The sequence below is a fragment of the Triticum aestivum genome, chromosome 5A (genome assembly GCF_018294505.1).
Source record: "Triticum aestivum cultivar Chinese Spring chromosome 5A, IWGSC CS RefSeq v2.1, whole genome shotgun sequence".
Classification (NCBI taxonomy): domain Eukaryota; kingdom Viridiplantae; phylum Streptophyta; class Magnoliopsida; order Poales; family Poaceae; genus Triticum; species Triticum aestivum.
Window position 1 is genome coordinate 470,354,722 of NC_057806.1, and position 72,089 is coordinate 470,426,810.

At 43.5% G+C, this 72,089-nt stretch overlaps 3 protein-coding genes and 1 pseudogene across 9 annotated transcripts; 3 read left to right on the forward strand and 1 right to left on the reverse strand.

Moving 5' to 3' along the window:
• Positions 1-4,811: 4,811 nt before the first annotated feature.
• LOC123104086 (putative F-box/kelch-repeat protein At3g22730) lies at positions 4,812-7,208 on the forward strand. Its single transcript, XM_044525811.1, has 2 exons — positions 4,812-5,021; positions 5,763-7,208. The coding sequence occupies exon 2, from the start codon at positions 5,806-5,808 to the stop codon at positions 7,078-7,080; it is 1,275 nt and encodes a 424-aa protein (XP_044381746.1). The 5' UTR covers positions 4,812-5,021; positions 5,763-5,805; the 3' UTR covers positions 7,081-7,208.
• Positions 7,209-7,605: 397 nt separating this feature from the next.
• On the forward strand, positions 7,606-11,458 carry LOC123104087 (putative F-box protein At3g23960). 2 transcript variants are annotated; one of them, XM_044525812.1, is made up of 6 exons: positions 7,606-7,763; positions 8,278-9,621; positions 9,726-9,845; positions 9,994-10,089; positions 10,175-10,234; positions 11,158-11,458. In XM_044525812.1, exons 2-6 carry the CDS (start codon positions 8,311-8,313, stop codon positions 11,227-11,229), a joined length of 1,659 nt encoding a protein of 552 aa, XP_044381747.1. In that variant the 5' UTR covers positions 7,606-7,763; positions 8,278-8,310; the 3' UTR covers positions 11,230-11,458. The 2 variants fall into 2 exon arrangements, with proteins under 2 accessions (XP_044381747.1, XP_044381748.1); XM_044525813.1 differs by having other exon boundaries at positions 9,997-10,089.
• Positions 11,459-15,064: 3,606 nt separating this feature from the next.
• On the forward strand, positions 15,065-17,185 carry LOC123104089 (putative F-box protein At3g23960; annotated as a pseudogene).
• LOC123104090 (uncharacterized) lies at positions 17,131-31,073 on the reverse strand. Of its 6 annotated transcripts, XR_006450122.1 has the most exons (11): positions 30,885-31,073; positions 30,319-30,418; positions 29,804-29,862; positions 29,498-29,713; positions 28,974-29,420; positions 28,831-28,890; positions 28,674-28,733; positions 28,493-28,550; positions 28,317-28,399; positions 17,680-17,757; positions 17,131-17,611 (listed from the first exon to the last, which is right to left on the reverse strand). XR_006450122.1 is itself a non-coding variant. In XM_044525816.1 (9 exons), the coding sequence occupies exons 5-9, from the start codon at positions 29,071-29,073 to the stop codon at positions 17,713-17,715; spliced, it is 348 nt and encodes a 115-aa protein (XP_044381751.1). In that variant the 5' UTR covers positions 29,074-29,420; positions 29,498-29,713; positions 29,804-29,862; positions 30,319-30,418; positions 30,885-31,073; the 3' UTR covers positions 17,131-17,712. The 6 variants fall into 6 exon arrangements, 3 of the variants coding, with proteins under 3 accessions (XP_044381751.1, XP_044381750.1, XP_044381749.1); XR_006450123.1 differs by having other exon boundaries at positions 28,317-28,550; positions 28,974-29,067; XR_006450121.1 differs by having other exon boundaries at positions 28,317-28,550.
• Positions 31,074-72,089: the final 41,016 nt, after the last annotated feature.

Here is a 72,089-nt window from a genome sequence, read left to right on the forward strand (position 1 = left end):
GGCACGCATGTCAGAGAAAATCGAATTTTTCGGATCCTTAGCGAGGTTTTCTATTGCCGAAAACAATTTAAAAAATCTGCTCACAGGCGCACCGTCCAGAGACCACGGCACGGAAGCACAACCAAAACGTGTGGGGTGCATGTTTACGTAGCGAATTGACGACTACAATGCATGATCATGCCTCGTAACAGTAACATTTCGCTCGACCGGCGACAGCGAAGGGCAGGAGGATTCCTGTGGCCGGGGCGCGCCCCCTACGGCGAGAGCCGTGCCGCGTAGCATCGCACTCGCGCTCGCACGGCACGGCTCGATCCACGGCCTAAACAATGCGGATGCTTGCGTTAAGCGTCCGGTCTGGCATCGTCCCTACTGCGCCGGCACATGCAGCTGCAGTGGCCACCAATGGACGGACGGACGGACACGCGTGGCCTCAGGAGGTGATGTGGGCGCCGGTGATCCACATCTGGAATCCGGTGGACGGCTCCGCCCTTTCCGCCAACCTGCCGGTGCGGTCGATTACTCTATTCAGGCCAGGAGTAAAAGATTCCACGGTGGATTTTTTAAGTAAATTCCGTGGTGACGGTGCGCTTCAGATAACTTGCGTGGCTTAGGCTTAGGCTTAGGCTAAGGCTTAGCCCGCGATGGCGTGGATCAGCGTGGCGGCTTAACCGCGGGGCCGGCCGGCGAGCAGGCGCGGGCGTGCGTCCACAGGAAGCAAGCGAGGAAGGAAGGAAGGAAGCAGAGGAAAGCGCGTGGGCGGGGTGCTGGGTAGTACCGACGAGGCGAGACCACCGGGGTCGCCGCTGACGTCCGTCGTTGCTTTCCGGCGCCGTCCGAGCGCTGCGGTGCGCCCAGCGCGGCACGCGGGGGCGCGTCCCCATCCCGCGCGCCCGGGTCACGTGGCCCGCGCTCGGGGCGACAGCGAGGCGCGCGGAAAGCAACGTGGCGGTGTCTCGAACCGGCGAGGGGGAGGGAGGCGTGGCGGGGCCGTGCGCCCGCCCGTCCGAGCCGTCGACGGGGCGCCCTCGCCCTCGTCACGCGCCGCGATCGCGATCGCGCGCCCGGGTGGTGCGTGCGTGCGCGCGTGCGCGCGGCTTGACCGCTTGTCCTGTCACCCATACGTGCTGCGTTGGACCGTGGTGACAAGTGTCTGCCACCATGTTGACAACTAGTCCCGTCGGGAGTGAGACCCGTACGTGTGTCTGAGAGATCGAGAAGCGTGATCGGATTTCTCTCTCTCTCGTTCGCCCCATCGCCGGCGTGTGCTGCTTGGAATTCCAAGCATCTTTGTACGCTGCTGCTGCTGGTATGTCTCTCGTCGTTGTGTCCTGTGTGTGCGTGTGTTTGGTGTCATGTCAGGCGAGGATCTTCGTCCGGCGACCCCTGGAACCGTCTAGAAGCAAGCACGTACGCCACAGGGTTACTGTATTTGTTTTTCTGATAAGACCCCACTCACATTGGATGCATTTGAAATTGACGCGCCGCTTTTACGGTACCAAAATGACTCACAGGGCAGCAGTAACTAACTCCATCAGGGAAATGATAAAGCACAACAACTAGAAAACAAACTCGGATATATTGAAGCGGATAACTAGCTTGATTCATAAGGACGCAATCCAGACCATGAACTTGCGAACCTAGATAGAATCACAAGACGAAACCACAAGGGTCCTTATGGATTAAGGGCAAGCCCTTCAATCCACACACGGGTTAACACTCAAAGAACTAATGCTCACAACACAACACCTACAACGCCATGACCATCTTAACTTTTTTGGCTTCTTCATATCTAGGAATTGCTCGCCCTTGATTGTTTTATCCATTATAGGCTTCAAGACATGGTTCACTCCATGATGCATGAAAGAATACTTGTTAGAACTCACATGGTGAGTAGCATTGTGATCAAACTGGCACAACCTCTCAAAAGGAGATGACAAGCTTGCATCACCACCTTGTTCACATGACTTCCCACTGAAAATTGCACCCTAGCATGATGTGTAATCTCCAGCTTACCAAAACCATTCAACTACTTCACACAATAGAGAAACACTAAGGATCTGTGTAGAAATGATACACATGTTGTCTTTGCTTTGATCTTTTTGTAATATGGGCATGTTTTTGATTTTTTTTCTTGTTTTTTGATAGAATTAATACTCCATGTGTTTCTAAATATAAGTCCTTTTAGAGATTTCCCTAAGGACTACATATACTAAAATCTCTAAAAGGACTTATATTTAGGAACAGAGGGAATACAATTTAATGGAGGACATGCTGGATTTTGTCTTACAAGGCACGACATCCCCACTTTGTCCGATCGGGCTCAATGGATTTAGTAATTATAGAAGAAAAAAACACTAAGGATGAATAAGAGAAAGTGGACAGAAATGACTAGCGACGACGATGATAACCAATAAAACTCCTTGAAATCAATGGATTGGTTGCTTAACAACGGTGTTAGCCACGAGCACAACAATCAATAGGTGGTGCCAACAAGTTGGGTCGACGCCACCAAGGTGGTTAGAATCATGATCCTACCTTCCAATTGTACGAATTTACACGATGGCTGGACTAGTTACACAATTCTAGCTAGTACAATCTATGATTTCTAGACTTTGTTAGTTATATTCCTTCGATTTGCATTGTTATCATCCGCGTTGATTATGGAGGCCCCGTTCGCTTCAAAGGATTATAAACCATAGGAAAGTAAAAAGGTGTAGGAACAGGGATTCCTTGTAAGTGCTATACGGAGGAATTGAAACAGAGGAAAGAAACAATCGCTGTGCGTTCGGAATATCGGATGGGCCACTAGAGATCGTACTAGTATTAATCACGCAGCAGCAGTAGCTATGCGATTTTTTTTATTCGCATATGGTCATTCTTCTCTCACACCTCAACCCTATGGCAGTATATTTTACTCGGCTCGTCAGGAGGGCAGCCTCGGGCTTCCGCCCAAAAATGTGGTCAGGGCAAATGTGTTTATTCCTATGGAATGAACACTGTTATGATCATTTCCTCTAATCTAACTGTAGCAGCTTCCTTTGAAAAGAACGCGGCAAAGGAAAAAGAAACGGTGGAACTCACAATTCCTTCGGAATGTGTAGAAATCCTGTGAAGCAAACGGACCCGGAATTGTGTTTTCCAACAAACTTGGGCACAGTTGGTATTGAATATTGATTGCAGACTTGTCGTGATGGTAATGGCCACAAATGGAAATTTCTATGAACCAATAGAGGAAGAGACGAAATTCTGATGACTATGTCACTAGGTGGCGATGGTGAAACATCGGGGGAGAGGAGAGTAGAACTGTACGAGCATGATACTGGGATGCACCTGACAAAGTGATGAAACTTTTTTTAACATTTGTATTACTCTCGTAGCAAAACTACCATAATTCTAATAAAGTCTGATGGCGTCTTCAGGGCCAGATCCGAGCCACACAACAGTGCACCCAGAGGTTCTACCATAATTTGCCATAAAATGGCTTACATCATTCTGAGTGCGAAGAATATGAGTAATACAAGATTTTCATTGTTCCATATAAGCAAACTAATCTCACAAACAATAAAGTATTAACGAGATCTGGCCAAATTCCTTTTCTTCAGCATATTCACAACTTGTAGGCAATAATGTTCCAATGGCCATTGGGAGCTGACTCCATTGAAGATCAAGCGTCGAACCTTCCATAATCACTAGAAATTCAGCCTCGAGGGGGTCACTGCAATTCAGCAATTACATGCATGCAGGGAAAACTATGGAGCCCGGCTGACCTTAGAGGACCATGCCGCTCCCCGCAGCGACAATATCTTCAGCAGATGACCCATTCAGTGTTGAAACTTGATCGTATAGTCGTCCGAAAATTGCCGCGAGTTAGTCCCAAATGAAAATCAGTCAACATCATCATTAGTACCCCCTTTGTAAATTAATATAAGATCTTTTAGATCACTACTTTAGTTTACCGAGGGGGTATCAGTGTACCATTTAAGCTGCACCAACCCAAATAATGCCGAACCATTTGCTTAAAAAGTACATATTCAACATCAAATATTGCAAGTGTACATGTTGCCCCCACGACGGATATGAGTAATACAAGGTTTTCATTGTTCCATGAGCAAACTAATATCACGAACAATAACGCAGTAACGAGATCTGTCCAAGTTTCTTCTCTTCTGCATATTCACAGCTTGAAGGCAATATGTTTCAATGGCCATTGGGAGCTGACTCCATTGAAGATCAAGCATCAACCTTCCTTAATCACTAGAAGTTGAGCCTCGAGGGGGTCACTGCAATTCAGCAAGTAGCCCGACTGACCTCGGAGGACCATGCCGCTCACAGCAGCGCCAATATCTTCAGCAAATAACCCATTCAGGGTTGAAACTTGATCATATGGTTGTGCGGAAATAGCCACGAGTTAGTCCCAAATGAAAATTAGTCATTGATATTATTACTCGCTTTGATTAACGTCATCATTAGTAGGAGTACCATTTAAGCTACACCAACCCGAATAATGCCGAACCATTTGCTAGAAAATAGATATTCAGCATCAAATACTGCAAGTGTGCATGTTGCCCCCACGACGTATATGCTTATTGAAAGTTTCGAAAGATTTTTCAGATCTCCTGATGAATAGATTATCGCTCGCACAGAGTGTGGACGCTTGTACTTTTGTAGGGAGCCATGCTATTGTACGAGTACGGTATACTGTCCACCGTTTGAATACTCGGGCCTTCGCTGCTTGCTGGGCCTATGCCCTTGATATTTTTCTGTTTTTGGATTCTACGGGCGGTTGAAGAAGCCGTCACGCAATCAGAGAGAGATAACGGTAACGCTGGACTCCTGGAGACTTGGTGGAGTGCGATGCTTGGGTCCACGAAGGCTAGTTACTGCCAGAGAGGAGGCCGATAAGTAGTAGCACTCTCCGAGGATAACGGTGGGCTTAAGCCTGTGGCCGCGGGCGGCTTCTTCTTCGTCTTCTTCGCCTGGGGAAGATAGATCCCGCCGGGAGTTGGAGAGAAGATTCCGCTGTAAGTTTTCTTCAGATTCCTGCAATCTTTTGCCTAGTGTCGGATTCGGCCGCCATGTCAGCTAGGTAGTTTTCAAGTCGAGGATCGATGAACTGGAATCTGGAATGAACTTGGTCTAGAACCTTGTAGAACGTGTGAGTGATGGGTTCGTATCCATACGCACGCGTGTTAGTGGCTTTGTTGGATGCGCCCTGAAGGCGTGCTGCTGTTCCAGTTCATGGTCCTTTGTTGCTGCTGCAGCTACTAGAAAAAGTTAGCCATGCACTCGTTTCATTTGCAGCCTTGCAGTGCAGGGCTATTCTGACCAATTCAAGTTGAAAATCAGAGCTAGTAGATGCTAGACTAGTGACTGATAATAGCAGAGTGCCTTCTTTTCCGAGGGCACGACCAAAGCAAAGCCGGTTCTCTTGGAAGGAATTTTGTTCTAGAAGCACATATTATGTTGAACACAAACAAATACACTGAAAACTTAGTCAGCATAACCAAATACTTCTACTACTTGTTTGGCAGAATATGAATACTCCCTCCGTGCGAGAATAAACGACTCAACTTTATATTAACTTTGGGTCAGATAAGCCGTTCCCATAGAAAAATGGCTGTTTCTGTCAAAAGTTCCAAATGATCGCATGATCCTAGAACTGAATCGATCTTGATAGATTATAGATATACTAGCACCTCCATTTCTGAAAGCAACGCACCATATGTATGTTCCTAAGCTTCCAATTTTATGGCATATTACAGGACTTGTCAGGCACAACTTTCTTAGGGGAAAAGGTGCTTGGAAATGGCCAGTGACATAAACGACGCAGAGCACGAGCAGGCAACCGAAAATCAGTTGGCAAGCATCAGCCGCCTCACACCAGACGTCCTGCACGAGATACTTCTCCGGCTTCCGGTGAGCACTCTGCAGAGGCTCCGCGGGACGTGCCACCAATGGCGCGGCGTGATCAGCGACCCCTGCTTCATCATGGACCATGCCAACCGTGCACCGGAGCACCTCCTCCTCTTCCTGCCCAGGCTGGAGGCCTCGGCGAGCCTCAAGACCGCCATGCCTGGCCGCATGAAGCTCTTCGATGAGAAATGGTCCGTGTCAACGTGGGCGGCGGCGTCCATGGACCCGGACGACCACCTCTTCGCGTCCTGCAATGGCCTGCTCTGCTTCTACAGGAAGTACACGCTGAAGATCGTCAACCCCGCGACCGGCCAGCGGCTGCACCTCTCGAAGCCCGACGGGAGATCGCTCCGCGACCTGTACTATCTCTACAGCTTCGGGTTCCACCCGGCGACGGGGGAGTACAAGCTCGTCTACTTCCTCCGCGAGCCCCGGCACGGCCGGCCGTCGGGACAGCCGTTCCGCTTCGACGCCGTCCAGGTGCACACCCTCGGCGGGGACGGGTGGCGGGACGTCAGGGCGCCGAGGGAGAGCTGCCTGGTGAACCTCGGCGTCGTCAACGTGGACGGCGCCATGTACTGGCTCGCGGAGGAGGAAGGGGCGTGCTGCGGCGTGGCGGTCATGGCGTTTGATCTGAAGGAAGAGACCTTTGTGACGTTGAGGCCTCCGCCGCTGAGAGCGTGCGGCGGGGCGACGGACGAGCGGCCCTGCGGCGCTCCCGCGCTGTCCTACTACGTGACGGAGGTGGGGAAGAAGACGTGCCTGGTGACCGCCCCTTTCAGCAGCAGCGCCCCCCGGTGGCGCCGCTACAACGCCGAGGTCTCCGGGAGGATGGACGTCTGGACGCTGGAGAGCCGGGGCGAGGACCGGTGGTCGCTCAAGTACAGCGTCGACCTGTCGCCGTCGGCGCCGCGGTGCGTCCCGCAGCCGTGCTTCGTCCGCGGGGGGAAGGTCCTGCTGCACGGCCGCGACGGCGACGCGTTCTGCCGGGACCTGCGGGGCGACGAGGACGACGGCGGGGAGGTGAGGCTGCTGAACTTCCGGCCTTACAGGTACTACGAGACGCAGGCGTACCTGTACAGGGCGACGCTCGTCCCGTTGGACGTGTACGCGGGGGCGGCCATTGCTCGCGCGCCGCACTGGCCTCTCCCGCAACCAGGTTCCTGAATTTCTGATTACGACTCTGCGTTGGCCTTCTGTGGTCATGGTCCGGTATAGGTGTAGGTAACAGAGATGTATTTTGTACAAACTTTCGAACATGTTTACTTGTGAAACATGAATGAATTATGGTGTAATTCTCGGCGGAGATTTAAGCTACTGGTTATTGTAACATATTGTATGCTAATAAGGATTTTGTGCCCCCGCGAAAAAATAAGTATTTTGTGCAGTAAGCTTTTCTGTTTTTTTTTTTGAGGGGATAAGCTTTTCTGTTCACTCGTGTAGAATAGCGCAAATTCTACCCATGATATATCAAAATGGAAAACGGCAAAGCTTTCGTCCAGAAAACAGGGCAGCCTCGAATTTTTAGATCCACCAAAGTTCCTTTTTTTCTGTGAAAAAAAAAGGTTCTGAACACAGAATTTTACCCGAGTCCAGTGGAGAATGGACAGTGTTGGGCTAATTGGGCCGAACCTGGCCTGCGCAGCATAAAACACTCGTTCCTCTTCCGCCACGCTAAAAAAAATAGAACTTGTTCCTCTTGGGCGAAGCCCCGGAGCCGGCACAAAGGGGTCGAAGAGCCAGCCGACGAGGGGGAAGCGGCGGGAAATCATTTCGCCGTCAAGCGGAGAGCTCTCCCATCCCAATCCCATGGCGGCGACCGCGGAGCTCGTCTGATCCTAATCGTGCTTGTGAGTCCTCGATACCTTCTTTTGCTTGCGGAATGCATTCTCCCCCGATTTCCTTCTTGTCCGCGCTCCTCCATCTGTAACGGCGGCTAGGGTTTGTAGTTACTTGCCGTGGTTGAGGTGCTGACTACTTGCTGTAATGGCGCCCGAGGGCGTCTAGGGTTTGTAGTTACTTGCTGTAGTTGAGGGATTGAGGCACCGAGGGACGGCGCGCACGAGTGTTCGCTGGATTTGACAGTAATCTGCACTTTTGGTGCATGAGAGATTTTTTTTTTGACCGTGGGTTCACTTTGGGTAACTAGAGATTGTTACTTTTTTTAGCCTGGAGTGGTCAAAATTTCGGAGCAGAAATTTGGAGATGCTATCAGTATCTTCCTGCACATTGGTTGGTAAATTACCTTGAAAGCGAGATAAAAAAAATTAAAAATGCATAAATGTTACCTTCTTTCTTTGCCCATGAAATTACTTAAATGTCAGTTTCTATGTAGCTATCATTAATTGAAATGTGTGTTCGCAGAAGGGTTTGGTATTTCAGCTACTTCGGCATTGGATGCTCACTATGGTCACTGAAGAAACCAAATCAATGAAGCAAATAAATGAGGAATGCATCATAAACCACCTCCCAGGGGACCTCATTGAGCGGGTCTTTTTGAGGCTTCCAGTGAGCACTCTGTTGACGTGCGTCGGAGTCTGCAAGCATTGGCACAACATCATCCGGGATCCACAGTTTGTTGCATTGCACCTCCAGTGTGCGCCAAGTTATGCCCTTGTGTTCTTCCCGCCAGGTTTGGTTTCAGGGAAGCACTACCCTAGCGATGCTGTCCTAATTGATGAAGCCTGGTCGCCATCGACATATACAGTGCCAGTGATTGGGCCTGGTGATTTCCTTTTTGGTTCATGCAATGGCCTTCTTGGCTTATACACAAAGACATCAATGATCAAGATAGCTAACCTTGCAACTGGTGAATGTCTACATCTTGGGAAACCTGTGAAGAATCTGAAAGGTGATCATTTCTGTTTCTATAGCTTTGGATTTCATCCCGTGACAAAAGAATACAAGATTACACACTTCCTTGGTGATTGCATTAATGGTCGTCCCCATAATAAAGACAAGTTCAACATCATTCAAGTTTACACGCTTGGTGATGAGAAATGGAAAGATATCCAAACTCCAGAAGCTCTTAGCTTGATCAGTGTGAGAAACTCTGGAGTTGTCAATGTTGATGGAAAAATGTATTGGTTAACTGAAGACATGTCAGCTAGCTGGCAGCATGCAGTTATGTCCTTTGATATCAGGGAAGAAAGTTTTGCAATGATACAACTGCCAGCAGCACGCGAAGATCATGATTACTATGGTTCTCGTAAGTTCTTGATCAGAGATATAGATGGGAAAATATGTATAGTGACTGCTCAAACTAGTCGTTATGATGCCAGAACTCTTGTCGGTGAGCTGCAGATCTGGGCACTTGACAACATGGTAGAGCAAAGGTGGAGCCAGAAGTACAACATTAAGTACCCACCAGATTACATTCTGGGTCCACGTTTTGTTCACAGGGATAGAATCCTCACACAACGTGGCCACAATAATGTATGTTCGTACGAGTTGCTTGGTGAGAACTTCGAGATTGATTCAAGTAAGATGGTGAAGCTGTTAGATTTTAGTCCCTGCAGGCACAACTTGCAATCTCACAACTGTGTGAAGTCACTTGTACGTTTAGATGTATACAAGAATGCTAAGATTGTGTGTAGGCCAAAACAGCGGGAAGGCTGGGAATTGAACAAGTGGGAGGCGTGGGAGCGTGGGCTCTCTGAGAATGAAAAATTGCGGAGTGTCATTCACCAAGTTGAGCTTAATGGAATTGTATGTCGACTGCATTCAAATTGAGTTTAGCAGACATTCATTATTCTGGAAATTTTAACAATAGCTGAGTTGCAGAAATTTAACGGAAATTCATTATTTGACAGGCATGTGCACAACAAAATGGCATATGGTTCAATGATATACTGCAACATATATTGGATGATGCGATTCGACGGGAAATAGGCATGAAAATCGATCAAATATTTCCAAACTTTCCAGACCAGGTAATTCTTTACCTAAATGGACGTCAGCATACCTTTATTTTTCACATTTAAATTTGAATAGGCATTAATCATTTGAAAAGCAGAGGCATATGAATGTTTGAGTGCACCCTTATCGTTGTTGTAACACATGCCTTGCATGAGACTCCAGCAGACAAGACCCCTCCGGCATCTTAATTGTGTGGCACAGAAGCTGGATCAGGACAATTTAATTGCTCGTATTAATAATAGTGAGACTATTATAAAGGTATAGTGTTTTAAATTTACAAGCCAGATCATTGACGACTTTTCGTTGAAACATGTCAAATGAATAAAGTTAAACTTGTCTACAGGCTATGATTCAGACAACAAATAGTATCTTTGACATGATTGATAGTGCTGTAGATGACCAGGTAAAAGTTTACATTTGATCTAATTTTTTCATGTTTTCCCTTTCTGCTATAGCTCGCTAGTTCTCGTCTCCAATATCTGTTTTAATCTCTTCCGGAATAAAAGAAATAGTTTCTTATGAAATATAAGCAAAGTAATTGGATTATCTCATGTCATACAAATGAATGACCCCCTTGTAATAATGCAATTATTTTCCATCCCATATTTTAATTTATGCATACACCTGTACTTTAGTTCTTTTTGCTAAGTGTGCAAGTTGTCTAGTTGTCGTGTTCATTGATTTGTTAGGTAGGTAGCCCGTACCCCACAATCAACAAATTTTGCATCAGTAAGAAATATTTTTTTCATCAAGGTTTGTGTAAGTGCCCTAAATTTGGGAACTGGGTTGGTTGCAAAACACTTTACGTGTTGATTCCTTTCTTAACTTGTATTTTCAGACTTACAGACATAGATATAGGCTCTGCCAAGTTTTATCGTCTTTTAATGGCATGGTATTGCTTTCAGTCCCATTCTTATACATTTGCTGGCAGACTTAGTGAATAATGGTTAATTGAGCATAGCTGTGCAGCTGTGTTTGGAACTAAAAGTTACTTTGGTTGCTGTCAAGTAATGTAAGAGGTACTTAAAGTTGTTCTACATCGTACAGCTTTATATAGCAGACAAATTAACATATAAGACTTGAGGAACATTCAGAGTAGGAAGCATGGATTGATTGGTAAATGTTAAATTTTCCATTTCCCGTTTTCTCGTTTGAGCTTCAAGTTCAAAATCTGGCGACATGATTATTATGCTGTCTGTGCACCTTTTCTTTTTAAAGGAACTGAAAACATTTTGTTATCTTTTCCTGTAATGGGAATTCTAGACTTTTCCCTGATGTGTGATGAAAGTACCATTGTCTTGTGTTTGAACCTTACTCATGTTTCAGATTGGTGCTTCGAGTACAAATGCTGGCATTTCTTCTCAGAATCACAGCGAGGGCGATGACGCGAAGACTTGATACTTGAGAGCTTATCGTCATTCTTCTCAGCCTACTAAGGCTGTTATTCAACTCTTGCTTCTTTTTACCGTCGAGGGACTTGTTAGCTCTTTCTCCTGTAGAGCAGTTATTTCTGCAGTACCACCGTTATGTTTTCTCCATTTCAATTTGTTGCACTTGGACCTGATTAAAAATATTGGTCTGTTTGAGACACTGAAGAATTTGCTTACTGAAAGACCTTTGATCAGAAGATCCAAACCAGGTTCCTGACACGCCCTATATTCTGAATCTCTGTTACAATTCTGCGTTTGCCTTTTGGGGTCATGGTCCAGTAGAGTAGCAAGGTATCTTACGTATCTTTAGAACATGATCATGCCGGAAATATGAATTGTGGTGTGATTCCGGTCAGAGTTGTAAGCAAGTGGCTAAATATGTAAATTTTCATTACTGTTTTGCGCAGTTAGCGTTGTTTGTTAATTTGTGAACTGCAACGCCTCCAATTTGCACGCCCTGAACACAGCGACCATGATCTTGATCCCGAAACACGAGGGCGCAACGCAGCTCACTGACTTGAGGCCTGTTAGCCTGATCCACAGCGTCGCCAAATGACGTTGTGCTCTTCATCAGCCCATCCCGGACTGAGATGCATGCCGATGCCGTTGTCACTCTTGTGGAGTTGTTCCACTCCATCTCGGGGCTGCGGACCAACTGGAGCAAGAAGAGTGCAGCAACTCCGATCAAATGCTGCCACGACCACGAGACGGCCCTGTTGGCTGCCGTTGTCTGATGCAAGGCTAAGAAGAGAAGATCTACAACCAATCCTTGACGCACTGGCCAAGAGACTCCCTGGCTGGACATGTAAGCTCATTGCACTACCAGCAAGAATCCCATTTGCTCTCTCTGCCACCCACACCGACCCCGAGACGGCGTTACATCTCATCGCTGGCTACCCCTTCTCCCGGCAAGTTTGGGCACAAACGGCCTTCTACTTGGGGAGGCCTTTCTCTGACCTGGACATGTCCATGGCAGGCAGCCTACGCTCTCGGCTCCGACGGCCGATCTCCAGAGCCACCGGGAAGGCTGCCTGCCCCTGCCTGCTTGTTTCTTGGTGCCTTTGGAAGGAAAGAAACGACAGGATCTTCAACGCTAAATTCAGCTCTGTTGCACACGTTCATCATTGACGATAGGCAGTCTGATGGATGTAGACCTGGCCATGGGCAGCCCGGCCCGAAAATCCTGGGCCGGGCTGAGCCCGTGTGTGCCATCGGGCCTGGCTCGGGCCTGAGAAATGAGCCTGACAGGTAAATCAGGCCGGGCTCAGGCCTGCAAAAAATGTGATTTTAGCCGTTGCCGGGCCGGGCTCAGGCCTGCAAAAAACGTGATTTTAGCCATAGCCGGGCCGGGCCGACTGGGCTTGGGCCGGAATTAGTAGGCCCAATTACTGGGCCGAGCCGGGCTTTTTAGCATCAGGCTTTTTTAGGCCTGGCCCGAAGACCGGCCCGGCCCGAGATATGCCCAGGTATAGATGGATGTGCTGCACTTTATTCTATGAATGGATGGTGCTAGGCCGGTGTTTGTAGGCAGGGTCTCCGGCGCCCTGCTCTGTCTCCTTTTCTCGTTTTTTTGCACCTGTACTGTACTTTGTACTCTCCTTCATCAATGAAAATCAGCACCCTGCTGCTTTTTCGTCAAAAAAAATTCTACCCCTGAGATCAATGAAAAATGACAAGCTTTGCCATTTCCTCCAGAAAATAATGAATCGGGGAATTGTTTCTTCTTTTAAAGGTACAAAATTAAGATTTAACTGAAGTTCTATAAATATTTTTGAACAATGCTGTACTCGAGTGTAATGGAGAATGGCAGTAGCGTTTTGCTAATTAGGCCGAAGACACAGCAGTCGATACCGAATCTTTCTGAGAGCCATTTTTGTCGGGTTCGATCCTACGTGGCACGCGCGAGCGAGCGCCCTTGATGCATACATTAATGTTTGGGAAACGTTTGCTGCCGGTGCGCCGGTCGAAGCGTTGCGCCGGACGCGCGCGCTTCGTTGGATCGAAGGCAATCCTACAGCCCTTGTGTGTTGTCTTCCACTCGTCTCTTTTCTTCAGATCCCGTCGCGATGCAAACTGCATCTCCCGCTCACGACCATAACCCATCCCCTCCATCCCGCGAGCGGAAGTTGTTGTGAGAGCATCGGTCTCCGGCCACCGCCCTGCACCACCGGGCGTGAAACCGAGGCCGTCATCTATTTGTCCTACTCCAGCGAACTGGCGGCCACCCCCACACTTCCTCCTCGGCTTTTTCCCCTCTCCAGCCATGGGACAAGAGCAGTGGCGGAGCTTGGCCCAGAAAAATGGGCGGGCCGGCTGTAGAAAAGAACTATTAGGATAGTGTTTCATGGCCCAAAAGTAAGTATAGACTACAGAAAAATCGCATGGGCTGGGCGGGCCACGGCCCATTCGCCTTGCTGTAGCTCCGCCACTGGACAAGAGATGGGTGGCCCTCTATGTTGCAACCAGGCGGCCGAGGTGTCGCCGTAGACGAAAGCCAACCAATGTTTGCGGACCGTAGGGGACGCATGCTGGGACCAGCCCCACAGATGCTACAACCAATTTATTTTTTGCTCGAACCACCATGAGAGATGCTGGGAAGCTGCTACTGCGTGCAATCGAGCTGCAACCAGCAGCTCAAAAAGCTACATCCGGCGACTTTGTTTGCTGGAACCAGAGAAAGCGGCGGGGTTGTGTCAGGCGACGACGTACGACCGACGTACTGCGGAGCTGCAACCTGCAACAACATTTGTTACAACCGTTGACCATTTTTGCTGGAACCAAAGAAAGTGACGGGGTTGCGTCAGGCAACGGCGGAGCTGCTACATGCGGCGAAATGCTACGACCACCGTGATGCGGAGCTGCAATCGGCAACACCATTTGTTACAAACATAGTCCATTTTTGCTGGAACCAGAGAAGATCGAGGCTACTAATGGTGCACGGCGAGCTTCAACCAGCGACATGAGATGCTACAACCAGCACAATTTTTTGCTGGAACCACATATTGTGATTTTTGCGAGTTACTTCGTCGTCTCCATCGTTCCATCCATGCTGGGGCGGCACCGGTAGGGGCACAATGTTCCAACCACTTACTTGTTTTGCTGGAACCAGCGAGGGACGAGGAAGCGTCGTACTATTGCCGGCGAGCAGAGCTGCCGCGGCCAACGACGGCAACCCATGACCACAAAGGGCGAGGGAGAAGTGTAGGGGAGGTGCTGCCGGCGTGCAGCAGAGCGGGTAAAAAAGGCGACCGGTGACGGCGGCGCGTGTCGACGGCGAGGCAAGCCGGCGGGGGCGGAGGCAACGGCTGTCTGGGAACGGGGTGGAGCTGCGTGGCGAGGTGAGGAAGACAACACAGAGGAGAGACACACGAGGGGGGAAGGGATGAAGCAGCTTTTTGGATAAGGAACTGATGGCCTAGATGAATTGGATCGGATGGCTAGGGCGCGACCGGCCCAAATTTGGGCCGGCGCACCGGCGCCTAGCGCTGGCCTTAATGTTTTGGATAAGGATTTTGTGCCCCCGCAAAAAAATAAGTATTTTGTACAATAAGCTTTTCTGTTCACTCGTGTAGTGAATTGCACAAATTCTACCCATGATATATCAATGGAAAATGGCAAAGTTTTCGTCCAGAAAACATGACAGCCTCGAATTTTTAGATCCACCAAAGTTTTTTTTTTTTGAAAAAAAAGTTATGAGTCCAGTGGAGAATGGACAGTGTTGGGCTAATTGGGCCGAACCTGGCCTGCGCAGCATAAAACACTCGTTCCTCTCTTCGGCCACGCTAGAAAAAATATAACTTGTTCCTCTTGGGCGATACCCCGGAGCCGCCGGAAGGGGTCGAGGAGCCGACGAGGGGGGAGCGGCGGGAAATCATTTCACCGTCAAGCGGAGAGCCCTCCCATCCCAATCCCATGGCGGCGACCGCGGAGCTCGTCTGATCTGAAATTCTGAATCGTGGTCGTGAGCCCTCGATGCCCCCTTTTGCTCGCGGAATGCATTCTCCCCCGATTTCCTTCTTGTCCGCGCTCCTCCATCTGTAACGGCGGCTAGGGTTTGTAGTTACTTGCCGTGGTCGAGGTGCTGACTACTTGCTGTAATGGCGTCTAGGGTTTGTAGTTACTGGCTGTAGTTGAGGGATTGAGGCGCTGGTGGGACGGCGCGCACGAGTGTTCGACAGTAATCTGCACTTTTGGTACATGAGAGAAAATATATTTTGTTGACCGTGGGTTCACTTTGGGTAACTGGAGATTGTTGACCTTTTCTTAGCCTGGCGAAGCGAGTATTTTTAGTGAAAATTTCGGAGCAGAGATTTTGAGATGCTATCAGTATCTTCCTTGGCACATTGGTTGGTGAATAACCTTGAAAGCGAGATATGAATGCATAAATTTCACATTCTTTCTTCGCCCATAAAATTATTTCAAAGTCAGATCTATCTAGCTATCATTAATTGAAAATGTGTGTTTGGCTGTTTGCAGAAGGGTCTGGTAGTTCAGCTGCTTCAGCATTGGCTACTCACTATGGTTACTGAAGAAACCAAATCAAAGAAGCAAATAAATGAGGAATGCATCATAAACCGCCTCCCGGTAGACATCATTGAGCGGATATTTTTGGGGCTTCCAGTGAGCACTCTGTTGACGTGCGTCGGAGTCTGCAAGCACTGGCACAACATCATCCGGGATCCACAGTTTGTTGCATTGCACCTCCAGTGTGCGCCAAATTATGCCCTTCTGTTCTTCCCGCGAGGTTTGGTTTCAGGCGAGCCCTACCCTAGTGATGCTGTCCTAATTGATGAAGCCTGGGCGCCATCGAGATATGCAGTGCCAGTGATTGGGCCTGATGATTTCCTTTTCGGTTCATGCAATGGCCTTCTTGGCTTATACACAAAGACATCAATGATTAAGATAGCTAACCTTGCAACTGGTGAATGTCTACATCTTCAGAAACCTGCGAAGAATGTGAAAGGTGATCTGTTTCTACAGCTTTGGATTTCATCCCGTGACAAAAGAATACAAGATTACACACTTCCTCGGTGATTGCGTTAATGGTCGCCCCCACAATAAAGACAGGTTCAACATCATCCAAGTTTACACACTCGGCGATGAGAAATGGAAAGATATCCAAACTCCAAAAGCTCTTAGCTTGATCAGTGTGAGAAACTCTGGAGTTGTCAATGTTGATGGCAAAATGTATTGGTTAACTGAAGACATGTCAGCTAACTGGCAGCATTCAGTTTTGTCCTTTGATCTATTGGAAGAAAGTTTTGCAATGATACAACTGCCAGCAGCACGCGAAGATCATGATTACTATGGTTCTCGTAAGTTCTTGATCAGAGATATAGATGGGAAAATATGTATAGTGACTGCTCAAACTAGTCGTTATGATGCCAGAACTCTTGTCGGTGAGCTGCAGATCTGGGCACTTGACAACATGGTAGAGCAAAGGTGGAGAAGTACAACATTAAGTACCCACCAGATTACATTCTGGGTCCACGTTTTGTTCACAGGGATAGAATCCTCACACAACGTGGCCACAATAATGTATGTTCGTACGGGTTGCTTGGTGAGAACTTCGAGATTGATTCAAGTAAGATGGTGAAGCTGTTAGATTTCAGTCCCTGCAGGCACAACTTGCAATCTCACAACTGTGTGAAGTCACTTGTACGTTTAGAAGTATTCAGTAAGGTTGGCATCGTGCGCAGACCAAAGCAGCGGGATGGGTGGGAACTGAAAAAATGGGAAGCTTGGGAGCAGAATCTTGCCAAGAAGGAAACAATGTGGTCCAGACTTTATGAAGACTAGTAAGATGCCCGTGCGTTGCACGGAATAACTATGCATGTGTTCAGATTGACGTATGTCGGGTCATCCCATGTATGTTATCAATATGCTTTTCCAAATATTCAATTATGTTCCCGAGCTTACATACATCCAAATGAATAGTAAATGCAAACAATATAGAATTTTTCAGTATTACACACACCATACGGGCTGGGCATTAGCCACCCAAACCCAATACACACACGCACATACACACACCATACGGGCTGAGCATTAGCCACCCAAACCCAACACGCGTAAACAACTACTCCCTACATCATCCTTGGTAACATGAACAAGAGCATCGTCAACCAGTAACCTGACAAACTGCAGTTAACTCTCATACAGAAAAAAAAAGATATTGTACACAGAATCCCAAAATAGACCAACACAGGAGAGCACAAAAAGGACGACGACGACTACATCGCTAGTCTCATGACCATGGGGTTCCAGCCATGTCGACGCCCATACACTTCCTGCACCACCATCACCAGCTTGCTGGATCTATGTCACAACAGTCCTCAAAGAGCTCCTTTCTGCAAGGTTGCTCAAGATGTTAGGAACTGACAAACACACAAAACTACATTGTTTGGATCCCCAGGACCTTCTTTTAGTCGTTTGCTCAAAACCATCTATGCTAACAATGTTGGCCCTCGAGCTCTGGCTTCATCCATCTTCTCACCTAAAAGGAAATCAGGTAATCAGTACTGCATATATATAATGGTCTGTAGTATATTTTGAGAAACGAAAAAACAAGGAGCTTGTAGAGGGTATGTACTCTGTAGTATATTTAGGCAAAGGAAAAAACATTGAACAACACTTGTACATTTTGTACAGAAGCAAAGAAACAAATTGTTAAGTAAAAGATGCTTTTGAATCATATGTATTTAGAAGGGGTGAGTGCACATGCATGTAGATACAAAAATATTAGTATTGGACTACTTGTAACTTTCTTACATCAACCAGGTTTCTGCGAAGAAAAACAAAATGCCAATAACAGACAGAAAGGAAACAAATATTCAGGGTGTGCCCTGAAAATTGGATGTGGAGCTACCAACCAAATGAAATGCGTTGATGACAAAGCAACCTGCTGTCGGCATTGTTTGAAGGCGTCGTATCATGTGCATCCGGGGTGGGTCGTGCATCCCTGTATCCCGTGGCTACTGGCCAGCCGATAAAGATCGTACACATGGGATCAAAAGCAACACGGATTTACAAAAAGACGCCCGCAGCCGCTGTTGCTAATTTGCTAATGACCCCCTTAACCAAGCAGACCTTTGTCAAAATATCAGTTTCTCAATCTGGATCCTCTCCGATCGCTCCATGGCGGCGGCCATGACGAATCCTTCGACGGCGGCCGCGCTCAGCTAGCCGACCTCCGCGTTCTCCTGCCTCAAACGGCTCCACGGCCCGGTGATCTTTTCAACGGTGGCCGCGCTTGACCAGCCTCCGTGGTCGACCGCCTCAGACGGCTCCATGGCTCCTTTCGACGGCTGCGGCGAGATGGACATCCACCACGTTTGTCCTACCTCCGCGCCTGCCTACCTTCTTGCCGGTTCCCGACGCCGAGTCCGCCGCCGGCCACAACCTGCACACCATCTACTGCTCCCTCGCATCCACGGTTGCTCCTTGGCCTGATGACGTCCGCCTGCTACAAAAGACTGTCGTGGGCAGCGAGCACAACCCAGAAACCCCTGCAGATTGTAGCTTGTGACCTTATCCATTGCAATTGTTCTTTATTCAGTGTGTGTGTTGTTTCAGAGTATAGACTGTAAACTGTACTTGCACATCGTTGGTGAGTATTGATCAGAACTCAGAATGTGAATGTATCTTAGTACTTACAGATTGTAAGCTTGTGAGTTCAGACAAGTGAATGTGTAGCTTGTTGTAAATGAAAAATTCAGAAATAAACAAAATTATTATTGCCTAGTTCCTGGTAGTTTGAGGTGTTGTGTTGTACATGATGTAATACAGCTTAACCAGTGCATAATATCAGCTGTTGCTTCTGCATTCTTTGTGAGTTGTGACTCTGCATTCCTACTTTTCATTCACATATTTACAAACAAGAACATGTTGTTGTTGCCGCGAGCTTCCAAACCTGGAATCTTAGAAACAAGAAGTGAATGTAAAGGTGTTGGTGACTGCAAAATTCTGAACAGAATCATTGTTTAATTTCTTTTGGTGAATGCTATTGTCGAGGTTGATGTGGGTTTGGAAACTGAGCTGTTCCATGCGTGACAAAGTTTCTTGTGCTTGTATTACTCCTGTGTGATAGTTGTTTATCATTTATATGAGAAAAACAGAGCATGCTTCAGGTTTATGTGAACATAATGTAACATGGTGCTATTGCTGCTTGCTACACTCCATTCAATACACACAAGTCAGGGAAAATAAGAGGAAGACAGTTCGACAAAACACAAAATTCCACCTATTACAATCTCGGACTCTTTGCTTTTAACTTTTTGCTAGGACAATTGCGACTATCATGAAATACTATTTGTTTGCACTTCTTGTGCATGCGTGCCACCTTTACCTTGGCTTCCTTCTTCTTTTTCTGTTCCTCCCCATTTGTTTCCTTTCCTGTCTTTATTTTTTTCAATCTCTCCACTGTACGAACATCAATTGGTGGGTGTATGTCAATTTCTGTTGGAATGTTGCACAATAAAAGCCTCGTACTCTGCTTGTCTAGTGTGCTTCACAAATGAAGTCGGAACCATTTCATCCAAAGGCGCATCTAGGCGTAAAAGATGGGCACTGGAAAATAAATAATGAATCATAATAATCATCAGCAGGCATAACTCTCTGAACTGAAAAGCAACATGGTTAAAAAAAATCTATTAAACTAATGAAGATAGAAATATTGGCTTTCATTTTTGGTGTAGCAAATTCTCCCTCATTCATTTGAGTTAGCAAGCTTTTGCCAGATACTCTAGCTGCACATTCATCTACATGATTAGTCGTCGATACAACAAGTACGCATGTACAACATACACAAATATTAGTTTTTTGATGTGTTACCTGAAGCTCCATGCACAGTACTGCAGTTCAGTTCGTATTCTGCAACAGTAGCATTTTTAGGCAAGTCAGATGTGCGTCCTGATGGCTAGATGGGGAGGCATACTCTGGGTCACCAGTTGAATTATGGAGAAACAGGGCCACGCAAGATCCATCCATCACTGTTGATGCATGTTCAACATCCATAACAACAGATTCTAAAAAAACACCCATAATAACAGGAGAAGCCGTGATGATCGGCTGCAGCGTATCACGCGTCGAGGATGTGTCCACCATGCTCAGGGGAGTTCAGGGATACATTCTGTTGGGGCGGTCCGTTGTGGAGATCATCTCGGCAGATGAATTCCGTCGTGGCAAGTGTCCTTGTAGATGCATGCCATCGCGGGCGTGGTTGTCGTTGCGATGCATGTTGCGGTCTTGATTAGGGCTTGAAGGGAGACGGGGAGAAGGGGATTAGGAGAGCTGACTCCCCCAAGGGGTTATTAGCAAATTAGCACACATAACCTAGAGCTGGTGCGGGCGTGTTTTTGCAGTTTTCTATTGCTTTTGATCCGGTGCGTGAGATGGTGATCGGCCGGCTGAGGAGGCGATGGATACAGGGATGCACGACCCACCCCGGATGCACTTGATACGCCGCCTTGTTTGAATTATTATTATTTTTAACAAAGGGAGTAACAAAGGAAACTACTAAAAACAATTCAAACACACATATAATTGTTGTTACAAAAAAATCATGAACACTAAAGCAAGTATCTAAGTTGTCTTTCCGTAAATCCTCCACATGACCCTAGTTAGATAGATATAATTTTTACGGCAACCAAATTGTACTTGAGTGATTTATACCTTGGACTACATGCTGAGAACTTCTTTGTAGACTATGTTCTTTGTAATATTTGCAGTGGAGTTGGACTGGCCTTCCTTTTTTTATCCGGTACAGTAAGAATCTTCATATTACTTCTAGATGTAGCTCTAGAAAGAGCAACATAGAGCTGCCCGTGTGAAAATACTGGTTCAGGGAGGTATACACCAACATTTGGTATAGTTTGTCCTTGTGCCTTGTTAATGGTCATAGCAAAGCTAAGTCTAACTGGAAACTGCTTCCTCTTGAACCTAAATGGAAACATCTCATCGTCTGATGGGCAAAGAGGAATTCGAGGAAGGAACACCCTCTTACCAGCATGCTGGCCCAACACAATCTCAGCATCTATTGCATTCCTCATGAATCCTCGGACAATCAACCTCGTCCCATTGCACAAACCACTCGCTGGGTCAATGTTGCGTAACAATATAATAGGGCAATTAATTTTCAGCTTTAGGATATGGGGAGGTAGCCCATTAGGTGTTAATGAATTCAAGAATTCTGCAGGGTAGTAGTTGTGTGGATCATCCTCCGCGTGATCAAAACTGTAGTATATCATTTCCTCCCCAGGAAACCTCTCAATCATTTTCATGTTAATCTTGTCAACGTACTCATTCCGAGTTGACAAAATTGCTCGGGACGTTATGTAATTTGGATCCAAGAGGTTTTCTTCTAGGGTCATCTGGAAAACACTTTCAATAAGCTTATCAATATCAGTGGCGTCGCTGGTGTATGGTACACAAATCTCATCTGGAAGCCGTATGTAATCATCATCCACGGTATCTTCAGTGCCATTCCCAACAAGAAGAAGGTAATCAGCAAACCATGGATCGCTCTGAGCCCTCATATTACGGACAAGTCTTAGTTGTCTCATATTCTCTCAAAGGTAAGACTTACGCAGCGTCGCGTCAGTTATTTGGGACCTTGTTCCCTTACGAACAACAGGAAGCACTTGTTTGAAGTCTCCCCCAAACACAATTGTCTTTCCACCAAACGGCAGGTCAGGTCGAGCCATGATGTCCCTCATGCTATTGTCAAGGGCCTCGACCGCCTGCCGCTTTGTCATGGAGGCCTCGTCCCAAATTATGAGGGACGCCCTCATAAGAAGCTTAGTTGTCCCACTTTGCTTGGTCAAACTGCAGACCCCACCGTCTTCGGTGTTCAATGGTATTTTAAACCTTGAGTGTGCAGTCCTCCCTCCAGGCAAGATGGATGCAGCAACGCCTGATGTCGCTGTTGCAACAGCTATTTTACCCTCGGCACGTACTTTTGCAAGTAGTGCTTTGTACAGATAAGTCTTTCCCGTGCCTCCGGGTCCATCAACAAAGAACACACCTCCTTGGCCACTATTGATGGTCGCAAGTATCTCATCATATGCATATCTCTGTTTTGGGTTTAGGAAAGATGACAAGCCAAGGTGTTCTGGGTCCACCTCTATCGTGGACTCCTCTATGATCTCCCTAGCCTCATTATCTGAGGCATCATATGACTTGTCAATTTCTGGGAGAGGGAATGATGATATGTCCTTACCCATCGATTCAAGCATATTCTTTATATCTAATAACGCCATCTGCTCAACTGCATGGGGGCACATTTGTGTTAGTCGATAGTCTTCTGTCATAGCTTCCATGTGTCTGTCCCATAGGCCACACACATTGCTGGGTTCACAAAAGACCAATATAGTGGCAAATAGCCTCCGAAGGGAAGATAGCATATGAAAAACCTTAGCCTCATCAAGACACTCGTTGATAGTATTATCTGACTCGATAAGACCCCTCCTTTCAGCAGCTTCACGGAATGTCGAGTAAATAATACCATTCACTGTTCTAAGGCCTTGGAAGGATGTAGCACCTGTGACATGGTTTAGAAGCACTCTAAGATAATACCTCTCCCCTTCAGCTGGATGTGCAAACACAATTCTCCCAATCTGTGTGCGTTCATCCCTCCTTTTCCAATACTTTCCACCTGACATCCAAACAAAATAAGATGGGAAATCCTTATATAAAATTCCTCGAGCCAACTCATATTTCTTGTTTGCCTCAAAATACCCAGTCAGCATGGTCTTGGAAGCTCCTTCTTGAGAGAGGACATCATTCAGATTTGCACCCGCTGGAAACGACACCATGTGCATATTAGGGAGGTGGAGTTGGAGTTGTCTAACAGATGGAAATATCAAGGTCAAAACCATATATCCTCCATAATGCTTCTGGTGGAGTAACCCACCTGGAATCTCGGTATTGCTTTATCTCATCAATGTTCCTATCACTATCCACCTCATCGATAGAAACAGATGCTCGATCATGCCCCTTATATATGTATTTAAAGAGGTACTTTACAGCTTTTATGCTTGAGCAAACCTCGACATTGATGTGGCAATTATACCTTCTTAGTAGGTAAGGATTATATGGAACAACCCACCTATTGTCTAACTCTTGGCCACGTACCTTTGCACGGCGTCCATCATCTCTCCTCCTATATATGGGATATGAGTCCTTTCCCTGAAGGGTTGACACATTAAATGGTCGTGGATAATAGTTCTTGCAGCTACCTTTCTGCATGCACACGTTCTTGGGGTTTAGGACTCCACACGGACCATGCATCATGTGCTTCACGACCATTTTGTACAACTCGGGATACTTGGATTTGTCTGGCAATTCAGAAGATATGAGACAGTCATATTGCTCTGGGCATGTTAGCTTGTACCTCCCCTCCATGATTAGGAGGAAATGAGCATGTCGTAGACCTCTTTTCTGGAACTCAACTACATACACATATGCTGCTACCTTACCAAGAATGTGCCTTTTAAAAAGTTGTATCTTGAGGTCTTCCAACTTTGCTCGAAATACTCGTACAATAAGATCAGGACGATCCTGTGGGGTTTGTCCAGGCTCTAGCTCACTAATTATTTCATCCCAATTAGGGTTGCAAGTCATGGTTAAAAAAATATCTGGCTTCCCATACTTTTGCACCAAGGCCATGGCATCAAGGTATCTTCGTCTCCTATCTCTTCTTCCCCCAATAAATGATGAAGGAACTATAGTCCGTTTACCCACTTCATCCGCACGGTTTTCCCCAGCTTGAAGGCTATCGACAACACCTTGGTATAGATCAGCACATATTTGTTTCTGGTGTTTTTTTGTTATAACATCCCAAAATTCTAAATTTTGGAATGTTATAATAAATAGATTGATTGATTGATTGTTTGATTGTTGTGTGATTGATTGAGTGAAATTCGAAACTTTTTGAAAGTTAAATGAGAGGGAATAAAAGGACTTTCCCAAACTTTCACCCTTTTGCATTTTGATCTTCGTGAATTCAAATTCTTTTCAAATACAAAACCCTAGAGAGAAGATGACATGACTTCTTCCATTTAAATAAATGAAAAGGGTGTTTGAAAAATATTTGAATTTCATTGGGAAATATTTTCCAATTCAGAAACTTTATGCAACTCAATGATTTTCATGAGAGAAGATAAAATGACTTCTTCAAATTATATGAAATATGAGTTGGGAGTTTCAAAGAATTAAAATTCAAAGTTTTTTTGAATTTATTTTCAATTTAGAGTTATTTGAGTTTTTATTCAAATTATTTTTCTCCAAAAATAAAATATATGGAAATTAGGGTAACATGATTCCCTACAATAGAAAATTGGAGAAAAATTAATTTGAAATCATTTTGGTATTTTTAAAATGATTTTTGTTGGATTTTAATAGACTAGTAGCACTCTTTGATTTATATGAATTTGTGTGGATTTTATTTGAAGTTATAAAAATGTTCATGTCGTAGAAAATCTTTTTCTGAAAATTTTGATATATTATATGCCTATATAATATTTTTATTTTGTTTTGTTCTTTTTATTTTTGTTTGTTTGAGAATATGTTAAAAAAAAACTTCTTCTCTCCTCCGCCGCCGAACTGGGCCGGCCCAATAGGCCACGGCCCAGCCCAGCCAGCGCGCCGCGGCCTTCCTCCTCGCGTGCCTCAGCAGGACTCACCGGAGTCCGGCTTCCCCACGCCGCGGGACGCCCCCTCACCCAAGGAAGGCCTCGGCCTCGTGCCTTTAAAAGGCGGGCCCCCGACGCCCCTTCCTCTCTCTCCTCTCCCCGCATCCGCCGCCTCTGCCACTGTTTGCTGCTCGTCACCGCCGCCGCAGCGCCTCGCCGCGCCGCCGCCCGCTGCTGCTACACCGTGCGCCGCTCCCCGCTGCCGCACCGCGCATTGCTGCTGCTCGCGCCGCTCGCCTTGCCCGCACGCCGCCGTGGCCGCTCGTCGTCGCCTCGCCGGAAACCGCCGCCGTCGCTGTTGCCGTCCGATCCGGTTTTATTTTAAGTTCGGTGTTTTAAAAAAAAACCCTAGACTAAATCTGTTTTTTTAGGTTTTATTAAACAGCGAACGTCCACGGTTTAGACCTTATAAGCGAATGTTCGCCTTTTAGTCTTTTTCTTTTTCTGTAATTTTGGCCAGGGACCTAGATGTGAATACTTTATTTACAGTTTAGTCCCTGAACTTCAAACGATCATTACTTTTTACTCGTTAGTCCAAATCCAACGAAACCAACGCCCACGTCTTCGTTACGATCTCCTCTATCCAGTAAAACAACTTAAACATGTTTTTGAAAAGTTTAAAATTTGAATTAGAACTGATTTGTATTCAAACTTCTTTTGATCATATCTTTTTATCCGTAACTCCGTTTGAGTTGATTCTTTTTGCAAATTAAAGCTCTTGACCTAAACTTTCTAATAAGGCCAAATTCACATAATTTTGGTACTGTTAGAAATTGTTTTATGTTGCAAGAGCTATTTGCTTGGTTTTGATATTTTCCGAATCGACTTCTTCGTTCTTTCCAATCTTTTGAGTGATTGCTTATGTGTGGTTACTATTGTTTGCTTACAATAGATTGACCGGAGTGTGACGAGTAGAGCTATCAAGAGTTTTGAGTGCGAATCATCTTCATCAACATTGCAGGCAAGTTCACACTTTGATCATATCCCCTTTCATACCCAGTTTTTATGCATTAGTTCCAATCCTCAAACATTGCGTGATTAGGATGTCATTAACATGTGGGTATTGGGAAGTAAATGATCAGGTAGAACCTATTGCCATTTTATTATCAAACCCCTGGGAGTTACTTCTACATTATGCTTATATCACTATGCTATGCACGTAGACGTGGATTGGTTTGAGAGAATTCATGAAAGATGTGAGAGATTATTGTTAACTAAGGTTTAACTTAAGGTGGCTACTATAATACACATCTGGGTGGATTGGTTGGGGCACCCTGGGGATATACCAGTGGACTTGCCCGGACACCTGGGGATATACCAGTGTTGTCCTAGGAGATCCTGGGGTTACCGTGTGATCATCCTATGGTTCGCCACCCAGGCTCAAAGGGATCATAAGATTATTCATGCTAGAAACTTCCGTGTGCAGCCACAAGCTATTATGGGCTCTAGCATAGTTGACTAAGTCGTGCAAACTCTTACAGTGGTAGACTAGCAGATGTAGGGGATGTAGGTGGTACGGTCTACCCGATCGTAAGGTGCTAGCGCTTCTGAAAGACTATGTCTCGGTCATCCGTCTTCTCAAACACCATGTAGTGCGAGAAACCAAACGGAGGCGATCGAGTCTTGTGGGGAAAAGTGCGCAAACCTCTGCAGAATGTATATAAACTAATCATGATTAGCCGTGTCCCCGATTATGGACATCTTGAGTATCTAGTACCTGGATTATCATGTGAATCTCATCATGTTACCTTAAATTAAGTTTGTTGGGTTTAATGAGGATATTTAATTGGGATTGAGAATGCTGTCAACCATTCTCAATGTTCTACAACCACCATGATAGTTAAATAAAAATTTATTCCTTTGCAGTAGGGAAAAATTGGCTTTTCGCAAAAACCTTATAACCATAGAGCTTTTCCACCAACCTTAAATGCATGTAGTGATAGCCTTTATTCATCATTATCCTCTGGTGTGAATTTGCAAGTACATTCAATGTATTGACCCTTTGTGGCTGCAACGTCTCATGTTGCAGGAGTATTTTACGACGAGTAAGTGATACGTTAGGGTTACGATTTCTACACTCGACTTTGCCGTTGGTGTTGATGGGAATCCACAACCTTGTTACTTCCGCTATTTTGGATTGAGGTAATAGTATTTTACGTTACCTATACATGTGATTTACCTCTGTTATAAATCCTCGAGTACTGTGTGTGTCAGCATACCGATCCAGGGATGACACGTAAGCACAGAGACTTGATACATTCGGGTCGGGTCGCTACATTTTATATAGTCCAATCTTGAGCTTTCAACCTTGATGTACATATCAACCACATATTGTTGGAATAGTCGTTTACCGTATAGCATTGTGTTAAATACACCACGACGCATTTGAAACTTGTAGCAATAGTAGTCTCTAACGGAGACGCATAATCGACTATTTGTATATGAACCTATAAATGAGAGATAACAAAAGGACAATATTGGGAATCAGGAAAAGTAAGTACAATGAGGATAAACAACATTAACACATGTTATTTTCGTTATATGAATTACCTAGACTCTGTCGACCACTGCGACGGGACTGAAGCATCTCATTCAAGCTGACACCATTCTTTGGGATTTCAGGATGCCAACCAATCTCCCCTCTTGGGAAGAATAAAGGGTAAGACAACGGATCATAACATCCATAATATGGTTGGATGCTATATCTCTTGTTGTCGTTGCCGAACAATACTATGCTACGCTCAAAGTACTTACAGAGTTCACTACCCTCAACCCAAATAGCTGCAACCTCCGATGATATAGGCACATTATACCTCCGTTGGTACAACCTCATGTCGGTGTTCAGTTCAATACGGTATTCCTCAAGGTCATCGACTCCACCTAGATTCCTGAACGTTTCAGAATAAGGATTATCCTTCAGGATGTCAACAAGCCTTCGAATGACATCTCGGTCTAGGTTCGGGGAGCGCCGAAACCTATGTTGTAAACCGGGATCGTCATCATAGAAGTAGAGTTCCAAATGCTTTGGCCCATCTTGAGTTGGACCAAATGAGAAGATGTTGTGGTAAATCTGACCGTGAGCTCGAAACGTATAGACTCCTGACTTCATGTTTGTGTATCTGTTGTCCAGACTGACTCCAAGGGTAGTGAATGAAAAGTGTCCATTGAAGTATCAAATGTTATCCCTAAAATGCACGGCATTGGGATCTGAACTTGTGTATAGCATTTTAAGTTCCAAGGGTGGTTCTAAGTGTGCCAACTTAACTTTTCCAGACTGGCAACAAAATCCATTTGTCTCATACTGGAACCTCTTTGCACCATAATGCTTGCAATCAGGTTTAGGTGCCAGCGTGTGAGTACTTACAGGTATATTCTCGTAGACACGATCATATGGATCAGGAACCGCTGTAAATGCATCCATCATGTCATCACAGTCTTCATCATCGCCTACATATACATGAGATGAATAGTGTTATATAGGTCTTGCAGTTTTTGTGCAATACATGTAGGGAAGTAAGGCATCCATGACAATGGAAGTACTCATCATCTTCTTCTTCAAACTCATTATCGTCCGCAACAAAGCTTTCTGTTGGGGAACCTAGACATATGAAGCCATTGGGAGCCAATAATGAATTGTCCATTCTAAGTTATAAGGATGGTTCTGAATGTGTGTTATAATATAATCAGTAATGAAAAGAAGGCATCCACACCATAAGCATACCTGTGTTAGTGAAAACTCTGTGATCCTCTTCCACCGCTTCAGGTATGCTTTCAAGATTACCTGTTATTTCAATGATAGTGTAAAATACCGGCTAAACCTTTGAAAAAATTATAATATAATCAGTAATGAAAAGAAGGCATCCACACCATAAGCATACCTGTGTTAGTGAAAACTATGTGATCCTCTTCCACCGCTTCAGGTATGCTTTCAAGATTACCTGTTATTTCAATGATAGTGTAAAATACCGGCTCAACCTTTGAAAAAATTGGTGAGATAAACGAATGTGTATGTGAGAATTACCTTGAACCGTAGCAGAAGTTTGCGCCAGCGTACTTGGGCAGCTAAAGACATAAGAGCTTGATGATAGATGTCCCACCAACGAACCTTTAGGGTACTGCATTGCGACAGAATCCTTATAGAGGGTATCTCGTTTAGCTGCGTAGCTTGCTTTACGCTGAGCTAGGAGTGCTTGCCGCTCTTCGGGTGGTAGGCTTTTCCTACGTGCTCGCTGGCGTGCATTTCTTTCTTGCCTCTCATCTAGCGTCAAACTTTGCCTACGTGCTCGCTGGCTTGCATTCCTCTCATCAAGTGTTATGCGTTGTCTTTTCTTTCTTCTCTGTGCATTAATCCTTTCCTTCTCATTTGGTGTTAAATTTTGCCGACGTGCTCTCACACGTTCTCGCCTTGCTTGGATTTGTTCAAGGGTACGGCTAGCATATCTTAGTGCTTCGCGTGCACGCTTTTACCCTATAGTATTTTACGATGAATTAATTAAGTGGGTAAACAAAATTACATAAGCACACACTTTCGCCTTATAGACTTACCTTTGGAACTTTCTCCTCGCTCCAAGTACTCAATTGATGTCAGCATACCATTATTAGTAGGAAAAATCACAGCTGATTGGTTTGTCACTTCATCATCCGAAGAAGACGAGTAACTCAAATGCGTCACACATGTCGGCTCGCGTATAAATAGACCCGTCTGAGTCGGTGGCATGCCATTGGGCCCAGTTCTGTGGGACTTATTATTGTCATCGACCACTGTGTTATTTAAAGTTGAACCAATAGTCAGATTATACAAATATATGCAAAAAGATTGTTCCGCCAAGCGATAAGGGACAAGATAGCAACCTTTTTGTTTTCCTTTATTGCTTTGTTGGCACGAGGATTGTAACATTTGGGCGCAAGACCTGATTATTTCTCCCCAAATCAGAAGAGTATGAGGTTAGCCAAATGAATTAAAAGCTCAAAACACAAAAGCCAATAGGAATGTTATATGTAATCTAACAAGAATACTATTCTTTGCCAAAAGACAACATGATATTTTATTTTAAGCCAACGACATGTATGATAAATTTAGAGCAATTTATATTTAGATCTGAAATTGCACATATGATAAATTTCATCATCATCAAGTAACAATATGAATAAAACAAATGATATGCACATGTATGGTAGCCAAAAACTACAAATCAGAACATAGTAGTATACAGAAGTGATCAAGTATGAATTTTTCACAACATTTCCATAGAACCTATCACAATAGTTTCCAAGCATGTCTAATAATAGGCTTCACAACTTCCAGTCAACAGTGGGAGTATGAAGCATGATGCACTCACACATACTGAATATTCAGCCTAACTCACCCAGTATGTCCTGACCTTGTGATTATTCAGTTTCACACCTAAATCCAAGGGTTTCTCCTGGAGACTTCTAATTTCTGAGCTTGATGAGTATCTTTTGGACCTGCCATGTGGATCGTCATTTTAACAATCAGTGATTCGGTGAGAAAAAAAATTCCAATTGTAGTTGGAGCTGCCACTGAGTATTTATGTGCATATTTAGTACCAATGCATATTTACTATTTGGTTAACTTAAGCAACTATACTTCAAGATTTCAATTGTAAGCAATATCGCAATACAAGTATAATGTGGTACTACAAAAGTATAACATCAATTGACAAGGATGTGGCTATCCTGGTCCAGGAATCTATGCCAATAGATGAATAAAAAATCAAACTGCTATTATATTCGCTAATTATCAGTGCTAGCATTTATTGTGTAAAAATCATATTAGAATAGAAGTGGGCTAGCATAGCAATCTAAGCATAGTAAACCATTCCTCTAGTACTGGTGCTTGATCTCCTAATCAGATCAGTCATTTCTGTCATTGCACATCTACAATTGCACAAGTAAGAAGATCCACCCATACCTTGGTCCTTCACGAAGTAGAACAGAAGACGAAGTCCTCACAATCCGTTCAATCTGAAGAATGTCGTGACCAGCGTTTGGCTTCTTTGGGTGCAGCAGCGAGAGTCCCATTTGCTTTATATTGGTCTTCAATAGTAGTTTCTAGACAGCTCCACATTGGCGCGCGGATTTGAACTCAGAGTGCTAGAAAATTTGATATATATATATATATATATATATATATATATATATATATATATATATATATATATATATATATATATATGGGCCTGCAAGGATGGTTTCTAGACAGTTCCGCCTGGGCGCGCGGGTTTGGCAGAAAATTTGAATTTGGGAGGCGGCATGGGTGGACAGGGTGACAGTAGCCAAGAATAGCGCGCCGGTGGGGAAGGGCAAGGAGTAGTATGTGGCGGCGCCGCCGCCGCTGTGAATGAGCAGCTCGTAGCCGGCGGCGTACTTGGGGCAGTCAGCGTTGGAGGAGAGGGTGAAGGGGGCGGATGAGACATCGAGGAGGGGGAGGTGGTGGCGATGGTGGGCGGAGGTCCGTGGGAACACTACCACAGAGGAAGAGGCAGAAGATCCGTCGGCGGCGGACCAACGGCGAAGGAGACGGGTGAGACGGCGGAGGGGACGGCAAGGGGGACAGAGGTGGCAGTGATGATCTACGCTAAGCCTGCAGCAGCAGAGGAGGAGGCAGTACAGGCGTCGTTAGGCGGACGGCGACGGCGGCCTGCTTGCCGAGGTTGGCATCGCACGGGGAAGGGGGCAGAACCACGGAGGAGACGGCAAGGAGGATGGGGTCGTCGCGGCGGTGAGAGGTGGGGCTGGTAGAAGGCATAAGGCGGGGAGAGGGGTGGGGAGGGGGGCAGGGGTTGAACGGCACCGGCAGCTGCCACATCGCCGGATCGATTCCAGCGCTGCCGGCGGCGGTTCGTACGGTGCCTCCCGTTCTGGAGAGGAGATGGATAAGGTCGATAGTTGTTTTTTTTTACCTGGTGGGGGTGGGGCAGAGACTCGAACAGGAAAGATGGACTGAGGGGGCTTATCTGCAAATGTGTGATGCAGCGGGTGTTTTTTTGCAAAATGTACCACAGATTGGTTACAGTGCGTTGGATGCAGATCCGATGGTTGAAATTAAAGCAAGGCAGGCACACCATCATCACCAACTCGTATTTTTATAGGAGTAGAGATGAGCATAAGGAAACTGTATGTTGGCTGAAATCTAATTTACGTCAAAGATGTAACAAATTGTTGAATTACCATTTTGTAGGCATCCACACAATCTTTGCACGCTCGACTTAATCATCTACTGCCTCAAATCTTGGATGATGTGATGCGACAAAAGATATGCATGAAAAACAATCAAATATGTGCACACTTTGCAGATCAGGTAATTCCTTATCGAGATGGAAGTTACCATACCTTTTATTTTCATATTTTTAGTTTGAATAGATAATCGTCTGAAGAGCAAAGACATTGTGTGCACCCTTATATTTGTAACAATTGTCTTGCATGAGACTCCAGCTACCAAGGTCCCTCCGGGGGCTTAACTGGGTGGAGCAAAAGCGGGATGAGGAAACATTATTTGCTTGTATGGAAAAGTTTATGGATATTACCATGGTATAGTTACCTGCATTCACTAGCCAGATCACTTAGAAGTAGAACTGTTCCTTGAAACAGACTTGGCTCATAAAGTTGACTTGACTACAGGCTACTACTCAGGCGATTGAAAGCATCAATGATATGATCGGAAGAGTTACACAGGATCTTGATGTAATGTTTTTTCCCTTTCCGCTCTAGCTTGCTAGTTTTGGTTACCTGTATCAATTCTAGTTTCCTCTACCATATTTAAATAAGCAAATTAGCATATCTTGAAATGTAAGGGTACTGATTGTATTAACTCCATATATGAATGATTTCCACTATGCTACAATTATGTGCATTTACATATTTGAATCTATGCATATCTGTGTACCTATTTTTTTTGCTAACAGTGGTGTTTTATTTGATTAGTTGCCTAGTTACTGGGTTAACAGTGCTTTCTTTTCTAATGGGTATTCTAGGTTTTCCCTGACAAGTACTGTATTTGACTTGCTTATGTTTCAGAAGCGTACTTCAACTTCGAAAGCTGGCAGTGCTTCACAGAATCACAGTGACGACGGTGATACGGACTTGGGACTTTAGAGCTTATCGTGACATTCTTCTTGGCTTGCTCAGGCTGAGCCTGTTGTTCGACTCTTGCGTCTTCTTTTAGTCTCGAATGATTGGCTAGCGTTTCCGGTAAACCGGCGGTTTGTACATCAGCACCTATCTGGTGTTATGTTTGAGCATCCGAACCAACTATTGCCGCTATGAATATCTATTTAAGTTTTAGAGAACATTTTGCGGTGCAAATCCTTGTGTGTAGATTATATATAAGCTTGTCCATGGTAGGAAGCACACATTTCAAGCAGCTTCTGGTTACAAAAAAGAGCAAGTTCAGAGCTTCTTAATCCTGAACTGACAAACTGTCACTTGGCATTCAGGTACCAAATTTCAACAGCAACAGCAACAAAAATGCTTCCTTGCTCCCTCGTTATCTTAATGCATGCACAAAGTTGGATGTGTAGGCGGGGCGGCCGCGCTGGCCCCTCGCTCCATCAGGTTGCAGCAGCAGGATCCTGCGCTGGCGTCCTTGTGTTCTGAATCTGCGATTACAGTTCTGCAATTGCCTTGGTCATGGGTCCAGTCTCCAGTGGGTAGGTAACAAGAAATCATATGTATCTTCAGAACATGGCCATGCCTGAAACATGGATTATCGTGTAATTCTTGGTGGAATCTTAAGCAACCGGGCACTGTAACATATTCAAAACTATTTTGCGAAGAATGCCTTGTTCGTTCAGTCATGGAGTGGATTTTGTAGGTTTTACCCCTGGCATCAATCAATAAAGAAAATGGCAAGCTCTGCGGCCTTGTCTTCTCGTCCAGAAAGTTAAACATAGTCGAGTGGATAATTTTCCTTCTTTAAGATGTACAAAGTCTTGTGTGTAATCAAGGTGCCGAAGAAAAGTTATGCACAGCAAAAAAACAAAAGGGGGACATTTCGGAGTACATGCTCTACCACCACGCGTTGCCTTGAGCCCTTGACATACGGAAGTGCATAGGCTAAGAGATCTACAGCCGGACTTGACAAATCCGGTCTTTTATACGCCTGCCGCACATTCACACACCTCAAATATGAATCCTTAAATCCATGTAATCCATGCACATCGATCATACGATACAAATCATCTGAATTCAATAGTTCAAAACAAATACAACAAAGCAAATAGTTAAGCAATCCAGACATGTCAGAATGAAATCAATGTCCAAGCATGACGGATCATTCGCTGGCTGGCCGGATCACTTGCCAGACGCCATCCATGCAGCCTGCTCCTCCGCCATCCTTGCCCCCCGATCCGCATGCTCCTCCTGCATCCTTGCCTCATGCTCCGCCTACATCTTTGTCGCATGCTCCGTTGCTGCTATAGCCGCCCTCGCCGTCTCGTAGTCCCTACGCTCCTTGTTCTCTTTTTTCTTCCCCGCAAGCCACTTCTTCGCATACTCATCCAAGAGACTTTTGTCGCCAATATGATCTTCAAATCTGATGTCGTGTGCGATTTGCAACCTCTCCTTCTCATGCTCTATCTCTCAAAATTTCTTGGCCTTCTCGAGCTCTCGTTTGATTGCCGCCTCTTACTTCTCCAACTCAATCTTCTCCATCTTAATTTCTAGCTTCTTCTCTGCCCTATTTCAGTCCCAATCCAACATCTCCTTTTGCATATCCAACATGAGCTTGTACCTATCCTCTTCTTGTTCTCCCTCACCGAAAAAATGCCCGTCCATGTAGAGGACAATTTTGTAGCCGCGGCATCACGGGAGGCCCTTGCCTTCTCCCACTTGTTTCCCATGACTTGCCGGTTATCCTTTTGCACGATGTCTCTTCCATTCTCCACGACAACATCTTTCTCTTCTTCATCCAATCCAATTGATTGGTGGGAATTTGAGCCATCATTCCTCTTTTTGTCGACCTTGAGATCGGCCAGAAGTTGTGTCCCCTTTGATTTTTCATTCAGTATGATTCAACAATGGCTAAACGCAAATGGCCGCTTCTCCATTTCGTGATACATAGCGGTCGCCACTGCCATCTAGCAAACAAAATATGTATGAGCATGAGAATGCAAAAAAGCAAGCATAGCAAATGATGACAAGATGAAGTAGTGATACGTCTCCAATGTATCTACTTTTCCTAACGCTTTTCCTCTTGTTTTGAACTCTAATTTGCATGATTTGAATGAAACTAACCCCAGACTGATGCTGTTTTCAGCACAACTACCATGGTGTTGTTGTTGTGCAGAAATAAAAGTTCTCGGAATGGAACGAAACTTTGCGAGGATTTTTTATATTAATAAAGAGAATTTCTGGAACCAAGATCCACCGGAGGGGGCACATGGGTGGGAACAACCCACCAGGAGCCCCCTCCTGGCGCGCCCAGGTTGGTTGTCCCCACCTGGTGGCCCCGCAGACCCTGAAACCGATGCTATAAAATCCTATTTTTCTCGAAAAAATCAGGGAGAAAGAATTATCGTGATCCACGAGACAGAGCTGCCGTCACCTCCTGTTCTTCATTGGGAGTCCAGATCTGGAGTCCGTTTGGGGCTCCGGAGAGGGGGGTCTTCGTTCTTCGTCATCACCAACCCTTCTCCATCGCCAATTCCATAATGCTCCCCACCGGGAGTGAGTAATTCCTTTGTAGGCTCGCTGGTCGGTGAGGAGTTGGATAAGATTCATCATGTAATCTAGTTAGTTTTGTTAGGGCTTGATCCCTAGTATTGATGACCCACAAGTATAGGGGATCTATCGTGGTCGTTTTGATAAGTCAGAGTGTCGAACCCAACGAGGAGCAGAAGGAAATGATAAGCAGTTTTCAGTAAGGTATTCTCTGCAAGCACTGAAATTATCGGTAACAGATAGTTTTGTGATAAGGTAATTTGTAACGGGTAACAAGTAATGAAAGTAAATAAGGTGCAACAAGATGGCCCAATCCTTTTTGTAGTAAAGGACAAGCCTGAACAAACTCCTATATAAAGGAAAACGCTCCCGAGGACACATGGGAATTATCGTCAAGCTAGTTTTCATCACGTTCATATGGTTCGCGTTCGGTACTTTGGTAATTTGATATGTGGGTAGACCGGTGCTTGGGTACTGTCCTTCCTTGGACAAGCATCCCACTTATGATTAACCCCTATTGCAAGCATCCGCAACTACAAAAGAAGTATTAAGGTAAACCTAACCATAGTATGAAACATATGGATCCAAATCAACCCCTTACGAAGCAACTCATAAACTAGGGTTTAAGCTTCTATCACTCTAGCAACCCATCATCTACTTATTACTTCCCAATGCCTTCCTCTAGGCCCAAATAATGGTGAAGTGTCATGTAGTCAACGTTCACATGACACCACTAGAGGAAAGACAACATACATCTCATCAAAATATCGAACGAATACCAAATTCACATGACTACTTATAGCAAGACTTCTCCCATGTCCCCAGGAACAAATGTAACTACTCACAAATCATATTCATGTTCATAATCAGAGGGGTATTAATATGCATAAAGGATCTGAACATATGATCTTCCACCGAATAAACCAACTAGCATCAACTACAAGGAGTAACCAACACTACTAGCAACCCACAGGTACCAATTTGAGGCTTTGGGACAAAGATTGGATACAAGAGATGAACTAGGGTTTGAGATGAGATGGTGCTGGTGAAGATGTTGATGGAGATTGACCCCCTCCCGATGAGAGGATCGATGATGATGACGGTGGTGATGATTTCCCCCTCCCGGAGGGAAGTTTCCCCGGCAGAACAGCTCCGCCGGAGCCCTAGATTGGTTCTGCCAAGGTTCCGCCTCGTGGCGGTGGAGTTTCGTCCCGTGAGTTAGCTTATGATTTTTTCCTCGATGAAAGACTCCATATAGCCAAAGATGGGCATCAGATGGCTGCCAAGGGGCCCACGAGGCAGGGGGCGCGCCCCCACCCTCATGGACGGTGTGTGTCCCCCCTCTGGTACTTCTTTCGCCCAATATTTTTTATATATTCTGAAACGTGCTCTCGTGAAGTTTCAGGACTTTTGGAGATGTGAAGAATAGATCTCTAATATTTGCTCCTTTTCCAGCCCAGAATTCCAGCTGCCGGCATTCCCCCTCTTCATGTAAAACCTTGTAAAATAAGAGAGAATAGGCATAAGTATTGTGACATAATTTGTAATAACAGCCCATAATGCAATAAATATCGATATAAAAGCATGATGCAAAATGGACGTATCAACTCCCCCAAGCTTAGACCTCGCTTGTCCTCAAGCGAAAGCCGAAATCGAAAAATATGTCCACATGTTTAGAGATAGAGGTGTCGATAAAATACAATACGGACATGAGGGCATCATGATCATTCTTAGAACAACAACGCATACATATATTGGCATATGATCTCTTATGCTAAAGTAACAATTCAATCACAATTTCAAGTATGAATCAGAAACTTCATTGAGAACCAATAACCTATAATCTCAATCATTGAAGCAATTGCAATTTATCATAACATATGAAAGAGTCAATATAAGAGCTTTTCAGCAAGTCCACATACTCAACCATTATTTAGTCGTTCACAATTGCTAACACTCACGCAATATTTATGGGTATGAAGTTTTATTCGGACACAGAGAAAGATAGGGGCTTATAGTTTTGCCTCCCGACCTTTTACCTCAAGGGTAATGTCAACAATAATAGTTCATGAAAACTCACATCCAATTAGCTATATATATCTATATCTTTCCAACACATTGTGCTTGCCAAAGGATAAAATGTAAAAAGGAAAGGTGAAGATCACCATGACTCTTGTATGAAGTATAAGACAAGAATAAAAGGTAGGCCCTTCGCAGAGGGAAGCAGAGGTTGTCATGTGCTTTTATGGTTGGATGCACAAAATCTTAATGCGAAAGAACGTCACTTTATATTGCCACTTGTGATATGGACCTTTATTATGCAATCTGTCGCTTTTATTCCTTCCACATCACAAGATCGTATAAAGCTTATTTTCTCCACACTAATAAGTCATACATATTTAGAGAGCAATTTTTATTGCTTGCAACCATGACAACATACTTGAAGGATCTTCATAACCCACAAGTATAGGGGATCGCAACAGTTTTCGAGGGTAAAGTATTCAACCCAAATTTATTGATTTGACACAAGGGGAGCCAAAGAATACTCTCAAGTATTAGCAGCTGAGTTGTCAATTCAACCACACCTGGAAACTTAATATCTGCAGCAAAGTATTTAGTAGCAAAGTAATATGATAGTAGTGGTAGCGGTAGCAAAAGGTAACAGTAGTAAAAGTGATGTTTTTGGTATTTTGTAGTGATGATAGCAATAGCAACGGGAAAGTAAATAAGCGAAGAACAATATATGGAAAGCCGTAGGCAATGGATCAGTGATGGAGAATTATGCCGGATGCGGTTCATCATGTAACAGTCATAACCTAGGGTGACACAGAACTAGCTCCAGTTCATCAATGTAATGTAGGCATGTATTCCGAATATAGTCATACGTGCTTATGGAAAAGAACTTGCATGGAATCTTTTGTCCTACCCTCCCGTGGCAGCGGGGTCCTTACGGAAACTAAGGGATATTAAGGCCTCCTTTTAATAGAGTACCGGAACAAAGCATTAACACATAGTGAATACATGAACTCCTCAAACTATGGTCATCACCGGTAAGTATCCCGATTATTGTCACTTCGGGGTTAATGGATCATAACACATAATAGGTGACTATAGACTTGCAAGATAGGATCAAGAACACTCATATATTGATGAAAACATAATAGGTTCAGATCCGAAATCATGGCACTCGGGCCCTAGTGACAAGCATTAAGCATAGCAAAGTCATAGCAACATCAATCTCAGAACATAGTGGATACTAGGGATCAAACCCTAACAAAACTAACTCGATTACATGATAGATCTCATCCAACCCATCACCGTCCAGCAAGCCTACGATGGAATTACTCACGCACGGCGGTGAGCATCATGAAATTGGTGATGGAGGATGGTTGATGATGACGATGGCGGCGGATTCCCCTCCCCGGAGCCCCGAATGTACTCCGGATCAGCCCTCCCGAGAGGTTTTAGGGCTTGGCGGCGGCTTTGTATCGTAAAACGCGATGAATTCTTCTCTCTGATTTTTTTCTCCCCGAAACACAATATATAGAGTTGGAGTTGGAGTCGGAGGAGCTCCAGGGGGCCCACGAGGTAGGGGGCGCGCCCCCACCCACGTGGACAGGTGTTGGGCCCCCTGGCCTTCATCTTTTGCAGGTATTTTCTATATTTTCCAAAAGTTGCTCCATGAAGTTTCAGGTCATTCCGAGAATGTTTGTTTCTGCACATAAATAACACCATGGTAATTCTGCTAAAAATAGCGTCAGTCCGGGTTAGTTCCATTCAAATCATGCAAGTTAGAGTCCAAAATAAGGGCATGAGTGTTTGGAAAAGTAGATACGACGGAGACGTATCAACTCCCCCAAGCTTGAACCTTTGCTTGTCCTCAAGAAATTCAGTTGACAAACTGAAAGTGATAAAGAAAAACTTTTACAAACTCTGTTTGCTCTTGTTGTTGTAAATATGTAAAGCCAGCATTCAAGTTTTCAGCAAAGATTATGACTAACCACATTCACAATAACGCTTAGGTCTCAAGTTTACTCATATCAATGGCATAATCAACTAGCGAGCAATAATAATAAATCTCGGATGACAACACTTTCTCAAAACAATCATAATATGATATAACAAGATGGTATCTCGCTAGCCCTTTGTGAGACCGCAAAACATAAATGTAGAGCGCCTTTAAAGATCAAGGACTGACTAGACATTGTAATTCATGGTAAAAGAGATCCAGTCAAGTCATAGTCAATGTAAACTAATAATAATGAATGAAAATGACAGCGGTGCTCTCCAACTGGTGCTTTTTAATAAGAGGATGATGACTCAGCATAAAAGTAAATAGACAGGCCCTTCATAGAGGGAAGCCGGGATTTGTAGAGGTGCCAGAGCTCGGTTTTGAAACAGAGGTGAATAATATTTTGAGTGGTATACTTTCATTGTCAACATAACAACCAAGAGATGGCAATATCTTCCATGCTACACACATTATAGGCGGTTCCCAAACAGAATGGTAAAGTTTATACTCCCCCTTCCACCAACAAGCATCAATCCATGGCTTGCTCGAAACAACAAGTGCCTCCAACTAACAAGAGTCCCAGGGGGAGTTTTGTTTGCAATTATTTTGATTTAGTTTGCATAAAGCATGGGACTGGGCATCCCGGTGACCAGCCATTTATCTCGTGAGTGAGGAGCGGAGTCCACTCCTCTTGAGAATAACCCGCCTAACATGGAAGATATGGACAGCCCTAGTTGATACATGAGCTATTCGAGCATACAAAACAGGATATTTATTTGAAGGTTTAGAGTTTGGCACATACAAATTTACTTGGAACGGCAGGTAAATATCATATATAGGTAGGTATAGTGGACTCATGTGGAATAACTTTGGGGTTTAAGAGATTGGATGCACAAGCAGTATTCCTGCTTAGTACAGGTGAAGGCTAGCAAAAGACTGGGAAGCGACCAGCTAGAGAGCGACAACAGTCATGAACATGCATTAAAATTAATCAACACCGAATGCAAGCATGAGTAGGATATAATCCACCATGAACATAAATATCGTGAAGGCTATGTTGATTTTGTTTCAACTACATGCGTGAAAATGTGCCAAGTCAAGTCACTTAAATCATTCAGAGGAGGATACCACCCTATCATACCACATCATAACCATTTCAATAGCATGTTAGCACGCAAGGTAAACCATTATAACTCATAGCTAATCAAGCGTGGCACAAGAACTATGATCTCTAGTTGTCATTGCAAACATGTTTATTCATAATAGGCCGAATCAGGATCGATGAACTAATCATATTTACAAAAACAAAAGAGGTCGAGTTCATACCAGCCTTTCTCATCTCAGTCGGTCCATCATATATCGTCATAATTGCCTTTCACTTGCACGACCGAATGATGTGAATAATAATAATAGTGCACGTGCATTGGACTAAGCTGGAATCTGCAAGCATTCAATAAACAGGAGAAGACAAGGCAATATGGGCTCTTTGTCAGATCAACAATAATGCATATAAGAGGCACTTCAACAATTTAATCATGGTCTTCTCCTATCGACCCCCAAAGAAAAGAAAAGAAATAAAACTATTTACACGAGAGAGCTCCCAACAAGTAAAAGAAGATCAGGAAATCTTTTTGGGTTTTCTTTTTAATTACTACTATAGGCATGGAAAGTAAACTAATTAAAAGCTACATCTATTTTTTGTTTTTCTTAAGGTTTATTAAACACACAAGAAGAAAGCATAAAAAGGAAATTAAACTAGCATGGATGATACAATGAAAAAGTATGAGCACTGACATCTAGCAATAAGTGTGTGAACATAAATGTAATGTCGGTGAGAAATACGTACTCCCCCAAGCTTAGGCTTTTGGCCTAAGTTGGTCTATGGCCATGGCTGGCCTGACGAATATCCATAATAATAGTTGGGGTCGTACTGCGATGAAGAAGAAGATTCCGATTGCCACTGGCTGGCAATCATCTCCGGATCCCACTGGTAATTAGACTGTCATGAAGGATCAACTTGTGGTTCCGGCTTTGGCTCCATGGCTGGTGTAGGGTTCTGGTAGGCATGAATAGCCTCTAACAGAACAAGGTACTGGCCTGCAGATAAATCAAACAAAGAAGGAGCAGGCAAGGTAATAGTCTCATGATGATGTTTATCAAAGAATAGTTTGTATTTAAGCTCTCTTTCCCTGTTCTTAACAATAAAATCATGTGCCACCATACTTTTATAATCTAAATAAATACGAGGCAACACTTTTTCTTCCTTCTCATAATGCCTAATAGGTATGTTAAAATGTGCAGCTAGGCGTGAAGCATAGATGCCTCCAAAGATGGGGCCCTTGGTACGGTTCAGACTTAACCGTTTAGCGATAATGCCGCCCATACTAACAGAGTTATCACCATATAAATCATGGAGCAAAATAATAATATCAGGGACACTAAGGTTTCCACAGTTTCCTCGACCAATTAAACAACGACTAGCAAATAGTGCAAAATAGCGTAAAACAGGAAAATGTATGCTAGTGATTCGTGCATCGGAAACCTTCCTTGTTTCCCCTACAGTGATAGTATCAATAAACCCATCCACGCAGACTAAGGCATAGCCTAGTGGTGGGAAGGGGCTGATGCCTTCCCACCCACCCAGGTTCAAGGCTTGGTATTTGCAATTTGGGTTTGTTGCACCAATTATGCTGTAGGGGGTTCCCTTACAGTCTTTCTATCAAAAAAAACCCATCCACATCCTCGCGATGTGGTTCCTCTATCTTGCCCTCAAAAGGGACTAAACAAACCCGACAAAAAATCATAAAGTGACATCTCCTTATGCTCATCATATAAATGAAACTCCACCGTAGGTGGTGAGCTCCTAGAATGCAAATGAAAATTTTGCACAAAGGTATTTGTGAGTAAGAGATACTGAACGCGTTGGTCGTGGAGGAAAGCGGTGAGGCCGACATTCTTAGCCAATTCATAAAAATCTTCATAAATCCCGACTGCTCTCAAGAAATCAAGGCCATTCACACGACCGAACCTCCGCGGTGCGAGGCAGATTATATTTAGGCTTCGGTGCCTTTTCCTTTGAGCTTCGGCTCGATGAGCCCCTCAAAAGTCTCTTCATCATTTTCTGAAAAATTCTGAAATTTTTTAGTGACTTCAAAATAAAAGTAAACAAAACTCAATAATATTGATAGCAACTACTCCTACAAGTGCCTAGGGCCTATATCATGCATCAAAACTACTTTTGACCATATAAATTTGACATGCAAGCTCAAGAATAGGGTCACCTAAGCAGAAAAAATTTGCAATGAATAAAGTACTAGAACAAAAACTAATTGGACCAATGGAGGAGTCACATACCAAGGAACAATCTCCCCAAGCAGTTTTGTGAGAGGTGCTTTGAGCAAGGAGATAAAAAATGGCAGCAAAACGAGCTTGGACTCGGGTTTGAGCTGGTTATTTGTGTTTGGGGGAGGAATAATGAGTGTGTGGGTGAAAGGATAAGTGGAGGAGGGCCACCGTGGGCCCACGAGGCAGGGGGGCGCGCCCTCCACCCTCGTGGGCAGGTGGTTGACCCCCCTGCTGTGTTCTCAGTGCCAAATATTCTCAAATATTCTAGAAAAAAATCATATTTAAATTTCAGGGCATTTGGAGAACTTTTATTTTCGAGGTATTTTTATATTGCATGGATAATCAGATAACAGACAGAAAAATACTATTTTTATTTTATTTAATATAAATAACAGAAAGTAAAAGGAGGGTACAACAGGTTGTGCCTTCTAGTTTCATCCATCTCATGATCATCAAAAGGAATCCACTAACAAGGTTGATCAAGTCTTGTTAACGAAGTCATTCCGAATAACATGGAACCAGAGAAATTTTGAATAACACTATGTTACCTTAACGGGGATATGCACATCCCAAATAACAAGAATATCATATTTCTTCTTGACAGTAGGAAGAGGAAATTCAAAACCTCCAAATATAATCGATGGAATTTTTCCAATAGAGTTGATACTACGAACTTGAGGTTGTTTCCTCGGAAAGTGTATCGTATGCTCATTACCATTAACATGAAAAGTGAAATTGCCTTTAGTGCAATCAATAACAGCCCCTGCAGTATTCAAAAAGAGTCTTCCAAGAATAATAGACATACTATCGTCCTCGGGAATATCAAGAATAACAAAATCCATTAAAATAGTAACGTTTGCAACTACAACAGGCACATCCTCACAAATACCGACATGTATAGCAGTTGATTTATCAGCCATTTGCAAAGATATTTCAGTAGGTGTCAACTTATTCAAATCAAGTCTACGATATAAAGAGAGAGGCATAACACTAACACCGGCTCCAAGATCACATAAAGCAGTTTTAACATAGTTTCTTTTAATGGAGCATGGTATAGTGGGTACTCCTGGATCTCCAAGTTTCTTTGGTATTCCACCCTTAAAAGTATAATTAGCAAGCATGGTGGAAATTTCAGCTTCTGATATCTTTCTTTTATTTGTAACAATATCTTTCATATACTTAACATAAGGATTCATTTTGAGCATATTAGTTAATCGCATACACAAAAAGATAGGTCTAATCATTTCAGCAAAGCGCTCAAAATCCTCATCATCCTTTTTCTTGGATGGTTTGGGAGGAAAAGGCATGGGTTTCTGAACCCATGGTTCTCTTTCTTTACCGTGTTTCCTAGCAACAAAGTCTTTCTTATCATAACGTTGATTCTTTGATTGTGGGTTATCAAGATCAACAGCAGGTTCAATTGCTATATCATTATCATTACTAGGTTGAGCATCATCATGAACATTATTATTAATATTATCGCTAGTTTCAGGTTCATTACCAGATTGAGTTTTAGCATCAGAAATAGAAATATCATTTGGATTCTCAGGTGGTTCAATAACAGGTTCACTAGAAGCATGCAAAGTCCTATCATTTTTCTTTTTCTTCTTTTTAGAAGGACTAGGTGCATCTATATTATTTCTCTGAGAATCTTGCTCAATTCTCTTAGGGTGGCCTTCAGGATACAAAGGTTCATGGGTCATTTTACCAGTTCTAGTAGCCACTCTAACAGCATTATCATTATTCTTACTATTCAATTCATTGAGCAAATCATTTTGAGCTTTAAGTACTTGTTCTACTTGAGTGGTAACCATAGAAGCATGTTTACTAATAAGTTTAAGTTCACCTTTGACATTAGCCATATAATCACCCAAGTGTTCAAGCATATTTGAATTGTATTTCAATTGTCTACCAAAATAAGCATTAAAGTCTTCTTGCTTAGCCATAAATTTATCGAACTCATCTAAGCATGGGCTAGCAAACTTAGTAAATAGGATTTCAGCTTTATCATATCTATAGAGAGAATTTACCTTTACTACCTGTGTCGGGTTATCAAGACCATGAGTTTCTTCAATAGGTAAGGGATTAAGATCATATGTTTCTTCAACAGGCGGTAAATTAAGACCATGTATTTCTTCAATATGAGGTAAATTCTTAACATCTTCAGCTTTAATACCTTTTTCTTTCATAGATTTCTTTGCCTCTTGCATATCTTTAGGACTGAGAAATAGAATACCCCTCTTCTTTGGATTTGGTTTAGGAACAGGCTCAAGAATTGGCTCCGGAGGTGTCCAATTATTTTCATTTGTCAACATATTATTCAATAGAATTTTAGCTTCATCCGGTGTTCTTTCCCTGAAAACAGAACCAACACAACTATCCAGGTAATCTCTGGAGGCATCGGTTAGTCCATTATAAAAGATATCAAGTATTTCATTTTTCTTAAGAGGGTGATCAGGCAAAGCATTAAGTAATTGGAGAAGCCTCCCCCAAGCTTGTGGGAGACTCTCTTCTTCAATTTGCACAAAATTATATATATCCCTTAAAGCAGCTTGTTTCTTATGAGCAAGGAAATGTTTAGCAGAGAAGTAATAAATCATATCCTGGGGACTACGCACACAACCAGCATCAAGAGAATTAAACCATATCTTAGCATCACTCTTTAATGAAAACGAGAATATTTTAAGGATATAAAAGTAATGAGTTCTCTCATCAGTAGTGAACCGGGTGGCTATATCATTCAATTTAGTAAGATGTGCCACAACAGTTTCAGATTCATAGCCATGAAAATGATCAGATTCAACCAAAGTAATTATATCAGGATCAACAGAGAATTCATAATCATTATCGATAACACAGATAGGTGAAGTAGCAAAAGCAGGGTCAGGTTTCATCCTAGCATTTAGAGATTGCTTATTCCATTTAGCTAATAACCTCTTAAGTTCGTGTCTATCCTTGCAAGCTAAAATAGCTAAAGAAGCTTCTTTATCAGAAACATAACCCTCAGGAATAACAGGCAAGTCTTCATCATCAATTTCATCAGTATTATCAGATTCAACATTTTCAATCTCTCTAGCCCTAGCAAGTTGTTCATCAAGAAATTCACCAAGTGGCACGGTAATATCAAGCATAGAAGTAGTTTCAACATAAGTATCATGTATAGCAGAAGTGACATCATCAATAACATGCGACATATTAGAACGAATAGCAGAAGCAGGTTTAGGTGTCGCAAGCTTACTTAAAATAGAAGGTGAATCAAGTGCAGAGCTAGATGGCAGTTCCTTACCTCCCCTCGTAGTTGAGGGATAAATCTTGGTTCTTAGATCTTTCAAATTCTTCATAATGATAAGCTGATATAAATCCCAAGTGACTCAAGGAATAGAGCTATGCTCCCCTACAATGGCGCCAGAAAATAGTCTTGATAATCCACAAGTATAGGGGATCGCAACAGTTTTCGAGGGTAAAGTATTCAACCCAAATTTATTGATTCGACACAAGGGGAGCCAAAGAGTACTCTCAAGTATTAGCAGCTGAGTTGTCAATTCAACCACACCTGGAAACTTAATATCTGCAGCAAAGTATTTAGTAGCAAAGTAATATGATAGTAGTGATAGCGGTAGCAAAAGGTAACAGTAGTAAAAGTGATGTTTTTGGTATTTTGTAGTGATGATAGCAATAGCAACGAGAAAGTAAATAAGCGAAGAACAATATATGGAAAGCTCGTAGGCAATGGATCAGTGATGGAGAATTATGCCGGATGCGGTTCATCATGTAACAGTCATAACCTAGGGTGACACAGAACTAGCTCCAGTTCATCAATGTAATGTAGGCATGTATTCCGAATATAGTCATACGTGCTTATGGAAAAGAACTTGCATGACATCTTTTGCCCGTGGCAGCGGGGTCCTTACGTAAACTAAGGGATATTAAGGCCTCCTTTTAATAGAGTACCGGAACAAAGCATTAACACATAGTGAATACATGAACTCCTCAAACTACGGTCATCACCGGTAAGTATCCCGATTATTGTCACTTCGGGGTTAACGGATCATAACACATAATAGGTGACTATAGACTTGCAAGATAGGATCAAGAACACTCATATATTGATGAAAACATAATAGGTTCATATCTAAAATCATGGCACTCGAGCCCTAGTGACAAGCATTAAGCATAGCAAAGTCATAGCAACATCAATCTCAGAACATAGTGGATACTAGGGATCAAACCCTAACAAAACTAACTCGATTACATGATAGATCTCATCCAACCCATCACCGTCCAGCAAGCCTACGATGGAATTACTCACGCACGGCGGTGAGCATCATGAAATTGGTGATGGAGGATGGTTGATGATGACGATGGCGACGGATTCCCCTCTCCGAAGCCCCGAACGGACTCCAGATCAGCCCTCCCGAGAGGTTTTAGGGCTTGGCGGCGGCTTTGTATCGTAAAACGCGATGAATTCTTCTCTCTGATTTTTTTCTCCCCGAAACACAATATATAGAGTTGGATTTGGAGTTGGAGGAGCTCCAGGGGGCCCATGAGGTAGGGGGCGCGCCCCCACCCTCGTGGACAGGTGGTGGGCCCCTGGCCTTCATCTTTTGCAGGTATTTTTTATATTTTCCAAAAAGTTGCTCCGTGAAGTTTCAGGTCATTCCGAGAACGTTTGTTTCTGCACATAAATAACACCATGGTAATTCTGCTGAAAACAGCGTCAGTCCGGGTTAGTTCCATTCAAATCATGCAAGTTAGAGTCCAAAATAAGGGCAAAAGTGTTTGGAAAAGTAGATACGACGAAGACGTATCAGATCTTACTCAATCCATTGGTAGATATGGTGGACTCTCATGGAAAAACTGGGTTTAAGGATATTTGGAAGCACAAGTAGTATCTCTACTTGTTGCAAAGAATTTGGCTAGCATGAGAGGGAAAGGCAAGCTTAACATGTTGGATGATCCATGAAAATATAATTTATCTCATATGTAAGAAAACATAACTCATTACGTTGTCTTCCTTGTCCAACATCAACTCTTTAGCATGTCATATTTTAATAAGTGCTCACAATCATAAAAGATGTCCAAGATAGTATATTTATATGTGAAAACTTCTCTTTCTTTATTACTTCCTATTAATTGCAACAATGACCAAAACTATGCTTGTCAACTCTCAACAATTTTTATTCATCATACTCTTTATATGTTAAGTCATTAATCTCCATAAGGTCCATATGATCTCTTTATTTCTTTTTATATTTTCTTTTATTCCTTCAAGATCATATAAAGATAACCAAGCCCTTGACTCAACACTAATCTTTATTATATATAGCTCACAGACTCGATTACATAGAAGGATCATAAAGTAAAACTCAAAACTAGATCATACTAAAATTGTATTCTACTAGATCAAGATATTACCAAAAGGATCGAACTAAGAAAAACGGTAAAGATAAAAGTGTGATGGCGATACGATACCAGGGCACTCCCCCAAGCTTGGCAGTTGCCAAGCGAAGTGTGCATACCCGATACTTAGTTCTTCTTTGTTGGTGAAGAAGGTGTTGGTGATGATGGATAGTCGCACATCGAGCGTAGGAGGTCCTCCAATTTGCAGATAATGCCCTTGAGTGTGATGATATGCCCCTTCAACAAAATATTTTCACTCGTGAGATACTTGTTTTGAATGCGAGCTAACTCAATCTTCTTGAAAGCTTCAATCTCCGTTGGGGTAAAGAGATTATGATGAGGTTGAAGGATGTCTTCTTCTACTACTGCCGGAACTTGATCGCCCACGGCCTTCTTGATCCCATCATCCTTGTTGATCTCTTCGAGCTCTTCTCTCTTCAGCTCTATCTTCATTAGCCAAGCATCGTTGCCCTCATTGTTGGAGGAGGAGGGAGACAACATGATGCCTGGCCTTGACAACCCTGGCAGAAAACAGCTCGAAACAGAAACAAGAGATTTTTGCGTGGTATGGTGGTCAAAACCTTCGGGAGATTATATAATGAATTTTTACCAGCCAAAAGAAGTATCGTGCAAGAAAACAGAGTCCGGAGAGCGCACGAGGTGCCCACGAGGCAGGGGCGCGCCCAGGGGGGTAGGGCATGCCCTCCACCCTCGTAGACGCCCCGTGTCCTTCCCGGACTGGTTCTTATTTTCCTATTTTCTTCAATATTCCAAAACAGAGAAAAATGCTATTAGAAATGTTTTGGAGTCGGTTTACTTACTGTGCCACATACCTATTCCTTTTTGGAATCTGAAACGTTGTGGAAAGTGTCCCTTATGTATTCCTCCGGGGTTACGGTTTCAATAACATTAGTTTTAACATTTATGGGATTACCTGAGATATAATGTTTGATTCTTTGACCGTTCACGACCCTTGGATTTGTGCCTTCGAAGTTGTTGATTTTTATAGCACCGGAACGATAGACCTCCTCAATGACGTAAGGACCTTCCCATTTAGAGAGGAGTTTTCCTGCAAAAAATCTTAAACGAGAGTTGTATAACAATACATAATCACCTACATTAAACTCACGTTTTTGTATCCTTTTGTCATGCCATCTTTTAACTTTTTCTTTAAACAGTTTGGCATTCTCATAGGCCTGGGTTCTCCATTCATCAAGTGAGCTAATGTCAAAAGGCCTCTTCTCACCGGCAAGTTTGAAGTCATAGTTGAGCTCTTTAATGGCCCAATATGCCTTATGTTCTAGTTCAAGAGGTAAGTGACATGCTTTTCCATAAACCATCTTATACGGAGACATACCCATAGGATTCTTATATGCAGTTCTATAGGCCCATAATGCATCATCAAGTTTCTTGGACCAATTCTTCCTAGATCTATTAACAATCTTTTGCAAAATTAATTTAAGCTCTCTATTACTCAATTCTACTTGACCACTAGACTGTGGATGATATGGAGATGCAATTCTATGATTAACATCATACTTAGCAAGCATCTTATGAAAAGCACCATGAATAAAATGTGAACCACTATCAGTCATTAAATATCTAGGGACTCCAAACCTTGGAAAAATAACTTCTTTAAGCATCTTAATAGATGTGTTATGATCAACATTACTAGTTAGACTAGCTTCTACCCACTTAGTAACGTAATCAACATCAACTAAAATATGTGTATACCCATTAGAGGAAGGAAACGGTCCCATATAGTCAAAGCCCCAAACATCAAATGGCTCAATAACAAGTGAATAATTCATAGGCATTTCTTGACGTCTACTAATATTACCAATTCTTTGACATTCATCACAAGACAAGACAAAATTACGGGCATCCTTGAAGAGAGTAGGCCAATAAAAACCGGATTGCAATACCCTATGTGCAGTTCTGTCTCCAGCATGGTGTCAGGACCGGATTTTCGGGATATTAATTTTCCCAAAAGCGGCCCTTGTGCTCACCAGCCCCAGGATTACTGTTAGCTAATGAGACACCAACTTGTTACAGAAACTCCAAGCAAAACACAAAATATGAAGTACAAGACCATTCTGGCCTATGGGTACAACAATTTGTTTCTAGAGGTTGATGGCGGAAGCGGTTTGCTGATCATCAGCGTCTATGGGACTCCATTTCCCACAGGAACAGCTGACCAGGATAACTCCTATCTTTGCGAGGCTGCTATCACCATTACGTAGGTTCCGGGGCTGTCATCGCAACGCTCTTCTCCATGCAAGAAATATGGCCAAGACAATAGCCAGGGACAAGCCAGTGAGTACTTTGAATGTACTCGCAAACATTAAGAACAAAGGTATAATATAGCCACTGATAATCATGCTTTAAAATATTCAATGATCACTTCGTCAGTTATGAAATAAGGTTCATGATGCACGCAAGTAAATCATTTAAATAAATCATGAGTAAAACAATCAGGGTGTAGAAATATAGAGCACCGATCGGGTGTCTGAAGCGACGCCTCGAAAGGATAATAATATGAAGCATGCCTCAGTCGGGCGTCTGAGCGACACCACAGAAAGGGCTTATATATAAAAGGAATAACAAGCATGCCACAATCGGGCGTCGGTGCGACACCACATAAAGGGCTTATAAGTAAATGAAATAACGGACATGCCACAGTCGGGCGTCTGGGCGACACCACATAAAGGGCTTATATAAGAATAATCACAGTGAATATCCAGGAGGTAGAACCATCCCAGAGATACTCAATAATTCAAATAACATAAATGATTAGTCCATAAAAATAATAATCATAATCATCATATGTCACAAGTTATGATCCATATTCTGGTTTAGTAGTTTCTCCTCCGAAGACCAACACTAAGACCGACGCTTGACCCATCCTAGACTGTAGTCCTTAACCATGGACACGGCTATTCGAATAGGTTCAATATCTCTGCAGAGGGTGTACTCTTTACCCACGAGTAACGGATTTCTTTAGTCCATCGGAACTAATTCCGTCTACAGTCTTTTAGTCGAAAACACGCCTGACTTGCACACACCAGCTTAACTTTACTCGTGTCTGGAATCACCCAGACACCTGTTAAGCAAAACTCTAAGTGGGGAGGCTACAACCTCGCGTAGCATGGGATCAAATTTTTATCGCGCGCTCTAAGGGGTGGCCTCCCCTCTTGGTCCCAACCGGAAACACCCATGCCCCCGGACCAGGTGGCATGCCTACCAGCTACAACCGGTATCTTCCACCATGGCCTCTCTGTATGGTGTGTGCTAGGACAGGGGTTGACAACTTACTGAACCGTACCCTACCAACGGCAGGGGCAAGTGGCAGCACGAAACAATTATGGGGGTTACTGGAACAAGACTCGATCTACAGCCGACTCAGGAGGCTTACGTGTTTCCTGCATGGTTAGCTCAAGAATTATATTTCACAGCCATCAGACATAACCACCACTTATCATACCCCCCCCTACCCTACCGGTCATAATCGTCTCGACGAGGGACAAGCTCGTGTCTACACAAGACAGAGACTTTCCCCGGTCCTTCCCGGTAGACATGAGAGGCATATGAGGGTGATTGCTATCACAAGTATGTCCATTTCCAACAGCAAGAATTTTCATTTATGCACTCAAGGTGTATGATCATATCATCATATAAAAATAATCAACGCTTCATGTCGAGGTGGTGTTATAACCGTATCGAACAACCCACAAAACATTATGCCAGGGTTCAGAATGCTTGCCTTTAAGTTGTGGAGAGGCAGGGTGCATTCCAACATCTTGAAAGTTTTCTTCTCTCTCCAACAAATCCTATTTTTGGAAATATTTAAATTATCACCTAATTTAAAAATAGTACAAAAATGTTTCTTGGAAAATTTTGAAATAAATATTAAAATAAACTAGACAATATTTGAGGAACAACAGAAAAAGAATAAAGTCATTTGGATTTATATTTTAAAAGTTATAGCCAGTCAAAGTTTAGTCAAAATCTGTTTTTAAAATAAAACAGAAAAAAGAAAAACGCTTCGATGAGAATACGCTTTCGAGTAGAGGAGACGTACTCTGGGGTGATGCGCTTTCACTTAAACACGTGGACCGGTGCGGGGTCACTGACAGTGGGTCCACGGGGCCCACTGGTCAGGTTTGACCGGTCTCCTTTCCCTCCTCTTCCTCTGCCTGAGAGGGGGCGGGACTCCGGTGATCGTCGCCGGTGATTGGCGTCTCCTCGTGGGGCCCCGAGGGCGGGGATGGATCCGCCACTCCAGGACGGTCCTCCCGGTGGTCGCCAGGCCGGAGGGGACGGAGGGAGCTACCGGTGGCGAGCTCCTCGGCGGAGGTGGCCTCGGGAGCTTTTGGGGGCCGGGGCTATGGTGGTTCTCGAGCTGGATTGAGGTGTTGGGCAGCTCCGCGGGATCACGGGGATTCGAATGGTGGCACTAGTTTGACGGGAGGGGCTCGGGTTGTGACCGAATGGATTGGAGGGCGGCGGCGGCTGATCCTACCGGAGCTGGGGAAGATGACCTCTTCTCTTCGATTGTTGGCTACGGGGGAACTAGGGGAGTGGACTGAGATCGCATGGGTGCTCAGATGAGCTCGGGGTCTCTCTTCATAGTGCAACGAGGTCGGTTCCGCGGTGGCAGTGGATAAGGTCGCCGGCGAACCGCCTCTCTGTTGCTGCAAGGGGTCGTGGCGGCGACAAGCGCTAGGGGACACGCTTGTGGATGAGCTCGCGCTGCTCCAGGGGGCAGGTGGCGAGCCGGGGTGGCTCGGGCGGCACCGACCGGGGCAGGAGCCACTGTGGCGACCGCTTGCCGCCGTGGCCGACCTGACGGCGGCCCTGTAGGGCGCCAGGGGAGGGCTTGGCTGGTTCCTGCAAGCAGATGAGGTCGGGGGGTGCGGCTCTGCAGGCGAGCAAGGGCCGGGGCGCGACGCGGCGACCCGAGCGCACGCACGTGCAAAACGCGCGCTCTGGGCACGCCCAGAGCACGCGCGAGACGTGCTCGACAGTATGCCAGGGTAGCCTAGAGTGCTTGAGAGGGGCTGGCAAATAACAGGACTAGTTTAGGGTTAGCAAGGGGATCAAAAGACATGGTGGTTTGGTCAGGGGCTCAAGTTCACAATGTAAACTTGAAATCATGCCAAATCTGGCCATGCACACAGGGTGTTTGACAAAATGCCAAAGGCATCTAGGCAATTCTTGCGGTGGCCCAAATCTGCAGATCAGAGTCTCTTTGAATGAATAAGAGAGTGGGGAGGTTAGTTTGCCAAAATCTCAAACTTGTTAGTGTAAGTTTTGCGAAACTTCAGTTCTGGGCAGAAGGAAAAAGGCATTGTTTTAGGAGCCAAAAATCATCCAATGGGTCCACTCTCCTGGACTTAAGGGTTTGGTATGGTGTACTACAAGCAGGAGAAAGCTCATGGCCACTAGAGCAAAATTTATTTGGGATGCAGTTGAAAACACCCAACTGGGCCAGAATGAAAAAGAGGTTGATTCACTCAAATTTTTCAAAGAACATAAATGGGTTTTTTGCATGAAGTTGAATAATATACTCCTATTAACATCCCATAATTTTGGTGGAAGCTAGAAAGAAATATTTAAAGGGGTTGTAGTGCAAAATTGCTCTCTGGACCAGATTTGGAAACTTGGTGTAGAGCTCAAAATATTAAATGAATGAAATATATTTTTGCATAAAAGTGATTTAAAAACATCTCATGACATCTCCAAATTTTGGTGAAAATTTTAAATAAATTTATCAAGTGGTTGTAGTTCAAAAGAGCTCCAAAACTAAAGGAAGAATCATTTTAGGGAAAAAACTCAGAGAGAAATAATTGTGCAAATCAATTCCACTGATAATAGAAATGTTTTCTTGAGAGGTTAAACAAGTCCAATAATATTTTTGGAAAGTTTTTCACTTGAGGTAAAAACTCCATAATAAGGAAAAGGATGGCTCTGAAATCAAAAGAAAATCCAGAAAATTAAAGTTTAAATTTCCTGGAAAAATTTTTAATTAATAAAACAAGGTTAAAATTTTGGGGTGTCACACATGGTGTCCTCCATAAGCCTCAGAGTGACACTTGCATAGGATCTGTTCCTGTTCATGCTCAGGTACGCAACGTCTAATAACACCATCTACTCCTTCTTTATAAACATGTGGGTCATCCCAGAAGTAATGTCTTAAATCATAGAAAAACTTTTTATTTTGCTGGTATGTGAAACTAGGTGGTATAAACTTAGCAACAATATAATTAGCATAATCAGCATACCATGGAGCAGTACGAGAAGCATTTATCACAGCTAATTGTTCATCAGGAAAGCTATCATCAATAGGTAGTGGGTCATCAAGAACATTCTCTAACCTAGACAAGTTGTCTGCAACGGGGTTCTCAGCTCCCTTTCTATCAATAATATGCAAATCAAATTCTTGTAGCAAGAGAACACATCTAATAAGTCTAGGTTTAGTATCTTTCTTTTCTATAAGATATTTAATAGCAGCATGATCAGTGTGAACAGATACTTTAGAATCAACTATATAAGGTCTGAACTTATCACAACCAAATACAACTGCTAAAAATTCTTTTTCAGTAGTAGCATAATTTCTCTGGGCACTGTCTAGAGTTCTACTAGCATATTGGATAGCATTTAATTTCTTATCAACTCTTTGCCCTAGAACAGCCCCTACAACATAATCACTAGCATCACACATAATTTCAAATGGTAAATTCCAATCAGGAGGCTGAGCAATAGGTGCAGAAATCAAAACTTTCTTAAGTATTTCAAATGCTTCTACACAATCATCATCAAAGACAAATGGAACATCTTTTTGTAAGAGATTAGTCAGAGGCCTAGAAATTTTATAGAAGTCCTTAATGAACCTCCTATAAAAACCGACATGACCAAGAATTCTTATACCTTTAATGTCCTTAGGACACAACATCTTTTCAATAGCATCAACTTTAGCTTTATCAACTTCAATACCTCTTTTAGAAATTTTATGCCCCAAGACAATGCCTTCATTAACCATAAAGTGGCACTTCTCCCAATTCAAGACAAGATTAGTTTCTTCACATCTCTGCAAAACTCGATCAAGGTTGCTAATGACCCACAAGTATAGGGGGACTATCGTAGTCCTTTCGATAAGTAAGAGTGTCGAACCCAACAAGGAGCAGAAGGAAATGATGAGTGGTTTTCAGCAAGGTATTCTCTGCAAGTACTGAAATACGTGGTAATAGATAGTTTTGTGATAAGATAATTTGTAACGAGCAACAAGTAACAAAAAGTAAATAAAGTGCAGCAAGGTGGCCCAATCCTTTTTTTAGCAAAGGACAAGCCTGGACAAACTCTTATATAAGGAAAAACGCTCTCGAGGACACATGGGTATATTGTTAAGCTAGTTTTCATCACGTTCATATGATTCGCGTTCGGTACTTTGATAATTTGACATGTGGGTGGACCGGTGCTTGGGTGGTGTTCTTACTTGAACAAGCATCCCACTTATGATTAACCTCTATTGCAAGCGTCCGCAACTACAACAAAAGTATTAAGGTAAACCTAACCATAGCATGAAACATATGGATCCAAATCAGCCCCTTACGGAGCAACGCATAAACTAGGGTTTAAGCTTCTGTCACTCTAGCAACCCATCATCTACTTATTACTTCCCAATGCCTTCCTCTAGGCCCAAATAATGGTGAAGTGTTATGTAGTCGGCGTTCACATAACACCACTAGAGGCTAGACAACATACATCTCATCAAAATATCGAACGAATACCAAATTCACATGACTACTAATAGCAAGACTTCTCCCTTGTCCTCGGGAACAAACGTAACTACTCACAAAGCATATTCATGTTCATAATCAGAGGGGTAATAATATGCATAAAGGATCTGAACATATGATCTTCCACCAATTAAACCAACTAGCATCAACTACAAGGAGTAATTAACACTACTAGCAACCTAGTAGCACCAATCCCGGGCTTGGAGACAAGAATTGGATACAAGAGATGAACTAGGATTTTGAGATGAGATGGTGCTGATGAAGATGTTGATGGAGATTGCCCTCTCCCGATGAGAGGAGCGTTGATGATGACAATGGCGATGATTTCCCCCTTTGGGAGGGAAGTTTCCCCGGCAGAACAGCTCTGCCGGAGCTCTAGATTGGATCCGCCAAGGTTCCGCCTCGTGGCGGCGGAGTTTCGTCCCGAAAGGTTGCTTCTTATTTTTTTTCTCGACGAAAGACTTCATATAGGAGAAGATGGTCATCGGAGAGCCACCAGGGGGGCCACGAGGTAGGGGGGCACGCCCTAGGGGGGGGGCGCCCCCCACCCTCATGGAAAGGGTGTGGGCCCCCTGGTCTTCATCTTTGGCGAGGATTTTTCATTATTTATTATAAGGTATTCCGTGGAGTTTCAGGACTTTTGGAATTGTGCAGAATAGGCCTCTAATATTTGCTCCTTTTCCAGCCCAGAATTCCAGCTGCCGGCACTCTCCCTCCTTATGTAAACCTTGTAAAATAAGAGAGAATAGCCATAAGTATTGTGACATAACATGAAATAACAACCCATAATGCAATAAATATCGATATAAAAGCATGATGCAAAATGGATGTATCAGTTGCTTAAGCAATCATCAAAATAAGTTCCATATACAGAAAAATCATCCATGAATACCTCAACAATCTTTTCACAAAAGTCAGAGAATATAGCAGTCATACATCTTTGAAGGTAGCATGTGCATTGCATAAACCAAAAGGCATACGTCTATAAGCAAAGGTACCGAAAGGGCAAGTAAAAGTTGCCTTTTCTTGATCCTCTTTTGACACAAGTATTTGAGAGAAACCAGAATAACCATCTAGAAAGCAAAAATGTGTATGTTTGGATAATCTTTCTAGCATTTGATCAATAAAAGGTAATGGGTAGTGATCCTTTTTAGTAGCTTTATTTAATTTGCGGAAATCAATTACCATTCTATAACCTGTAACAATTCTTTGTGGGATCAATTCATCTTTATCATTAGGAACAACAATAATACCTCCCTTCTTAGGGACACAATGGACAGGACTTACCCACTGACTATCAACAACGGGGCAAATTATACCTGCCTCCAAAAGCTTTAGTATTTCTTTTCTTACCACTTCTTTCATCTTAGGATTTAACCATCGTTGGTGATCAACAACTGGTTTCGCGTCTTTCTCCAGTTTTATTTTGTGCTGGCAGAGAGTGGGACTAATGCCCTTAAGATCATCAAGAGTATATCCAATAGCAGCATGTTGCTTCTTCAGAGTTTTCAATAATTTCTTTTCTTCATGCTCTGAAAGGTTAGCACTAATAATAACAGGATATATCTCTTTCTCATCGAGATAAGCATATTTAAGAGTATCAGGTAAAGGTTTAAGCTCAAACACGGGATCACCCTTAGGTGGAGGAGGATCCCTAGGATTTCAACAGGCAAGTTGTGTTTCAAATTAAAATAGGCCCCTGTTTAAATAATACTTCATCTATTTCCCTTCTTTCATTCATAAACATATCATTTCCATGGTCTAGAAAATATTGTTCTAAAGGATCACTAAGAGGCACAACAATAGAAGCAAGACCAATAATTTCATCTTTACTAGGCAATTCTTTATCATGGGGTTGTCTATGAAATTTAGCAAAATTAAATTCATGAGACATATCCCCTAAACCAACAGAAACAATATCCTTATTGCAGTCTATCTTAGCATTAACAGTATTCAAGAAGGGTCTACCAAATATAATGGGACAAAAGTTATCTTGTGCGGAACCAAGAACAAGAAAATCAGCAGGATATTTAACTTTTCCACACAAGACTTCAACATCTCTAACAATCCCAACCGGTGAAATAGTATCTCTATTGGCAAGCTTAATTGTAACATCAATTTCTTCTAACTCAGCAGGTGCAATATCATGCATAATTTCTTTATATAAGGAATGAGGTATTGCACTTGCACTAGCACCCATATCCCATAAGCCATGATAACAATGATCTCCTATTTTAACAGAAATAACAGGCATGCATACAACAGGTCTATGTTTATTTTTAGTATCGGGTCTAGCAATTCTAGCAGCTTCATCACACAAGTAAATAACATGCCCATCAATATTACCAGCCAAGAGATCTTTGACCATAGCAACACTAGGTTCAACTTTAATTTCCTCAGGGGGAGTAGGTGTTCTAGTATTACTCTTACGAACCACAGTTGAAGCTTTAGCATGATCCTTTATTCTAACTGGGAAAGGTGGTTTCTCAATATAAGCAGTGGGAACAACAGGATCATTATAAGTGATAGTCTTTTCTTCAACTTTAATAGGTTCAACTACTTTTACCTTAATGATAGGATTATATTTAAACCACTTCTCCTTAGGGAGATCAACATGAGTAGCAAAGGATTCACAGAAAGAAGCTACTATCTCAGAGTCAAGTCCATATTTAGTGCTAAATTCATGGAAAACATCGGTATCCATAAAAGATTTAACACAATCAAATTTAGGTGTTATACCTGACTCCTTACCTTCGTCGAGGTCCCAATCTTCAGAGTTGCGTTTAATTCTTTCCAATTAATACCATTTGAATTCAATAGTCTTCATCATAAAAGAACCAGTACAAGAAGTATCGAGCATGGAGCGATTATCGAGAGAAAGACGAGCATAAAATTTTTGAATAATAATTTCTCTTGAGAGCTCATGATTGGGGCATGAATATAACATTGACTTAAGCCACCACCAAGCTTGAGCGATGCTTTCTCCTTCACGAGGCCAAAAATTATATATATAATTACGATCACGATGAACAAGATGCATAGGATAAAACTTCTGATGAAATTCCAATTTCAATCGATTGTAGTTCCTTGATCCCATATCATCACATAGCCTAAACCATGTCAATGCCTTTTCCTTCAAAGATAAAGGGAAGAAGTTATTCTTGATAACATCCTCGGGCATACCTACAAGCTTAAATAATCCACAAACTTCATCCACATAGATTAGGTGCAAATCGAGATGCAATGTTCCATCTCCTATAAAAGGATTAGCTAGTAGTTTCTCTATCGTACCCGAAGGAATTTCAAAGTAAACATTTTTAGTAGGTTCTGTAGGTTGAGGAGCAAATCTTGGCTCTCCTGTTCGGGGTGAAGATACCCCGAACAAGCCCCTCAAAGGATTATGTTCCATAGTAACAAGTGACAGTAAATTTCAGCACACTATATAAATTTTTCCTTACCAAATTCCACCTACCAAAGGCGCTTCACTCCCCGGCAACGGCGCCAGAAAAGAGTCTTGATGACCCACAAGTATAGGGGATCTATCGTAGTCCTTTCGATAATTAAGAGTGACGAACCCAACGAGGAGCAGAAGGAAATGATAAGCAGTTTTCAGTAAGGTATTCTCTGCAAGCACTGAAATTATCGGTAACAGATAGTTTTGTGTTAAGGTAATTTGTAACGGGTAACAAGTAATGAAAGTAAATAAGGTGCATCAAGATGGCCCAATCCTTTTTGTAGCAAAGGACAAGCCTGGACAAACTCTTATATAAAGGAAAACACTCCCGAGGACACATGGGAATTATCGTCAAGCTAGTTTTCATCACGTTCATATGATTCGCGTTCAGTACTTTGATAATTTGATATGTGGGTGGACCGGTGCTTGGGTACTGCCCTTCCTTGGACAAGCATCACACTTATGATTAACCCCTATTGCAAGCATCTGCAACTACAAAAGAAGTATTAAGGTAAACCTAACCATAGCATGAAACATATGGATCCAAATCAGCCCCTTACGAAGCAACTCATAAACTAGGATTTAAGCTTCTGTCACTCTAGCAACCCATAATCTACTTATTACTTCCCAATGCCTTCCTCTAGGCCCAAATAATGGTGAAGTGTCATGTAGTCGACGTTCACATGACACCACTAGAGGAAAGACAACATACATCTCATCAAAATATCGAACGAATACTAAATTCACATGACTACTTATAGCAAGACTTCTCCCATGTCCTCAGGAACAAACGTAACTATTCACAAATCATATTCATGTTCATAATCAGAGGGGTATTAATATGCATAAAGGATCTGAATATATGATCTTCCACCGAATAAACCAACTAGCATCAACTACAAGGAGTAATCAACACTACTAGCAACCCACAGGTACCAATTTGAGGCTTTGGGACAAAGATTGGATACAAGAGATGAACTAGGGTTTGAGATGAGGTGGTGCTGGTGAAGATGTTGATGGAGATTGACCCCCTCCTGATGAGAGGATCGATGATGATGACGGTGGTGATGATTTCCCCCTCTCGGGGGGAAGTTTCCCTGGCAGAACAGCTCCGCCGGAGCCTTAGATTGGTTCCGCCAAGGTTCTGCCTCGTGGAGGTGGAGTTTCATCCCGTGAGTTAGCTTATGATTTTTTCCTCGACGAAAGACTCCATATAGCCAAAGATGGGCATCAGAGGGCTGCCAGGGGGCCCACGAGGCAGGGGGCACGCCCAGGGGGGTAGGGCGCACCCCCACCCTCATGGACGGTGGGTGGCCCCTCTCTGGTACTTCTTTCACCCAATATTTTTTATAATTTTTGAAACATGCTCCCGTGAAGTTTCAGGACTTTTGGAGATGTGCAGAATAGGTCTCTAATATTTGCTCCTTTTCCAGCCCAGAATTCCAGCTGCCGGCATTCCCCTCTTCATGTAAACCTTGTAAAATAAGAGAGAATATGCATAAGTATTGTGACATAATATGTAATAGCAGCCCATAATGCAATAAATATTGATATGAAAGCATGATGCAAAATGGACGTATCAAGTATCCACTATGTTCCGAGATTGATGTTGCTATGACTTTGCCATGCTTAATGCTTGTCACTTTGGGCTCGGGTGCCATGATTTCAGATCTGAACCGTTTATGTTATCACCATTATATCCATGTTCTAGATCCGATCTTGCAAGTTATAGTCACCTACTTCGTGTTATGATCCGGCAACCCCAGAGTGACAATAGTCAGGACCACTCCCGGTGATGACCGTAGTTTGAGGAGTTCATGTATTCACCATGTGTTAATGCTTTGTTCTGGTTCTCTATTAAAAGGAGGCCTTAATATCCCTTAGTTTCCAATTGGACCCCGCTGCCACGGGAGGGCCCGATTCTTTATCTTCTCGCTCTATTCTTGTGTGTTTGAAAAACCTTAGAAAAACAAAAAATTAGTTGTAGTTAGTTTACTTTCTATGCATGCTTAGTTGTAATACTAAAAAGAAAAACTCAAAAATATTTCCTTGTTCTTCTTTTGCTTGTTCGGAGTTTTTCCGTGTAAATAGTTTTTCTCGTTTTTTGCTTTTCCATTTTATTTGCTTATTCAAGAAAACCAAAAACTCCAAAAATATTTCAGTGTGTTTCTCTGAATTTATTTTCTTTTTATTCGAGTCGTACTGAGGAGAAGACCATATTACCCTATATTCTCCTGTTGAATAAAATGTTTGCAGATTCCAGCTTAGTCCACGACACTCTTGCACTTTTCTTAATTTCACATCGTTCGGTCGTGCAAGTGAAAAGCAATAATGACGATATTCGACGAACTGGCCGTGGCAGAGAGAAACTGGTATGAACTCGACTTGTTTTCTTTTTTATAAATATGTTTAACCTATTATCCATGCTTCAGTCCATTATGATTAAACATCTTTGCAATGACAATTAGAAATTATAGTTTTTCATTCCATGCATAAGTAGCTAGGAGTGGATAATGATTTATCTTGGATATCAACATTGCATTAAAATGATTGCGATGTAGTATGATGATATGTTATCCTTCTCTGAATGTTCGAGTGGCTTGAATTGGCACATGTTCTGTAACACCCCGGTGTAATGATGCTACAGTAACCCCTGGGGTTAAGTTAATAATTTTGCTAAACAAGTGTTTGATCATCATTGTCTCCTGTCTCTTTCAAATTCCAGTTGAATTCATTTTCAGATTATGAGTGAAATTCAAAATGCTCAAACATGAAAACTAAAATGTTCATCATGTGCCAAATATTCCACAACTAATATTGGTGGTGAACCAACATTTTTGCAAAGGGTTTAAGTGGCCTAAACTACTTAAAACAATGACCTAAGAAATAAATTAAATGCCCTTTTTAATTTATAAAATTGGCAACTAATCCAAAAGCCTCCCAACCTTTTAATGGCAGTGCACTTTAATTCTAGGAATTTGTTTTTGCCAGTGGCATAATTTTGCAAAGTCATTTTTGGCTAAAAGGAAAATGCAAAAGCTGCTGAAAATAAAAAATAAAAAATAAAAGAAAAGGAAAAGCAGGGGAGAGAGAGAACCCCCCCCCCCCCAGCCCCTGGGCCTCAACAAGCCTGCCAGGCCCAACCGGCCCAGCTCCCCGCACCGTGCCCCCCTTCCTGTTCCTTGGTCGCGCGCCGCTACAGGGGCTGGCTCCCGCCGAACCACCTCGCCGACGACGACGGCCGATAAGGCCCCCCGGGCCTCCCCGCCTCCTCAATCCCCTCTTCCACTCCCCTGTCTCGCCTCCCACGTCCACCCCGCTATCCTCCCTCTCTCTCGCACGCTCGCTCCTCTCCCCCTCAGCCAAGCACCATCGCCGCCGTTCTCCGTCGACCACGCTGCCACCGGCCACCCCGCGCCTCGCCAGCACGTCCACGAGACGCGTCGTCGACCTCTACCTCGACTAGGCCTCGCCATCGAGCTTGGAGACGACCACACAGTCGGGATCGAGCTCGTCCCCACCTTCTCTGTCACCGGTAACCGTCGTTGTCTCCGGCCACCTCTACGCTCCTAAGTTGTCGCGGGCTTTTCGCAGCCGCTCGGTGATGTCCTCCCTTCCTCCATTCGTCTCATTGCGTCACGTGTTTCTCCCTAGCTAGCTCGCCGCCGTTGTCGTGAGCTCATCGCCGCCGATCACCTCACCGTCGTGGCCACCCTGGCCCGAGCTCGCGTCTGAGCTCGTAGTCGAGCTCCTGGGGCTCGTAGGTGAAGGAAATATGCCCTAGAGGCAATAATAAAGTTATTATTTATTTCCTTATATCATGATAAATGTTTATTATTCATGCTAGAATTGTATTAACCAGAAACATAATACATGTTTGAATACATAGACAAACAGAGTGTCACTAGTATGCCTCTACTTGACTAGCTCGTTGATCAAAGATGGTTATGTTTCCTAACCATAGACATGAGTTGTCATTTGATTTACGGGATCACATCATTAGGAGAATTATGTGATTGACTTGACCCATTACGTTAGCCTAGCACTTGATCGTTTAGTTTGTTGCTATTGCTTTCTTCATGACTTATACATGTTCCTATGACTATGAGATTATGCAACTCCCTTTTACCGGAGGAACACTTTGTGTGCTACCAAACGTCACAACGTAACTGGGTGATTATAAAGGTGCTCTACAGGTGTCTCCGAAGGTACTTGTTGGGTTGGCGTATTTCGAGATTAGGATTTGTCACTCCGATTGTCGGAGAGGTATCTCTAGGCCCTCTCGGTAATGCACATCACTTAAGCCTTGCAAGCATTGTAACTAATGAGTTAGTTGCGGGATGATGTATTACGAAACGAGTAAATAGACTTGCAAGTAACGAGATTGAACTAGGTATTGAGATACCGATGATCGAATCTCGGGCAAGTAACATACCGATGACAAAGGGAACAACGTATGTTGTTATGCGGTCTGACCGATAAAGATCTTCGTAGAATATGTGGGAGCCAATATGAGCATCCAGGTTCCGCTATTGGTTATTGACCGGAGACGTGTCTCGGCCATGTCTACATAGTTCTCGAACCCGTAGGGTCCACACACTTAACGCTACGATGACAGTTATATTATGAGTTTTATGTTTTGATGTATCGAAGGTTGTTCGGAGTCCCGAATGTGATCACGGACATAACGAGGAGTCTCGAAATGATTGATACATGAAGATTGATATATTGGAAGCCTATGTTTGGATATCGGAAGTGTTCCGGGTGAAATCAGGATTTTATCGGATTACTGGGAGGTTACCGGAACCCCCCGGGGGCTTAATGGGCCTACATGGGCCTTAGTGGAAAAGGAGGGAAGCTAAGGAAGTGTGGGGCGCCCCCCCAAGGCCCAAACCAAATTGGTTTAGGGCAAGGGGGCCGGCCCCCCTCTTTCCTTCTTCCCCCCTCCCAAGTCCTATTCCAACTAGGAAAGGGGGGAGTCCTACTCCCGGTGGGAGTAGGACTCCTCCTGGCACGCCTATGTCCTGGCCGGTCGCACCCCCTTCCTCCTTTATATATAGGGGCAGGGGGCACCCTAGAAACACAACATTAGATCATTGATCTCTTAGCCGTGTGCGGTGCCCCCCTCCACCATAGTCCACCTCGATAATACTGTAGCGGTGCTTAGGCGAAGCCCTGCGTCGGTAGAACATCAACATCGTCACCACGCCGTCGTGCTGACGAAACTCTCCCTCAACACTCGGCTGGATCAGAGTTCGAGGGACGTCATCGGGCTGAACGTGTGCTGAAATCGTAGGTGCCGTACGTTCGGTACTTGATCGATCGGATCGTGAAGACATACGACTACATCAACCGGGTTGTGCTAACGCTTCCGCTTTCGGTCTACGAGGGTACATGGACAACACTCTCCCCTCTCGTTGCTATGCATCATCATGATCTTGCGTGTGCGTAGGAATTTTTTTGAAATTACTACGTTCCCCAACAGTGGCATCCGAGCCAGGTTTTATGCTTTGATGTTATATGCACGAGTAGAACACAAGTGAGTTGTGGGCGATATAAGTCATACTGCTTACCAGCATGTCATACTTTGGTTTGGCGGTATTGTTGGATGAAGCGGCCCGGACCGACATTACGCGTACGCTTACGCGAGACTGGTTCTACCGACGTGCTTTGCACACAGGTGGCTGGCGGGTGTCAGTTTCTCCAACTTTAGTTGAACCGAGTGTGGCTATGCCCGGTCCTTGCGAAGGTTAAAACAACACCAACTTGACAAACTATCGTTGTGGTTCTGATGCGTAGGTAAGAACGGTTCTTACTAAGCCCGTAGCAGCCACGTAAAACTTGTAACAACAAAGTAGAGGACGTCTAACTTGTTTTCGCAGGGCATGTTGTGATGTGATATGGTCAAGACATGATGCCAAATTTAATTGTATGAGATGATCATGTTTTGTAACCGAAGTTATCGGCAACTGGCAGGAGCCATATGGTTGTCGCTTTATTGTGTGCAATGCAATCGCCCTGTAATGCTTTACTTTACCACTAAGCGGTAGCGATAGTCGTGGAAGCATAAGATTGGAGAGACGACAACGATGCTATGATGGAGATCAAGGTGTTGCGCCGGTGACGATGGTGATCATGACAGTGCTTCGGAGATGGAGATCACATGCACAAGATGATGATGGCCATATCATATCACTTATATTGATTGCATGTGATGTTTATCTTTTATGCATCTTATCTTGCTTTGATTGACGGTAGCATTATAAGATGATCCCTCACTAAAATTATCAAAGTATAAGTGTTCTCCCTGAGTATGCACCATTGCGAAAGTTCTTCGTGCTGAGACACCACGTGATGATCGGGTGTGATAGGCTCTACGTTCAAATACAACAGGTGCAAAACATTTGCACACGCGGAATACTCAGGTTAAACTTGACGAGCCTAGCATATAACAGATATGGCCTCGGAACACGGAGACCGAAAGGTCGAGCATGAATCATATAGTAGATATGATCAACATAGTGATGTTCACCATTGAAACTACTCAATCTCACGTGATGATCGTACATGGTTTAGTTGATTTGGATCACGTGATCACTTAGAGGATTAGAGGGATGCCTATCTAAGTGGGAGTTCTTAAGTAATATGATTAATTGAACTTAAATTTATCATGAACTTAGTACCTGATAGTATCTTGCTTGTCTATGTTGATTGTAGATAGATGGCTCGTGCTATTGTTCCGTTGAATTTTAATGCATTCCTTGAGAAAGCAAAGTTGAAAGATGATGGTAGCAATTACACGGACTAGGTCCGTAACTTGAGGATTATCCTCATTGCTGCATAGAAGAATTACGTCCTGGAAGCACCGCTGAGTTCCAGGCCTGCTGCTGATGCAACTAATGATGCTAAGAACGCCTGGCAGAGCAAAGCTGATGACTACTCGATAGTTCAGTGTGCCATGCTTTACGGCTTAGAACCGAGACTTCAACGGCGTTTTGAATGTCATGGAGCATATGAGATGTTCCAGGAGTTGAAGATAATATTTCAAGCAAATTCCCGGATTGAGAGATATGAAGTCTCCAATAAGTTCTATAGCTGCAAGATGGAGGAGAATAGTTCTGTCAGTGAACATATACTCAGAATGTCTGGGTACCATAATCACTTGACTCAGCTGGGAGTTAATCTTCCGGTTGATAGTGTCATTGACAGAGTTCTTCAATCACTGCCGCCAAGCTACAAGAGCTTCGTGATGAACTATAATATGCAAGGGATGAATAAAACAATTCCCAAGCTCTTCGCAATGCTAAAGGCAGCGGAGGTAGAAATCAAGAAGGAGCATCAAGTGTTGATGGTCAAAAAGACCACTAGTTTCAAGAAAAAGGGCAAAGGGAAGAAGAAGGGGAACTTCAAGAAGAACAGCAAGCAAGTTGCTGCTCAAGAGAAGAAACCCAAGTCTGGACCTAAGCGTGAAACTGAGTGCTTCTGCTACAAGCAGACTGGTCACTAGAAGCGGAACTGCCCCAAGTATTTGGCGGATAAGAAGGACGGCAAGGTGAACAAAGGTATATGTGATATACATGTTATAGATGTATACCTTACTAATGCTCATAGTAGCACCTGGGTATTTGATACTGGTTCTGTTGCTAATATTTGCAACTCGAAACATGGGCTACGGATTAAGCAAAGATTGGCTAAGGACGAGGTGACGATGCACGTGGGAAATGGTTCCAAAGTCGATGTGATCGCGGTCGGCATGCTACCTCTACATCTACCTTCGGGATTAGTATTTGACCTAAATAATTGTTATTTGGTGCCAGCATTGAGCGTGAACATTATATATGGATCTTATTTGATGCGAGACGGTTATTCATTTAAATCAGAGAATAATGGTTGTTCTATTTATATGAGTAATATCTTTTATGGTCATGCACCCATGAAGAGTGGTCTATTCTTATTGAATCTCGATAGTAGTGACACACATATTCATAATGTTGAAGCCAAAAGATGCAGAGTTGATAATGATAGTGCAACTTATTTGTGGCACTGCCGTTTAGGTCATATTGGTGTAAAGCGCATGAAGAAACTCCATACTGATGGACTTTTGGAACCACTTGATTATGAATCACTTGGTACATGCGAACCGTTCCTCATGGGCAAGATGACTAAAACACCATTCTCCAGAACTATGGAGAGAGCAACAAATTTGTTGGAAATCATACATACAGATGTATGTGGTCCAATGAATGTTGAGGCTCGTGGTGGATATCATTATTTTCTCACCTTCACAGATGATTTAAGCAGATATGGGTATATCTACTTAATGAAGCATAAGTCTGAAACATTTGAAAAGTTCAAAAAATTTCAGAGTGAAGTTGAAAATCATCGTAACAAGAAAATAAAATTTCTATGATCTCATCGTGGAGGAGAATATTTGAGTTATGAGTTTGGTCTACATTTAAAACAATGCGGAATAGTTTCGCAACTCACGCCACCAAGAACACCACAGCATAATGGTGTATCTGAACGTTGTAATCGTACTTTACTAGATATGGTGCGATCTATGATGTCTCTTACAGATTTACCTCTATCATTTTGGATTATGCTTTAGAGACGGCCGCATTCATGTTAAATAGGGCACCATCGACATCCGTTGAGATTCCTTATGAACTGTGGTTTGGTAAGAAACCAAAGTTGTCATTTCTGAAAGTTTGGGGCTGCGATGCTTATGTGAAAAAACTTCAACCTGATAATCTCGAACCCAAATCGGAGAAATGTGTCTTCATAGGATACCCAAAGGAGACTATTGGGTACACCTTCTATCACAGATCCGAAGGCAAGACTTTTGTTGCCAAATTCAGAGTTTTTCTAGAGAAGGAGTTTCTCTCGAAAGAAGTGAGTGGGAGGAAAGTAGAACTTGATGAGGTAACTGTACCTGCTCCCTTATTGGGAAGTAGTTCATCACAAAAAACGGTTTCTGCGACACCTACATCAATTAGTGAGGAAGTTAATTATGATGATCATGAAACTTTAGATCAAGTTGTTACTGAACCTCGTAGGTCAACCAGAGTAAGATCCGCACCAGAGTGGTACAGTAATCCTGTTCTGGAAGTCATGCTACTAGATCATGATGAACCTACGAACTATGAAGAAGCGATGGTGAGCCCAGATTCCACAAAATGGCTTGAGGCCATGAATCTGAGATGGGATCCATGTATGAGAACAAAGTGTGAACTTTGGTTGACTTGCCCATTGATCGGCAAGCAATTGAGAATAAATGGATCTTCAAGAAGAAGACTGACACTGACGGTAATGTTACTGTCTATAAAGCTCGACTTGTTGCGAAAGGTTTTCGACAAGTTCAAGGGATTGACTATGATGAGACCTTCTCACCCGTAGCGATGCTTAAGTTTGTCTGAATCATGTTAGCAATTGCCACGTTTTATGATTATGAAATATGGCAGATGGATGTCAAAACTGCATTCTTGAATGGATTTCTAGAAGAAAAGTTGTATATGATGCAACCGGAAGGTTTTGTCGATCCAAAGGGAGCTAACAAAGTGTGCAAGCTCCAGTGATCCATTGATGGACTGGTGCAAGCCTCTCGGAGTTGGAATAAACGCTTTGATAGTGTGATCAAAGCATTTGGTTTTATACAGACTTTTGGAGAAGCCTGTATTTACAAGAAAGTGAGTGGGAGCTCTGTAGCATTTCTAATATTATATGTGGATGACATATTGTTGATTGGAAATGATTTTGAATTTCCGGATAGCATAAAGGGATACTTGAATAAGAGTTTTTCAATGAAATACCTCGGTGAAGCTGCTTATATATTGGGCATCAAGATCTATAGAGATAGATCAAGACGCTTAATTGGACTTTCACAAAGCACATACCTTGACAAAGTTTTGAAGAAGTTCAAAATGGATCAAGCAAATAAAGGGTTCTTGCCTGTGTTACAAGGTGTGAAGTTGAGTAAGACTCAATGCCCGACCACTGCAGAAGATAGAGAGAAAATGAAAGATGTTCCCTATGCTTCAGCCATAGGATCTATCATGTACGCAATGTTGTGTACCAGACCTGATGTGTGCCTTGATATAAGTCTAGCAGGGAGGTACCAAAGTAATCCAGGATTGGATCACTGGACAGCGGTCAAGAACATCCTGAAATACCTGAAAAGGACTAAGGATATATTTCTCATTTATGGAGGTGACAAAGAGCTCATCATAAACGGTTACGTTGATGCAAGCTTTGACACTGATACGGACGATTCTAAATCGCAAACCGGATACGTGTTTACATTAAACGGTGGAGCTGTCAGTTGGTGCAGTTCTAAACAAAGCGTCGTGGCGGGATCTACATGTGAAGCGGAGTACATAGCTGCTTTGGAAGCAGCAAATGAAGGAGTCTGGATGAAGGAGTTCATGACCGATCTAGGTGTTATACCTAGTGCATCAGATCCAATGAAAATCTTTTGTGACAATACTGGTGCAATTGCCTTGGCGAAGGAATCCATATTTCACAAGAGAACCAAGCACATCAAGAGACGCTTCAATTCCATTCGGAATCTAGTCCAGGTGGGAGACATAGAAATTTGCAAGATACATACGGATCTGAATGTTGCAGACCCACTGACTAAGCCTCTTCCACGAGCAAAACATGATCAGCACCAAGGCTCCATGGGTGTTAGAATCATTACTGTGTAATCTAGATTATTGACTCTAGTGCAAGTGGGAGACTGAAGGAAATATGCCCTAGAGGCAATAATAAAGTTATTATTTATTTCCTTATATCATGATAAATGTTTATTATTCATGCTAGAATTGTATTAACCAAAAACATAATACATGTGTGAGTACATAGACAAACAGAGTGTCACTAGTATGCCTCTACTTGACTAGCTCATTGATCAAAGATGGTTATGTTTCCTAACCATAGACATGAGTTGTCATTTGATTAACGGGATCACATCATTAGGAGAATGATGTGATTGACTTGACCCATTATGTTAGCCTAGCACTTGATCGTTTAGTTTGTTGCTATTGCTTTCTTCATGACTTATACATGTTCCTATGACTATGAGATTATGCAACTCCCGTTTACCGGAGGAACACTTTGTGTGCTACCAAATGTCACAACGTAACTGGGTGATTATAAAGGTGCTCTATAGGTGTCTTCGAAGGTACTTGTTGGGTTGGCGTATTTTGAGATTAGGATTTGTCACTCGATTGTCGGAGAGGTATCTCTGGGCCCTCTCGGTAATGCACATCACTTAAGCCTTGCAAGCATTGTAACTACTGAGTTAGTTGCGGGATGATGTATTACAGAATGAGTAAAGAGATTTCCAAGTAACGAGATTGAACTAGGTATTGAGATACCGACGATCGAATCTCGGGCAAGTAATATACTGATGACAAAGGGAACAACGTATGTTGTTATGTGGTCTGACCGGTAAAGATCTTCATAGAATACGTGGGAGCCAATATGAGCATCCAGGTTCCGCTATTGGTTATTGACCGGAGACGTGTCTCGGTCATGTCTATTATCAAACCCGTAGGGTCCGCACGCTTAACGCTACGATGACAGTTATATTATGAGTTTTATGTTTTGATGTACCAAAGGTTGTTCGGAGTCCCGGATGTGATCACGGACATAACGAGGAGTCTCGAAATGATCGAGACATGAAGATTGATATATTGGAAGCCTATGTTTGGATATCGGAAGTGTTCCGGGTGAAATCAGGATTTTACCGGATTACCGGGAGGTTACCGGAACCCCTCGGGGGCTTAATGGGCCTACATGGGCCTTAGTGGAAAAGGAGGGAAGCTAAGGAAGTGTGGGGCGCCCCCTCCTCCCCAAGGCCCAAACCGAATTGGTTTAGGGCAAGGGGGCCGGCCCCCCTCTTTCCTTCTTCCCCCCCTCCCAAGTCCTATTCCAACTAGGAAAGGGGGGAGTCCTACTCCCGGTGGGAGTAGGACTCCTCCTGGCGCGCCTATGCCCTGGCCGGCCGCACCCCCCCTTGCTCCTTTATATACAGGGGCAGGGGGCACCCTAGAAACACAACATTAGATCATTGATCTCTTAGCCGTGTGCGGTGCCCCCCTCCACCATAGTCCACCTCGATAATACTGTAGCGGTGCTTAGGCGAAGGCCTGCGTCGGTAGAACATCAACATTGTCACCACGCCGTCGTGCTGACGAAGCTCTCCCTCAACACTCGGCTGGATCGGAGTTCGAGGGACGTCATCGGGCTGAACGTGTGCTGAACTCGGAGGTGCCGTATGTTCGGTACTTGATCGGTCAGATCGTGAAGACGTATGACTACATCAACCGCGTTGTGCTAACGCTTCCGCTTTTAGTCTAGGAGGGTACGTGGACAACACTCTCCCCTCTCATTGCTATGCATCACCATGATCTTGCGTGTGCGTAGGAATTTTTTTGAAATTACTAC

Coding starts and splice junctions, on each gene's coding strand:
- LOC123104086 (XM_044525811.1), top strand. CDS start 5,806: ATGGCCAGTGACATAAACGACGCAGAGCACGAGCAGGCAACCGAAAAT.
- LOC123104087 (XM_044525812.1), top strand. CDS start 8,311: ATGCTCACTATGGTCACTGAAGAAACCAAATCAATGAAGCAAATAAAT. Junction 9,622..9,725: donor AAGTTGAGCTTAATGGAATT/GTATGTCGACTG, acceptor ATTATTTGACAG/GCATGTGCACAACAAAATGG. Junction 10,090..10,174: donor ATAGTGAGACTATTATAAAG/GTATAGTGTTTT, acceptor ACTTGTCTACAG/GCTATGATTCAGACAACAAA.
- LOC123104090 (XM_044525815.1), bottom strand. CDS start 29,073: ATGCAGTACCCTAAAGGTTCGTTGGTGGGACATCTATCATCAAGCTCT. Junction 28,891..28,973: donor AACTTCTGCTACGGTTCAAG/GTAATTCTCACA, acceptor TTGAAATAACAG/GTAATCTTGAAAGCATACCT. Junction 28,400..28,673: donor CAGAGTTTTCACTAACACAG/GTATGCTTATGG, acceptor ATGTATATGTAG/GCGATGATGAAGACTGTGAT.